A 67,676-nucleotide genomic window follows, 5' to 3' on the forward strand; every position below is an offset into this window, starting at 1 on the left:
GTGTCCCCTGAGCACTTTTAATTTTCAATTTCAAGACCAATGCTCTGTGCCACGCTTATCCTATTGCAGTAGCTGACTGGCTCCATCTCTGTTGGTGCTGCTCCTGACTCTGAAGCTGCTCTTGCTTCTCTCTGATGTTCCACCTCGAAATGGTTGCTGTGGTGGAACCCACTGTTCCTCCTCACTGTTCTTACACACTGCCTTTATCTCTGGCCCTGATCTTGTTCTTTCCAGCTGCTGCCAGCAGTGCTTCTCAGCTCGATGTTTATCCTTGTTCCCAGGTCTTGGCCTGTCAAGCTGTGCTCCCTTCATTTTGCCCTCCATCTGGTCTCACACACTTCTGCCTCTCCCTGACTAGCAGAAGCTCTTAATTCTCAGACCAGGTTGGTAGATTCTATTTGGTCAGGATGTTGCCATGGGGATGCAGAAGAGTTTGACTGTCTCAGTGACTCCTTTCAGTCTGTCAGTGTCTCCCTCTTAACATTTAGAATGACATTCCCACAATCCCCATCCCAAGAGTTAACGATTCCTCTTTGACCTACTGACCTGGGTGCAACTGTTTGTCCACCATTCAGGGATCATCGACTGATCCCTGTTGCTGCTGGAATGACTCAGCTGTCAGCCAATCAGATAGATGGAGGTATACAAGCAGTATGTCCCCATTGTAAAGTTCAGTGCAGTAATTCCAGATGAAGACTTTTGGATTAAAATAAATCATCTGTGTATCATCATGTATGATGGTCAGAGTTTCTTTCTGAGTTATTTCTTTCTGAGCATTACTTAGCAGTAAGGGATATATTTAGAGTCATAGAGATGTACAGCATGGAAACAGACCCTTCGGTCCAACTCAATCTAGGCCCACCTGCCAGCACCCGGCCCATATCCCTCCAAACCCTTCCTATTCAAATACCCATCCAAATGCCTTTTAAATGTTGCAATTGTACCAGCCTCCACCATTTCCTCTGGCAGCTCATTCCATACACATACCACCCTCTGCGTGAAAAAGTTGCCCCTTAGGTCTCTTTTATATCTTTCCCCTCTCACCCTAAACCTATGCTGTCTAGTTCTGGACTCCCCCACCCAGGGAAAAGACTTTGTCTATTTATCTTATCCATGCCCCTCATAATTTTGTAAATCTCTATAAAGTCACCCCTCAGCGTCCAATGCTCCAGGGAAAACAGCCCCAGCCTGTTCAGCCTCTCCCAATCGCTCAAATCCTCCAACCCTGGCAATACCCTTATAAATCTTTTCTGAACCTTTTCAAGTTTCACAACATCTTTCCAAGAGGAAGGAGACCAGAATTGCATGCAATATTCCAATAGTGGCCTAATTAATGTCCTATACAGCCGCAACATGACCTCCCAATTCCTGTACTCAATACTCTGACCAATAAAGGAAAGCATACCAAACGCCTTCCTCACTATCCTATCTACATGTGACTCCACTTTCAAGGAGCTATGAACCTGCACTCCAAGGTCCATTTGTTCAGCAACACTCCCTAGGACCTTACCATAAAGTGTATAAGTTCTGCTAAAATTTGCTTTCCCAAAATGCAGCACCTCACATTTATCTGAATTAAACTCATCTACCACTTCTCGGCCCATTGGTCCATCTGATCAAGTTCCTGTTGTAATCTGAGGTAACCTTCTTTGCTGTCCACTACACCTCCAATTTTGGTGTCATCTGCAAACTTACTAACTGTACCTCTTATGCTCACATCCAAATCATTTATGTAAATGAAAAAAGTAGAGAACCCAACACTGATCCTTGTGGCACTCCACTGGTCACAGGCCTCCAGTCTGAAAAACAACCCTCCACCATCACCCTCTGTCTTCCACCTTTGAGCGAATTCTGTATTTAAGTGGCTAGTTCTCCCTGTATTCCATGAGATCTAACCTTGCTAATCAATCTCCCATGGGGAACCTTGTCGAATGCCTTACTGAAATCCACATAGATCACATCTACTGCTGTGCCCTCATCAATTCTCTTTGTTACTTCTTCAAAAAACTCAATTAAGTTTGTGAGACATGATTTCCCTTTGTATGGACCTAGGTTTTCATCCACGATCAGGGATGCTGAACACCTTAATATGTTCTCCTACCCTGTGTTTATAACACCTAATATTTCATAGTCATCCTTCTTAACTACAACGTCCACGTGTTACATATTTTTAATAAAAGGTATTTATTGAAATTTTGACATCTTCAGTCTCTGCATTTTTAAAAAGTCTCCAGTTGTTTCTGCTGTTTCTGTAACTACTTTTTGCTTTTAATATATTTATAAAACATCTGTGGGTTTTCCTTGATTTTCTTTCCCAATATTTTCATTCTTTGCTTTCTTGATTTCCTTTTATTTTGGTTAACCCCACACTATATATAATCCTCTAGGATTTTTGTGCCATTGTGCTTTTGGCACCTTGCTTAAGCTTTCTCATTTTGTTTTAATCTACATCCAACGTATACATTTTGGTATCTCATCCTTTTTTTTGTCTGGGAATGTATATGTCCCGAGTTCTTCTCCATTCAAGCTCCACTTTGAATGTCTCCCATTGCTTTGACATTGATGTAGCTTCAAGTATAGTCCTTCCTACTATATCACAATAGTTGCACTCTTGTGCAACCTAGCACTTTTGAAAATCATGCAATAACAATAACAGGGCTTGTGGAAAAAATAGTGTTGAAGAGACCATCAAAAACAAATATAGTGGTTAGCCTATCACAAAGGCATCAAAGCACATTCATGATGAAGGTCTTATGCATGAAACGTTGATTCTCCTGCTCCTGGAATGCTGCCTGACCAGCTGTGTTTTCCAACACCACACTCTTCGACGCTAACATAAAGAATCATGCAGTTTAAATAAATGTTTAATTCATATTTAATAATATTTGGGTAACATGGTTGATCTTTCTGACATACCATTATTCATCACAGCTACGATTGTTTCTTTAAACCCATTGCATCTGAAATGACCAAAATTAATGACCAAGAGCAGTGAGCCTCCACTGCTGTTCTTCTTAAACCATGTTCCTGCAACCGCAATAGTGCTTTATCCCTACCTGGCTTTCTTTGTTTCTACATTTTCTGGTAATTATATGGTTGTAATTACTCATACAGGCATTTTTGTATTCTGTGTTTATTCCACTTAATTAATTTAAAATACTGATGGAAGAAGTTGAAATGAGTGTACAAAGACCTCACAGACAGCAAATTGTCTGAAGTTGTTCACTTTGGCAGCAAAAATGTTAAAAAGCAGAGTATTATATAGATAGAGAAGAAAAGCAGAATTCTGAAGTACAGAAGGATCTACTTGTTCTAAAGTGCAAGTCACAGGAAGTCCTTATGCAGGTACAGCAAGTCATTAAGAAGGATGATGACATTCTATCCTTTATTACAAGAGGAATTGAACATAAAAGTGAGCAAATTATGCTTCAGTTATGCAGGGCATTGGTGAAACCGTATCTCAAATGCTGTGTGCAGTTTTGGCCTTCTTATTTACTGAACAATGTAAATGCATTGAGGATGGTTTTGAGGTAGTTTACTAGATTGATACCTGAAATGAGGGGACTGTCTCATGAGGTAAGATTGGACAGATTGGGTTTGCTTCAAGTGGAGTTAGGAAGAATGAAGTGTGATTTGATTGAAGTATATAAGATCCTGAATGGTCGTGGCAAGGTGAACCTGGAAAAGATGTGTCCTCTAGTGGATCAGAATTAGGCATCACCCTCGAGTACAAAACTGGTGGCTCTAATCTGTTCATTTTTATGTAGAAATCAGGGGACTTTTTTTGAGAGTTAAACGACTTTGCAATTCCCTGCCTCAGAAAGCAGTGGAAGTAGAGTCATTGAATATTTTTAACTGTGTTAGAAGAGGGAATCAAAGATAATATGAATGTGAAATACATGCAAATCAGCCATGATCTTATTGAATTGTAGTGCGGGTTTGAAGGATCACATGGCTTCCTTCTGCTCCTAATTAGTTTGTTCATGAAACTTATCAGCAACAATGATGGATTGTGAGCTTATAATTCTCCTTTATATAACATGCTCTCAAAATGAGGCTTTAATTGGTTTGGCCAGCATTTATTACATGAGGCCTCAGATAAGAGCCAGATACATTGCTGTGGTTCTGCAGCCACATGTAGGCCAGACCATGATGACCATTTTTTTTTAAACCATCAACAGTAATTAAATTGCTGCTATTAAACTCACTTTTAAAACAATTTTCCTGTCTGGGAGCAGCGGGAGACAGAGCGGACATGACTTTGGAGATAAGGAGGTTGCCAGGAAGGTAAAGACTTAGTATAAATTTGGGCAGCAGCTAAACCCGAGATACTGCACATGTAGTATCTTCCTCCTGTCCACCCTCCTCTAACCAGAAGGAAAAGGACTCTGTAGGGTAAGGCTTTTTTAAAATTTATTTTCTTTCATATATTTAAGTGCATTGTGTGGTTTTAGTTAGTTGATGTAAAACTAAAGCTTACAATGGCAGGGAGCTCAGACCCGTGGCATGTGCAACGTGCCCGATGTGGGAGCTCAGGGAAGTAGCTGACGTTCCTGACTCTTACACTTGCAAGAAGTGTGTCCAGCTGCAGCTGTTGTTTGACCGCATGATGGCTCTGGAGCTGCAGATGGACTCACTGTGGAACATCCGTGATGCTGAGGAGGTTGTAGATAGCACATTTAGTGAATTGGTCACATCACAGATTATAATTGCTGAGAGACAGTGAATAGGTGACCAAAAGACAGAGAAAGAGTAGGAAGACAGTGCAGATGTCCCCTGGGGTCATCTTCCTCCAAAACTGGTACACTATTTTGGATACTGTTGGGGGAGATGGCTCACTGGGGAAGGGTAGCAGTTGCCAGAATATGGCACCGTGGCGGGCACTGCTGTTCAGAAAGATGGGAAAAGGACATGTTGGGTCATAGTCATAGGGGATTCTATTGTAAGGGAAGTTGTCAGGTGGTTCTGTGACTGAAACAAGACTTCCGGATGGTATGTTGCCTCCCAGGTGCTCGGGTCAGGGATGTCACTGATCGGCTGCAGAGCATTCTGAAAGGGGAGGGTGAACAGCCAGTTGTCGTGGTGCACATAGGCACCAATGATATAAGTAAAAAAATGAGATGAGGTCCTGAAAGCAGAATTCAAGGAGCTAGGAGAGAAGTTAAAGAGGAGGACGTCAAAGGTAGTGATCTCAGGATTGCTACCAGTACCATGTGCTAGCCAGGGTAGAAATGAAAGAATAGACAGGAAGATCACATGGCTTGAGGGATGGTGGAGGAGGGAGGGGTTCAGATTTGTGGGACATTGGGTCTGGTTCGGGGGAAGGTGGGACTATTACAAATAGAATGGTCTACACCTGAACCAGACTGGAACTAATATCCTTAGGGGAGTTTTTGTTACTGCTGTTGGGGAGATTTTGAAATAATGTGGCAGGGGGCTGGGAACCAGAAGAGAAGACTACCAAACAGTGAGTTGGAAACCGGAGATTGAAAGGATCACAAAGTTAGCATTACTAAGGGGGAGAGTAGGCAGAGAGCAGATGAGCGCAAAAGAACTGGTGGTCTGAAGTGCATATACTTTAATGCAAGGAGTATAGTGGGTAAAGCAGATGAACTTAGGGCTTGGATTGGTGCCTGGGAGTATGACATTTTTGTGATCAGAGACTTGGTTGAAGGAAGAGCATAATTGGCAACTAAGTGTTCCAGGATATAGGCGTTTCAGATAGGACAGGAAGGGAAGTAAAAGCAGGGGAGGAGTTGCTTTGCTGGTCAGGGATGGTATCACGGCTGTGCTAAAGGAGGACACTATGGAGGGCTTGAGCAGTGAGGTGTTATGGGTGGAGCTGAGAAATAAGAAGGGTGCGGTTACACTGGTGGAGCTGTGTTACTGGCCTCCCAACAGTGAGCATGAGGTAGAAAAAACAAATAAATAAACAGATTATGGAAAGATGTAGAGGCAACAGGGTGGTGGTGATGGGAGATTTTAATTTTCCCAACATTGACTGGGATACATTTAGTGTCAGAGAGCTGGATGGGGCAGAATTTGTAAGGAGCATCCAGGAAAGTTTTCTACAGCAGTATGTCAATAGTCCGACAAGGGAAAGGGCCATATTGGACCTGGTGTTGGTGAATGAGCCAGGCCCGGTGGTAGAAGTTGCAGTGGGGGATTTCTTTGGGAATAGTGACCACAATTCTGTAAGTTTTAGAATGCTTGTAGACAAAGATGAGAGTGGTCCGAAGGGAAAAGTACTAAACTGGGCCAAGGCCAATTATATCAAAATTAGGCAGGAGCTTGGAAATGTGGATTGTACACAACTATTTGAAGGGAATGTGGGAGGCTTTCAATGATAGGTTGAAGATAGTGCAGGATAGGCATGTCCCTTTGAAAACAAGGGATAGAAAAGGCAAGATTTGTGAACTGTAGATGACAGGAAAAATTGTGCGACTTGCCAAGAGGAAAAGGGAAGTGTACATAAGGTCCAGGCAGCTAAGAACAGAATGGGCTTTGGAGGAATATTGGGAGAGTAGGACCATTCTTTAAGGAGGAATCAAGCGGGATAAAAGGGGTCATGAAATAGCTTTGGCGAGCAGAATTAGGGAGAATCCCAAGGCCCTTACATAAGAAGCAAGAGGGTAACCAGAGAAAGGGTTTGTCCACTAAAGGATCAGGAAGGAAGGTTATGTGTTGAATCTGAGAAAATGGGTGAGATTCTGAGGAACTGGAGGTGATGAATGCTGAGATTAGAGTTAGAAGTTTGTATACTCTGGATCACGTTGACATAAGGAGGGTAGGCTAAAAGATATTAAGGTGGACAAATTCCCAGGACTGGAAGAGATCTATCCCAGGTTGCTGAGAGAGGTGAGAGAGAAAATAGCTGAGGCCCTGACAGATAATCTTTGTAGCATCCCTAAACACAGGTGAGGTGCCAAAGGACAGGAAGGCTGCTTGTGTTGTCCCCCTGTACAAGAAGGGTAGTAGGGATATTTTGGGTAACTACAGACCAGTGAGCCTGACGTCAGTGGTGGGAAAGTTGCTGGAGAATATACTGAGGGATAAAATCTATTTATATTTGGAAAGGCATGAGCTTATCAGTGATGGGCAACATGGTTTTGTGTGGGGTAGATCATGCCTTACCAATTTAATAGAGTTCTTTGAGGAAGTGACCGAGTTGATAGATGAAGGAGGGGCTATAGATGTCATATACATGCACTTTAGTAAGGTGCTTTATGAGGTTCCCCATGGTAATCTAATAGAGAAAGTGAAGTCACATGGTGTACAGGGTGTTTTAGCTAGGTGGATAAAGAACTGGTTGAGCAAATGGAGACCGAGAGTAGTAGTTGATGGGAGTTTCTTGAAATGGAGTAAAGTGACCAATGGTATTCCATAGGGATCAGTGCTGGGGCCATTCTTGTTTGTTGTAGACATGAATGATCTGGAAGAGGGCACTGTTGGTCTGATCAGTATGTTTGCAGATGGCAAGAAGATTGGTGGAGTAGCAGAAAGCATAGGGGACTGTCAAAGAATACAAGAGAATATAGATAGACTGGAGAGTTGGGCGGAGAAGTGGCAGATGGAGTTTAATCCAGGCAAATGTAAGATGATGCATTTTGGCATGTCTAATTCTAGAGCAAACCATATTGTAAACGCAAGAGCCTTGGGAAAAGTTGGTGAGCAGAGAGATCTGGGAGTTCAAGTGCATTGTACCCTGAAGGTGGCTGCACGGGGGATAGAGTGGTGAAGAAGGCATATGGAATTCTTGCCTTCATTGGACAGGGTATTGAGTATAAGAGCTGGCAGGTCACGCTAAAATTGTTAAAGAGTTTGGTTCGGCCACATTTAGAATACCATGTATAGTTCTGGTCACCACATTACTAAAAGGATATGGACGTGTTGGAAAGGGTGCAGAGAAGGTTTAAAAAGATGTTGCCTGGTATGGAAGGTGCTAGCTATGAAGAGAGGTTGATTAGGTTAGGATTGTTTTCATTAGAAAAAAGGAGATTGAGGGAGGACCTGATTGAGATCTACAAAATCATGAAGGGTATAGACAGGGTGGATAGAGACAAGCTTTTTCCCAGGGTGAAGGATTCAATAACAAGAGATCACGCGTTCAAGGTGAGAGGTGAGAAGTTTAAGAAGGATACACGCTGCAAATACATTACTCAGAGGGTGATAGGTGCCTGAAATGCATTGTCAGCAGAGGTAGTAGAGGCAGGCACAGTAGATTCATTTAAGGTGCACCTGGACAGATGCATAAGTAGGTGGGGAGCAGAGGGATGCAGATGCTTAGGAATTGAGCAATAGGTTGAGACAAATGAATTTGGATTGGCTCAGGCTTGGAGGGCTGAAGGGCCTGTTCGTGGGCTGTTAAAAAAAGAAAAAAAAACTCAATTTTTAAATGTATAGAATTCAAATTTCACCATCTGCCACTGTGGGATTCTCCCTAAAATGTTAGCCCAGAGTTCTGGATTACTAATCCAGAGACATTATCCCTAAAACCCACCATCTTCCCTTTTATTTTACATCTCTAGGTTAGTAGTTTAGTAATTTAACTATTGTGCTCAGAGTCTCGCGAACCTTTAATTGTTAAAGAAGTTGTGAAAGTTACTTACCTAAAATTTGTGAAATCAAACCGACATATAATTGGAAATGAAAACAGAAATAGTTGGAGAAACTCAGCAGGTCTGTCAGCATGTATGGAGAGGAAGCAAAGTTAATGTTTCAGGTCTTCTTCAGAAGTCATGCTACCAGATCTGCTGAGTTTCTCTAACAGTTTCCATTTTTGTTTCAGATTGTCGGCATCTGCAGTCCTTTATTTTATTCTACATATTGTCAGGCCTACTGTTCACTGCTCTGGATCTGCCTCATAGTGATTTTAGAAGCAAGAAAATAAGTTTGAATTGTGCATATATTTCATAGTTATGTGAGCATGGTAACATGACCAAGAAATCACAAAACAAGGTTCAAACTCATGGAATGTTCCTAAGCTGATCAGCAAATTTGAAAGAAATAATCATTTAAAAAATAATTTGATAACATTTGAATTATTCATTAACTATGCACAACAATGCATGCAACACATGGTATTCCCATCAGTTCTGGCTATGAGTTGCCAAACCTTAGTGACATTGTGAGTGGGTGGTTGAGGATGGAAGAGCCAGCACAACATCAGTGTTGAAACATTTATCTTCTTATCTTGAGGGCAAGGACACCTTTTAACTACAGTTAGGCTGATATCAAATCTGTTTAAATATGGTGAACAAATATAAGACACATTGCACAAGCAAATTCAAACATTAACTGAAAAGTTGGCTTCGCCCAACTTCCAAAATATTTGCCTGAGTTACTGACATAATGCAATTTACTGCCCTGATCTTTTTTTATTGTTGATTTCTGTTTAGAGACGGTGTGCTCTATATCCCTCTAGCCAGTATGAAGCTGCTATACGTTGCAATCTTCACCATTCAACTGTTATGTGTAGATGCAGAATCAGAACCTGTAATTGAGCCTGAGATAGGTGTACTCTCTCCACCGTACCCCATTGATTGTAATAATCCAGAGGTTCTCGTTGCTGCAGATTTCACGCTCCGTAAATTCAATGCTGAGCAGAGAAGTGGCCATCAATATGCTCTTGACCAAGTCCAAGAAGCTGAGGCACAGGTGAGTGGATCCCTTACTCTGCTGTAAAATGCATGCATATTGATCATCTTCTTGCTCTATTAAACTTTAATGCATGTTCGGCAGCTTTTTAAAAATATTTGAGCCTTCGGTTTCTCCACGTTATGTAGATTGATGTGCTATCAGGTTTTAGCCATTATTTAACTGATCACTGGGAGAAGGTTTACCATCTATGTCTTCCCATTCCCTTCTGTTCAACACATTCCTTAGACAGTAGCTGAGATTCTTGTGGGAAAAATATAGGCAAATTTATATTTTACAGCGGCATGGCTCAGTATGTAAGAACTCCAATATGTCACATCAGTACACAAGACCTCAATGTTTCACCAACATGGTACCCAATGCAGTAAATGGTTATGTTGGATAGGCTTGCCATATCGCTGATTCATCATTGACTGATCTATGACTACTTGGAATGAATACAAATTCTTAACATTATCATTATTCAATTTTATGTTTTATCACATTGAAAGGAAAAAAGAAACAAATTAAGAGTGCTATGTGATTGTGAGGTCAACACGCACTGTCTTAGAGTGCAAATATTACAACTCATATTTGACTTGCAAGAATCTAGCTGAACATAAAATCATGGTTCAATCTGCTTGAGGTAATAGAATATAGTTGCAAGTCAGTCTGAGTCCTAGGTTTTCTGCTCAAATTACATTAGCTCAAAAGCTGAGCCTGACTGGACATTGGTGCACATTTCTTCAAAGGCTGCTTTTTCTGTCCCCTCCAGAAAGAAGAAATGTCTGTTAAGGAAGGGTAATTCAATGAATGCAATCCAAGAAAATTTCTGACATTTCTATCATGACAGGAATGCCAGGGAGGCTCAACAATGAAACGCACAAACTTGTGGAACCTGCCTGAAGTGCAAATTGCCTCAGAAATCCTGGTTTAAAAACTCACTTTTTGCTGCCAGCTCCAATTAATCTGAGCATCAGAGACCAGCAAAATGTAACTCTGTTGAAAGCAGCCATTGATTGTGAAATGAAGAGTCTGGTGCTGGTATTTTGGGAGGGTGATGTGGGAGAAGAATAATGTAGGTATATTAGAGAGGGAATTTGTAATTTTATTGGCTTGTGATTATTTAGAGTGAGGAATAAATTGTCACCGGTAGGAAGATCTACAGCAGTTTCAGTGCACGAGCAAAAGAAATACTCAGTGGCTGAACAGCCTTTTAATATTTTTAATGTATTCTCTTGTTATTTTCCCCAGAATATGAACATTCTCACAGTTCTGAGAACATCAAAGACTTTTTTTTTCAAGTTGTCAAGGATCTAGAAGGAAACTTGCAACCTATGGAGGTTTCACCTCTCATGTACACATTGTTTTGGTGTGCTTGTTGTCAACAGACTGATACACAAGCTTCATACAAATGACATCTTTCCTCTCACTCTATCATGCTTTTGTTTGTTGTTTCCTTCCCAAGTGTCCTAAATCTTATTAACCTTCTGCTGTTAATTTTAGATAGGTTTTGCCTGGCTCAGCTTGTCCAAATCATAGTTTTCTCCCTTTTATCCACCTGTAAGCCCACACTTTCTTTGAATTTCTTTGCTCCAGTTCACCCCAAATTTTGCACCCCAGGTCTTTGTATATCCCACATATCTCCTCATCCTTTTTCAATGGATGACCTCTTGCTGTGAGATTTTATATCCTCTAGTCCTTGACTCTCCCATGAGGGAAAGCCATCTATTTGTATCTATGCTGTCAAGCCCCCAAAGAATGATATATATTTCAGAAGGGTCTTTTTTCATTCTTTCGTGTTGTAAAGCCTGACCCTCATAAAATGGCCCTGTGTTCCAGGACTTGCAGTTTAAACACTAGTGCAAACATCTTGCACTTCCTTCTCACTGAATCCATTTGTGCCTCACTTGTTCCCATAGCAACCACTCACAAGGCTTGTTGTCAAACAGGATGAGGACAAGTTGCATTTTATACCCCTCTTTACCAGTTCAAATTAAACAGTTCTAAAAAGTAACATATTTATAAACATTGTCACAACGGATTACTTTATGCAAGAGACTGAGTTCTAAAGAAGAGTCATTATCACTCAAAATATTAACTCTTCTTTTTCCACAGATGCTGCCAGATCTACTGAGTTTCTCTAGCATTTTATGACTTTGTTTCAGATTTCCAGCATTCACAGTAAATTGCTTTTATTTTATTACACTGTATAAGACTTTCTATTAATTTAATAATTTTTTTGCAGAGCTCAGTCATTAAGAAGTTGGAATAATACCAGCCATTGTATCACTTAGTATGTTTAAGAAAATTCCTGGCAGTGTTGTTGTGGAGTCCTTATGAACTAATGTAATGATACAAGCAAAGGTTCTCTGAATTTTATTTCAATATTTTAGTCACAGAATCAAAAAGGTTTGTCTGATAAAAATCTATTTTAATAGGGATTGCGTGGAAGACGATATTTTATCAAATTTACAATTCAAGAAACCGATTGCTCTGTTGGCAATGAGAAAATCTGGAAAGACTGCAGCTATAAAGCCCAAGGACAAGCTGTAAGTTTTTTGATTATCTATTCTGAGCACCCATTCACTAAACATTTGCAACAACTTTACCTGATTAATAAACACCTTGTTGAGCACGCTGTTTGGAGACTTCTTTAGGCAGGGAATTTCTTCAGCGATTTTTTTTCAACTCCACTATTGGAATGTCCCTGGAAGTGTAACAGGAACCTCAGTTGGACATAAAAACAGAATTTCTGTTGCATTTCAGTAGTGGATAGCAAGGGGTGTGGATATTTAAGGGGGGGGGGGTGGTAGGAGGGGGTGAAGTTCCTGGTGTGACAGAAGGTGTTTGCAAGAGTAAAGCACAGATTCATTAGGATGCTGCTTGCTGTGAAGAAATAAAAACAAGAGAGAAGACTTGTGAGTGGAACAGTTTATAATACTAGAAGAGATGCTGCAGTGATGGGGAGATACTTCTGTTGGCTGTATTACCTTATCTCCTTTTCCTACATTGCAACAGTTAGTACATTTTGGGTCATCCTAAGTGTGTGAAAGACAAGATATGAGTGTAATTTTCATTTATACCTAGACTGCTTGGTGTCACACCTTGTGCTTCAACAAGCAGTGAAAGGGTGGATGCTTAGTGCTTGCTATGGACTGCAGGTCTGACAAATGGCAGCCTTGTCCCTATCCTGTCCAGTCATTTTACTATTGCCATGTACTGGGCTCTGGAACTCTCTAAGAGAAAGTGAGGACTGCAGATGCTGGAGATCAGAGTTGAAAAATGTGGTGCTGGAAAAGCACAGCCGGTCAGGAAGCATCTGAGGAGCAGAGAGTTGACATTTTGAGCATGAGCTCTTCATCAGGAATATGATGAAGAGCTTATTATCAAAACGTTGACTCTCCTGCTCCTTGGATGCTACCTGACTAGCTGTGCTTTTCCAGCAACATACTTTTCAACTCTCAAACTCTCTATTTGCTGATTGTAAGCTGGCCAACTATTTTAAGAAAAATATTTTCTTAAAAATAGGAGCTGCAAGATCTCAAAAAAACTTGACACCTGTGAGCATCTATACATTTCCATCTTAATGCATTCATTCTTAATGTTGTCTGTAACGTTCAATATCCCAAACAAACTTGGTGCATGGATGGATTCTTGTATGTAAATTGCAGATATTTTTCTTAATTCTGATGTTTGGTTTTAGGCTATAGGTCACTGTGTGTCAAATGTGTACATCCATAAAACCGACAGAATAGTTGATGTGGCTGAATACAATTGCTCCATCGAATCAGGTATGAGACACTAAAATGCTACTCAATAGGTTGTGGGTAAGATAAGTTATGCCTTACTTTCAGGGATGCAATCAATGGCTAGTGCACACTCTCGGAGGATTTGTGGAGAACACTAGGACCTCTTTTGAATAATTTGGGTATGTTTGCAGGATCTGTCAAGCCTCCAGATGCACATTACTCATGTCTGTCAAATCATTTTCAGGCTGTCTGACTTGAAAGCATCCATCCTGCTAAGTCAAGCATTCCTGTAGGACCTATGAAGCAATCTGGTACAAAACAGCATGAGAAATAGAAACAGGATTAAGCCATTTAGTCCCTCAAGCTTGCTCTAACATGCAAAAAATCATAGCCTGAAATGGTCTTGGCCTGAACTTTCCTTATCCATACAAATCCTTAACTCCAGTCTTGTTTAAAAATCTGTCCATCACTATTTTGAATATATTTAATGGCTCATCCTCCCAGGTCTTGTGTTGAGAATTGTAAAGATTCACAATTCTCAGAAGGAGGAAGTTTCTCCTTAAACCTACTTAAAGATTTAACTCCTTATTCAGAAACTGTGCCCATTAGAGTCATAGTTATTGAGCCATACAGACCACAGAGGCCCTGTAGCCTGTAAATCTACATTAACAAAACCAATCACCTATCTATGATAATCCCACTTTAAAGACATTTGAAGTACACATCCACTTCCTGTGAGGTTTCTCAACTCCAAACATTCATGAGTTGTTGCAGTGTACCTTGTAGGTGGTACACACTGCCGCTATTATGTTCATGGAGGGACTGAAAGTTTAATTTTGTGTATGGGGTGTTAAGCAAGTGGGCTGCTTCATTTTGGAAGATGCTGAATGTTTTGAGCTTTGCTGGTTTTGCAGTCATTCAGACAATTAGAGTATTCTATCATATCCTGAATTGATTTGTTGACAGGGTTTGGGAAGTTAGGTGAGTTATTTGCCCAGAATTCTTAACTGCTAATCTGCTGTTGTAGCCACAATATTTCTATGACTGATCTATTTGAAGTTCTGGTCAACTGTAGTCCCTAGGATGTTCACAGTGGGGGATTCACTAGTAGTAAAATCATTGAATGCCAAGGGTGATGATTGCATTCACTCTTGTGAGAAATAGTCATTGGCTGACACTTGTGTGGCTCAAGTGTATGCTGACACTTGCTAGCACAAGGCTGAATGTTGTGCAGGTGTTGTTGCAAATGGTATAAACTGTTTCAGTATCTGAGGAGTTGTGAACCATACTAAACATTGTGAAATCAATTGCTGAACATCCCTAGTTCTGACCTTACAATGGGGAGAAGATTTAGCCAACATGAGATAAGTTTCAGCAGATGGAGCAACTGAAGATGGTTGAATCCAGACACTACTATGATGAACTCCTATAGTGTCATCCTGGATCTGATTTGATTGATCTCCAACTGGTGAGGGTGTCAACCCTTGACATCTAGATTACATTTGACCACGAGTTTCATCAAGCAGCACTGGCAAAAATTGAATCAGTGGAAATTGGTGTGGGGTGAGGTGGGGGTGGAGTGCGGTGTCTATGCTAGTTGGAGTCATATCGGGTACCAAGAAAGATGATTGTGTTTGTTGGAGGTCAGTCATCTCAGCTGCAGGATATCTCTCCAGGAGTTCCTCAGAATGGTGTCCAAGGGCCCAATCATCTTCAGCTGCTTCATCAATAACCTCTCCATCATACGGTCAAATGTGGAGATTTTCACTGATGATTGCGCAATGTTCAGATACTGGAGCAAACCATTCTCCAAATGTAACATGATCTGGACATTAGCCAGGCTTGGGCTGAAAAGTGGCAAGTAACATCCACATCACACAAACACCGGGCAATCTATCCATCATCCCTTGTCATTCAATGGTGTCACCATAATTGTATATCTCCGCTATCAACATCCTGGGGAAGCATTTTGCCATTGAGCATAGACTAAACTGGACTGGTTATAGAAACACAGCGGCTACAATATTCAAGAAATTTGACATCATCCGGAAAAAAATAACACAATTGATTGGCACCATATCCACAAGCATTCACTCCTTCCACCACCGATGCTCTATAGCAGCAGTATGTATTACTGTCAAGATGCACAGCAGAAATCCATCAATGATCCTTATACAGCATCTACCAAACCCACAAACACTTCCACCTAGAAGGTCAAGGACAGCACATTCATGGGAACACCACCACCTGCAAGTTCCCCTCAAGCGATTCGCCATCCTAAATCACTATTTCTTTACTGTCACTCGGTCAAAATCTTGGAACTTCCCCTAACAGTATTGTAAGTCAATCTACAGCATGTGGACTGCTGTGATTAAAGAAGGCAGATCATTACCATCTTCTTAAGGGCAAGTAGGATTGGGAATAAATGCTGGCCAGCCAATGACAAACACATCCTATGAGTGAATGAAATGAACAATCTTCTTCCTTTGTTCTCTATATGATAATCAAAGATTATAAAATACAATACACAAACATACAGGTTACAATGAGGGGAATCCCAATGTAAAATGAAGAAAGGAGCATATACATCAGCCATTAGCATGTCAGTGACAAATAGATTATGAAATGTGGCAGTTGTTAAACTGGATGATTCTAGGAAAGCACAGACTTTGTCTTCATGATTGTTTAGAGATTCTCGGTTTTACAGTTAGCTAAAAGGAATTTGTCCTGTTTCCATCAACAATGGATTTGCTGATGACTTGTTTTCAGCAATCAGAGACTTTTTCCTTTTACATTCACAAGCTGGGAAAGGGCTAAGGGAGGTTCTCAGCTGTGACCCATCACAGCACACTTTAGCATGGTGGAATTGAACAATGAGCTAGCACATACACACAGACCATGGTTTGCTGTTGGTTTATAACCCTATTTGTTGAGTATTCCAGGAAGGGTAAAACCTAAACACATCTTCAACCTAGGATGGTATTTCTTTCAATTCATTAAGTTTGTTGAATGGGACACAAGCCATAGGAGATCACAGTTCAATTTTTGAATGACTTTTCACTATTTGGAACAGTGCGAGTGAAGTACCCTTGACATTCTTCAGGTGTAAATTTCCGTGGTTCCTTCCCAGGACTCAGTTTAACTTCAACAGGGGTTTTGGAAAAACACTCAATTTATGTTCTCTACAACCTTGTGCTCTATATGTTTTCTATGTAAAAGAACCATATGTTGCACTTAAAAGTTTAATGTATCCTTAATTAATTTGGGGTTATGATCTATTATGAAGACAGTGTCAAAACAATCAGATTAACTTGTTTTGAACCATGCACAAGAATGGTCAGATTCCTATATAGTGCAGACTTCTGTAGTCCCACTCCATTTAAGTAGTATTCTGTTTTCTATTTTTCCCACTAATGTGTATAATCTCATATTTTCACACATTAAACTCCATCTTGTTTATCCAGTGAATTAACTTCTTAATATTCCTTTGAAGGCACTCTTGAGTAATAGAAACTGTTGAAAACTGGATCTCTTTCGATGAAGTTGTGAAGAGTGAAATGAGCACATAAATGTCTAAGCCAGCAGGGGGACTTCTACAAACTAAGCCAAGCTAGTTGTCCGAATTATACAACGCAAATTATGGAACATGTATCAACTTGTTATCTACACGTGTTATATGAAATACAAAGGGAGTGGCTGGGAGCAATTTCTCTTTCTTGAAACCTTTCTAAGGGAAAGGGAAGAGAAAGAGTAAATAGCTTTCTTGGGGAAACTGGCAATGGGGTAATGGACTATGTAATCTTCTTTGATTTTATGGCACTGATTAATAGTTGTTCCATGATAAATAATTTCACCTGTGTGTTTGTAAACTAATAGTCTCTAGCATTGTTTCCTAGATCATCACACACCGATTGTACCAAAACGTGAACTCTGCCTTGGATGTCCAGTAGATTTGCCAACTAACCATCACCAATTAAATGAAACAATTGCACTTGCTATTGCAAAGTTTAACACCGAGAGCAATCATACAAACTACTTTCAGCGTGACCAAGTTTTCAAGTTCACTCGTCAGGTTAGACCTTTCTTTGCAAATGTGCCAACACGAAGTGTAGCTATCTTCCATGTTTCTGCGTAACCTGGTTCTGATCATCTTCTAGATCTTACTGCTGGCTTATATCCCTCTTTGTTGAGTATTCCAGGAAGAGTAAAACACAAACACATCTTCCACCCAGGATAGCAATTCTTTCAACTCATTAAGTTTGTTGCATGGAGCACAATCCATAAGAGATAATATTCATTTTTTTGAACGGTGGGTCAGTGGTTAGCACTGCTGCTTCACAGCGCCAGTGACCTTGGTTCAATTCCAGCCTCAGGCGACTGTCTGTGTGGAATTTGCACATTCTCCCTGTGGCTGCATGGGTTTCCTCCAGATGCTCTGATTTCCTCCCACAGTCCAAAGATGTGTAGGTTAGGTAAATTGGACGTGCTAAATTGCCCATAGTGTTCAGCGTTGTGTAGGTCAGGTGCATTCGTCATGGGAGATGTAGAGTAGTAGAGGAATGGGTCTGGGTGGGATATTCTTCGGAGGGTCAGCGTAGACTTGCTGGGCTAAATGGTCTGTTTCCATACTGTAGGAATTCTATGATTATATTCCCCACCTGAAAAGACAGGACCCCATTTGAGTCTTTACTTTAAGACAGATATCCAACTGAGAAGTGTTAAGGCTAGAAAAAATGATGGAGTAAACACCAATAAATAACTTCCATCAAGGTTTTCCTTCAATGAGTATTTGCAACCTCCCTTTCATGATCTTCAGCCACATCATTTCACACTTAGTGTGAAAGCTCTGAAAGTCTTCTCAGTCGTCCAAAGTCAATCAAATGGGAATTAAGATTTGTTCTCCAATGTTCGGTCCTGATAAGTTATTTGCTTGTGAAGTGAAATTTCCATTGTGCCATCAAAACAGATCTTCTTTCTCTTTATTTTATCTTAAAAGCTGAATGATGTCATAAGCTTGAAGCTAATTCACTTGTCCTGAATAAAAAATAATGTTAAATTTAGAGAATATTGAATTTCTCAAGGGTTTTATTTCAATCATGTTGTCATGAAGCCACCAAGTTCTTAAAATACAATATGAAATTTAAAGATTCAATCTGATCACCCTTATCCTTTTTTCTCAACTTATTTTCTTGGTTTCTATTATATATATGCTCCTTTTTTTGTTTTTAACTTTTCATTTTCCTATCAAATTGAACCATTATCTCAACCCTAAGATTCGTTGCTAACACATCACCTGATTGGTGATGTGAGTAACATTTATATTTTGGATTATGTTGGCCAAACTTTGGTCAACAAAATCCTGAAGATAGGATTCTTATCATCATCCAGTGACGTACTACCACCTGATTCCACCCAATGGTTGAACAGTCTGTTCATTATTCAGATGTTGTCTTGAAAAGTGAGAAGCAAATTACATTTTTTGAGCATATGTTTCAATAGCTGTTGATGTGTCTCAATTTGCTTGTTGTCTGTAATCCCTTTTCCTTGCTGTATTATCAAACAAAGCTAAACCTAAACACTGAGGCAAAATGAAGACCATTCTGATGATTACATCCAATAATGTTTTTTTCACAGAAAGTTTGCATTAATAAAACTATCTTTTTAATCAGGTGGTAGCTGGAATGAAGTATGTATTGAAGTTCTCAATCCAGGAAACTGAATGCAGTAAGGAGGATTCCGATGATCTTCCTTCTGATTGTGATGCAAAGGCTGATGGCATAAAAGTGAGTAAGTTTAAAAATCGACCTTACTTCTCTTCTGCTTATGAATACATCATGGGCCATTCGCATGCAAAACATCAGAATTGTCTTCGGTTTGTTGTTTTAAAGTGGCTGTAGTTAACACTCTACAGTCATGGTAATCCTTCAATAAGGGGGAAAGACAAAAGAGCAGCCTCTACAGCCTGCCCGACCTCACTGGCCAAATGGCTGTAACCACAATACTGGTTCCAACTTTAAACAGGCCTTTTCCCTGGTTATTTTGAATACACACGGGGTAGTTCTTCATTAATCCTTGAATATTGTTTGCCACCCTGTGGGCCATTGATGTCTGGTGTGCTGATCCTGCCTTTAAATTAAGTGCATATCAGTTCCTGAGCTGCAGTGTGTAAATTTGAGAAGGAGTGAAGTTGTTTCTTCATTACCATGGTCTTCCGACAATTCCACCACCTTGTTTTCCCCCATTGGCAGGTCAGACTGCAGCACTTGGATGGTGGTAAAGCAAGAAGCACATACTTACACCATCTAATGCTTGTAAATCAGGAATGATTGTAATACATCTTAAATGAATCCAGCGACTGGGCCTCCACTGCCCTCTGGGGCAGAGCATTCCACACAGCCACCACTCTCTGGGTGAAGAAGTTTCTCCTCATCTCTGTCCTAAATAGTCTACCCCGTATTTTTAAGCTGTGTCCTCTGGTTCGGCACTCACCCATCAGCGAAAACATGTTTCCTGCCTGCAGAGTGTCCAAACCTTTAATAATCTTATATGTCTCAATCAGATCCCCTCTCAGTCTTCTAAACCCAAGGGTATACAAGCCCAGTCGCTCCAGTTTTTCAGTGTAAGGTAGTCCTGCCATTCCAGGAATTGACCTCGTGAACCTATGCTACACTCCCTCAACAGCCAGAATGTCTTTCCTCAAATTTGGAGACCAGAACTGCACACAATACTCCAGGTGTAGTCTCACCAGGACCCTGTACAGCTGCAGAAGAACCTCTTTGCTTCTATGCTCAATCCCTCTTGTTATGAAGGCCAGCATGCAATTAGTCGCCTTCACTACCTGCTGTACCTGCATGCTTACCTTCATTGACTGGTGTACAAGAACACCCAGATCTCTCTGTACTGCCCCTTTACCTAAATTGATTCCATTTAGGTAGTAATCTGCCTTCCTGTTCTTGTCACCAAAGTGGATAACCATACATTTATCCACATTAAACTGCATCTGCCATGCATCTGACCACTCACCTAACCTGTCCAGATTACCCTATAATCTCCTAACATTCTCCTCACATTTCACCCTGCCACCTAGCTTCCCACCACTGAGATCAGACTAACTGTTCTATAATTTTCTATTTTCTATCTCCCACCTTTCTTAAAAAGTGGTACAACATTAGCCACCCTCCAATCCGCAGGAACTGATCCCGAATCTATCGAACTCTGGAAAATAATCACCAACGCATCCACGATTTCTCGAGCTACCTCCTTCAGTACCCTGGGATGTAGACCATCAGGCCCCGGGGACTTATCAACATTCAGATCTGATAGTCTCTCCAACACCAATTCCTGGCAAATAGAAATTCCCTTCAGTTCAGGTCCTTCAGCCACTGTTACCTCAGGGAGATTGCTTGTGTCTTCCCCAGTGAACACAGATCTGAAGTACCAATTCAATTCTTCTGCCATGTCTTTGTTCCCTGTAATATATTCCCCTGTTTCTGTCTCAAGGGCCCAATTTTAGTCTTAGCCATTTTTTTGCCTTTCACATACCTAAAAAAGCTTTTACTATCCTCCTTTATATTTTTGGCCAGTTTACCTTTGTACCTCATTTTTTCTCTGCATATTTCCTTCTTAGTAATCCTCTGTTGTTTAAAAGCTCCCCAGTCCTCCGTTTTCCCTCTTATCTTTGCTATGTTATACTTTTTCTCTTTTAACTTTATATGTTTCTTAACTTCCCTCATCAGCCACCGTCACCTATGCCTCCTCCTCAGATCATTTTTCCTTTTTGGAATGAACTGATACTGCATCTTCTGCATTATACACAGAAATATCTGCCATTGTTCCTCCTCTGTCATCCCTTATCCCATATCGATTAAAAATAAGATTATTCCCCAGAATTGGGTCCTTCCCAATATTTTAAAGTTGGTCCACTTCCATGCTGATATGGATGGAGACAGCAAAGTCTGGTCCTGAGAGTCTCTGCTGTACAGAAGGAGCTTGATTCACCACTCAGTTAATGCTGGATCTTTAGAATAATTCAGTAACGTTCATTCTCCCACTCTATTCCTGTATTCCAGCAAGTTTATTTCCCATTAGTGCCCATCCAAATTTCTTTTAGTTATCTTTACACTCAGCACCTTTTGTAGGCAGAGTTCCAGGCAATCCTATGAATTTGGCCCTCATCCAATTATGGCAGCGTCTGAGGTGCAGGAGAGTTGAAGTTTTGAGCGTAAGTTCTTCATTAGGAATGACCGGGGTAGCCCAATGGGAGGGTGGTAGGACTGGGGATGAGGTAGCTGGGAATATGATAGGTGGATGGAGGTGGTGGTGGGGGGGAGGGGGGTGGTTGGTGGTGATAGGTCAGAGAGAATAGGTGGGAAGGAAGATGGTCAGGTAGGACAGTTCAAGAGGCCATCCCAAGTTGGAAGGTTGGATCTGGGATATGGTGGGGTGGGGGTGTGGAAATAAAGAAACTGGTGAAATCTACAGTGATCTGTATGACTGGAGGGTTCCAAGGCAGAAGATGAGGCGTTCTTCCTCCAGATGTCGGATGACTAGAGTTTGGCGGTGGAGGATGCCCAGGACTTGCATGTCCTTGGCGGAGTGGGAGGGGGAGTTGAAGTGATTGGTCACAGGGAGGTGGGGTTATTTGGTGTGTGTGTCCCAGAGATGTTCTCTGAAACGTTCTGCAAGTTGGCATCCTATCTCTTCAATGTAGAGGAGACCACACCGAGAGCAATAGATGATGTGTGTGGAAGTCTGCAAGTTGGCATCCTTCCACTCTGCCAAGGACATGCAGGTCCTGGTCCTCCTCCACCACTACCCCCTCCCATGCTGCCAAGGACATGCAAGTCCTGGGCATTCTCCATCACCAAACTCTAGTCACCTGACACCTGGAGGAAGAATGCCTCAAAATCCACCTTGGGACCCTCCAACTACATGGGATCAATGTAGATTTCACTAGTTTCTTCATTTCCCTTCTCCCCCAACCCCATCCCATATCCAACCTCCAACCCGGCACTGCCCTCTTGAACTATCCTATTCGTCCATCTTTTTTCCCATCTATTTGCTCCACCCTCCTTCCCGACCTACCACAATCATCCCCCACCTCCCTCCACCTATCACATTCCCAGCTACATTCCCCCCAACCGCACCCCTCCCATTTATCGCTTGGCTCCTTTGAGCCAGCCCCTCATTCCTGATGAAGAGCTTATGCTCGAAACGTCAACTTTCCTGCTCCTCGGATGCTGCCTGACTGGCTGTGCTTTTCCAGCTCCACACTTTTCAACACTGATCTGCAGCATCTGCAGTCCTTACTTTCTCCTCCTCCAATTGAGTTTCTGTTTTACTCCAAATTGCTCTAGAACTATTTTCTTTAGCTTATGTTATTATGATCACTATTCCTTCAATGTTCCCCAGCTGAAGTTTTATCCACTTGGCCTCATTCTTACAAACAAGTCCAACAATACCTCCTTCCTACTTGATGTATCTCTTGCCAACACACTCGAGCAGGAACAGAGGTCCTTGATGTCATCACTGTGCACTCACACTGGGCTGGAAGTGAACCAGACATGGTGCCCTTATTGCAGATCCATGAGCCCATTATTGCTGCTTCTCCTTTGCTGATCCCCTTGCCATTTCACTGACCTCATTCTTCTCTGGTCCCCTGAGTGAACTGGGAGAGCCAGGCAATAAGAGAACGGGACAGCATAATAGGCAGTTCAGGCAGCATCCAAGGTGCAGCGAAATCAGCCCTTCCTGATGAAGGGCTTTTGCCTGAAACATTGATTTTGCAGCACTTTGGATGCTGCCTGAACTGCTGTGCTCTTCCAGCACCACTAATCCAGAATCTGGTTTCCAGCATCTGCAGTCATTGTTTTTACCAGCATAATAGACAGTAGGAGTGATGCAGTGAGGAGTCTTTCTGAGTGTTTTTGTATCAGAAATGTACTGCATCAAGAAAATCTCCTGAATACGCCAAAACTCTTGTAGTTCCCTGTTCTTTATATTGTTCCTTTTCCAGGCTGCATTAGGATAATTAAATTTTAATATTATTACCACTTTGTAGCTTTTGCACATTTCTGTATTTTTCTTGTAGACTTTCTGCTCTGTTGTTGAATAAATGCACTTAATTGTTTTTCATGATTCTCGCCATATAAATGTTGTCCTTGACCACTCCAGGACATCTTTCTCCACAACACTTTGATATTATTCTTAATCAATACTATCATTTCTCCTCCATTCTTTCCTTCCCAACATTTTCTGAACTGGAATAATTTAGCATCCAGTCCTGTCTCTTTACAAACTAGATCTCCATTATTGTCGCAGCATCCTATTCTGAGGTGGCTCACTGTGTCTGCAACTCCCTTACTTTAATTAGCAAACTCTGTGAATTTTTCCTGATTTATTTTAATGGTTACGCAGTGAGGTGTATGCTGCTGAGGGAACTGGGTTACTTATTTCTTTCCAGGAATGCCTGTTGAATCACAAGTTGGTGAGACCACCCAAAGGTCTTGCCCTGGAATCGAGACTCAGCAGCTGAATCTCCACCTAGAGAGAGCTGCCCATAGCTTTAGTACTCACTGATGGGCTGGTAAACTGTGGCTGCTGCACAAAGAACATTGCCTGAAGACCCAGCATCACTGATGCTCCTTCACTGAACAGTGCAATTTCAGGTGTCCACTGAGAGAAAATTCGACATAACAGCTGAAATTGAAAAATACAATTGCCAGAGGCTGGGAGACCAAATTTCAACAACACCAAAAAAGGGCTTTCTTTGCTCCAAAATGTCCACTGTTTTCTTCAACCAAGGATTCACCATGGTTGAAAGGGCCTGTGTCTGACTCTTCTCTAACAGTTCAGCCCTCACTCCATCTCTTCCCTTCCACAACAGTACTCACTCACCATCCCAGCAGTCTCTCCATGCACAGTACCATTAGCTGCCATTTCTGCCACCTTATGCACCATGCCACCATCAGACACACATAACGCTCCCCTCTCATCAACCTTCCATGGGGAACGGTCCCTCTGGGACACTTTTGTCCACTCCTACCCCTACTCCTAACACTATCTTCACCCCCAACATCTGCCCGCACCCCCACGGCATCCTCCCATGCACTTGCTGAAGGTAAAATACCTACCTATTTACTTCCTCTTTCCTCATTATCGAAAGCCCCAAACACACTTTCCAGACATAGCAGTGATTTAGCTGCACTTCACTCAATCTAGTCGACTGTATTCACTGCTCTCAATGTGGTCTCCTCTACATTGGGGAAACTGGATGACATATATGTTCTGTCTACAAAAATGACCCTGAACTTCCTGTTCCTTGCCACTTTAACATATCACCATGTTCGTGACCAACATATCTGTCTCTGGCTTGCTGCAGTGCTCCAGGGAAGCTCAGCACAATCGGGAAGAACACCACTGCACTTTCTACTTGGGGACCCTGAAGCCTTCATAACTCAATACCCATTTAATCATTTTCAGCCCTGGACACTTCTTTACTTGTCTTCTCCCAAAACCCATATACCACACCTTGTCATCACATGGACTGCCACTGCAAACAACCTATTTCAGTCATTAATAGCCCCCATTAGCAGCTATTCATTCTCCTGGAGTGACCTTTACCTAATTCTTTCTCTGCCCAACAGCTGTTCTGTCGATCTGGGCTCCATTTCCACCTATCATTTACTCCCCGATCCCCACTCCACCCCCTCCCCAAACCTCGACAATTTATCCACACACCTCTTAAAACTTGTGAGATTTCCCACCTCTATTACTCTCCCAGGCAATACATTCTAGATTCCCATCACCCTCTGGTTGAAGATTCTTTTTTCTCAAATGCCCTCATCCTTCATAGATTGGTATAAAATGCCTCAGTCTTCTAAAATATATGAACATTTCTTCTGCTCATCAAATGGATAAGCAAGTTTCAAATGAATGTATAAAGTGCTTGCATTTGTAATCATTGATGGTATAATTTCACCCTTTCTTTTTTAGTAGATCTTCATCAAGTGGGTTAAGTTTTGTCGCAATACGTGCATAGAGGAGCCATTTTAACAGTTAATTAAACCTTTACAAATCAATAAGTTAATTAAAACAGTGCTGATAAAAATTGTTCCCAACAGTGTCATTACCTGATGAAATTATATTCTTGCCTCTTGTACATTTAGATTTTTAAAGTAAATTTTTTTTTGTCTTCTAGCTATACTGTAGTTCGCAAGTGTATATCAAGAGTTGGTTGAATTCTATAAATGTATTCGTGGATTGTAATGCTAGAGAGTTGGAGGTAATTCTAAAATTCATTTTATTTTGGTGTTAACTTTTATATGAATTGCATTGGTTGCAATAGTTGAACCATTTAGTATTTATGTCTGCTTTAAGGAGGTGATTAATGTAAGTTAATTGAAGTTGTCAGCATATCAGAAATAAATTGTTCCAGTTCTAGTTTGTCCAAATGTAAATTAAATTGTCATCATCTGGACTTTTGAATCCAGATTTTAACCCTTCCATTATGTTGTTCTTGTATTTGAAACTTCATTTAAAAATTTTACCTTCCTCTCTCTGCGTGTCCACTTTATTGGACCCACCTGAATGGTTTGTAATTGTGTATGTTCAGCTTCCTAAAATGCCATAGCCAAAACCATGGCTAAATGTTTTTATAACACAGGGCAATGTCACTAAGTAGTCAATCCATTTGAAAGTTAGTTCTTGTTAATCTTGAAGTTTCGCTTTGTATGATTGAAGTTCAAAGTAATAGTTGATTTTGAGATAGGAATTCAATTTATTACATATATCCATCAAAGATATTCTTCCAGCATGACAAGAAATTGCATTATTGAATGAGTACTGTCCCAGTATAATTTCAATTATATATTAATTTACTTAATTTTCCTATTTTTAAACTCTAATCGATGCTAAGATTACTGCCATGTGGTCCTGCTTTTCAGTCCCTTCTGTGGTTCTTTAAATTCTATTCTCAATACCTCATTCTTCTTTCTACCGATGTTGTTGGAGCCCTTGTGGACCATGACCTTTAGCTCTTCACTCTCCCTCAATGGAATGTCTTGTAGCTGCTCTGTGACATCCTTGACCCTGACGCTATGGCGATAGATGGCATCTCAGAGTCACAGAAATGCCTGACTGTTGAATCCCATATTGCCCTTGATCTTTTCTACACTCCAATCAGTACAGCTGAGACACTTAGGTGATGCCACAAACTTGACTCTCAATACATTCCTCTGGTGAATGATAGCCCTCACCCTTATCTAAAATGAAAAACTGGTTAGTGAGTAGGATAGATATGATACTCCTGCACTACCTCTTTCCAGACTGCCTATTGGTCACCCCTCTCTGGTCTTAATCTGTTGTGTGGCCATTAGACATAGTACCCACATGGCTTTCAGCTCTGTGTTTTCATCTTAATTACGTCTGCCATGATTTGAGCTCCAAGCCTGGAGCTCAAATATTTGCAGCTGGAGATTCTTCTTGGCAATGTGATTGTCTAGACTATAAGAAGCATCCACAATGTCCCAAATGGTGCAAGATAGAGATTCCAATGCACCTGAGCTTTTCTGACAACCTGTTTTCAGGATATTTAAATTAAACTGGAGCTGTGACAGTTAAAAATAATATTACTCAACCATTGGCTGTAATGAGCATGCCAAGAGAAGTGCCACACAGTTCTAAGATTGTGATATCCCCTTGGTCAAGCTACTACACATAACTACTTGTATATCAAGCAGTGGAAGAAATATGAGCTGGACAGTCATGCAATCCCACAACCAATGGATCAAATCCAAGCTCTGCAGTCCTGTGAAATCCATCTATGAATGGTTGTGGATAAGTAAGCAATTATCCCCATCCTCAATGATTGTGGAACACAGGACATCAATGTAAATGAGCTGAAAATGCGTTGCTGGAAATGTGCAGCAGGTCAGACAGCATCCAAGGAACAGGAGAATCGATTTTACAGGCATAGCTCTTCTTCAGCCCTTCTTTAGGCTTATGCCCGAAACATCGATTCTCCTGTTCCTTGGATGCTGCCTGACCTGCTGCGCATTTCTAGCAACACATTTTCAGCTCTGGTCTCCAGCACCTGCAGTCCTCACTTTGTCATCACTCTAAATGACAAGAGTGAAACCTTGTCATCACCTAGAAGCATTGAGTAGATGATCTATCTTGACCTCCTTCTGAGGTTCCCACAATCACCAATTCTAGACTTCAATCAATTTGATTCACTCTCTTGCCATTATTTCAGTATGGGACAGACTTCAAATGGATCCAGCAACTCCAGATTGTGGATCCAGGAGGTGTTGTAGGCTGTCAAAACAGCAGAATTGTACTCCCAGAATATTCAATATGCAACGATTACCATCAAGACAGGCTCAACGGAACATGCAGGAGGGCATGTCCGAACCAGCACCAGGCATACCGATAAATGAGGTGACAACCTGGTGAAGCTAGAACAGGATTACTTGCATGCTAAACAGCATAAGCAGCAAGTCATAGGCAGAGCTAAGTGAGCCCACAACCAACATGTCCGACCTAAGCTCTGCAGCCCTGTCACATCCAGTCGTGAATGGTGGTGGACAATTAATCAACTCACTGGAGGAGGATGCTCCACAAATATCCCATCCTTAATGATGGAAGAGCCCAAAACAACAGTGCAAAAATAAAGCTGAAGCAATCTTCAGCCAGAAGTGCCAAGTGGATGATGTATTTCTGCCTCCGCCTGTTGTCTTTAGCATTACCTGTACCAATCTGCAGCCAATTTGTTTCACTCCAAGTGAAATCAAAAACAGATGGGGATATTGGAAAGTGCAAAGGCCATGGGCCTTGACAATATTCCAGCAATATTACTGAAGACTTGTGCTCCAGAACTTGCTGCTCCCTAGTCAAGCTCTTCCAGCACAGTTACAAAACTGGTATCTAGCCAACTGAATGGAAAATTGCCCATTCTATACATTAAATGCAGGATAAATCTAACCCAGCCAATTGCCACCCCATCAGTCTATTCATGATCATGATGGAAGGTGTCATTAGCAGTGCTATCAATCAGCACCTGCTCAGCAATAACCTGCTCAGTGAAGTAGAGTTTGAGTTCCACCAGGCCACTCAACTCCTGATCTTATGGTTCAAACATTGACAATTGAGCTGACTTCCAAAGGAGACGTGAGAGTGGCAGCCCTGGGCATCAAGGCTGCATTTGTCCATGTGTGGCATGAAGGAGCCTGGCAAAGCTGGAATCAATGGGTATTGGGGGCAAATTCTCCACTGGCTAGAGTCAAACCTGTTTCATTGGAAGATGATTATGGTTGATAGTCCATCTCTCACTCCAAGGTATCTCTGGAGGAGTTCTTCAGGGTAATGTCCTAGGCTCAAAAATCTCCAGCTGCTTCATCAATAACCTTCCTCTATTATTAGGTAAGACGTAGGGTTGCTCACTGATGATTGTATTATGTTCAGCACCATTTGCAACTCTTCAGATACTGAAGCAGACTATGTTCATATGCAACAAGATCTGGTCAATATCGAAGTAATACTCATCACACAAATGCCAGGTAGTGACCATCTCCAATAGGAATCAATCTAATCATTGCCCCTCGACGTTCAATGGTGCTTACCTTCACTGAATCCACCACTATTAACATCCTTGGAGTTAGTATTGACCAGAAATTAAACTACACTCACCATATAAGCACAGTAGCTATAAAAGCAGAACAAAGGCTAGGAATACTGCAGTTAATGACATCCAAGTCCCATGAATGAATGAAATTTTTTAATTAGCATGAAGGAATTCTGGCAAAATTGAAGTCAATGGTTATCAGGAGGAAAACTATTCATTGATTGGTGTCATGTCTAAGAAAAAGTTTAAGGTTATGGATAGCCATCATCTTGGTCTTATGTCATTATTGCAAGACTTCCCCAGGAACAATTTTCAGCAGTTTTATCAGTGTATAGAGTAAAAAAAATAGATAATCAATAGTTTTCTTTCCAGCATATGTTATTGGGAATCTTCGTAGTTGGTTGCACAATATGCGTATCACTTGCAATTCCTCAGATACTGCCAATATAGAGAAAGAGCTGGATATCATCATTAAGAAGCCCCCCGCTGACCCACCCTCCCCCGCCGGCATTTTCCCCTGCCACCGCAAGAATTGCAAAAACTGCACCCACGCCTTCCCCCTCTTATCTCTGTCAGAGATTTACATCTCATCTACTGGGTCTGTTGCTCCTGATGTAGACTCCTCTACATTGGAGATACAGGACGCCAATTTGTGGAACGCTTCAGAGAACATTTCCAGGACACATACACAAAACAACTCCACCGCCCTCGGGCTGAACACTTTAAACTCCTCCTCCCACTCTGCCATGGACATGCAAGTACTGGGCCTCAACCACCACCAAACCTTACCACCCGACATCTGGAGGAAGAACAGCTCATCTTCTGTCTTAGGACCCTCCAACCACACAGGATCAATGTGGATTTCATCAATTTCCTCATTCCCACTCCCCCCATCTTATTTTAGATCCAACTTTTCAACTTGACACCACCCTCTTGACCTGTCCTACCTGTCTACGTTCCTTCCCAGCTATCCGCTCCACCCTCGTCTCTGACCATCATCTCTTCACCCCCCCCCCCCCACCTCATCTACCTATCGCATTCTCAGTACTTTCCCTTCAGCTCCACCCTGTACTAAGGACTCCATTACTGGGGGTCACAAGTGAGAGGGAAAAAGTTTAGGGTGATACATATTGCAAGTTCTTTACACAGAGGGTGGTGGGTGACTGGAATGTGTTTCCAATGGAGGTAGTAGGGGTGGCAACAAAAGCGTCATTTGAGAAGTATCTAAACAGGTATATGAATGGGGAGAGAGCAAAGGGATACAGATCCTTAGAAAATAGATGGCAGGTTTAGATAGAGGATATGGGTTGGCTGAAGGGCTGAAGGACCTGTTCCTGTGCTGTAATGTTCTTTGTTCTTTGTTTCTTTGTTTTTTATGTTTCAGGTCCGGTGACCTTTCCTCAGAATTGGGCAAGTTCTGAGGAAGGAATTGCTGGACCCGAAACATTAACTCTGATTTCTCTCTAAAGGTGCTGCCAGACCTGCTGAGCTTTTCCAGCAATTAATTTTTTTTTGTCTGAGAAGACATGATGATGTATAATCAATAAATGACAATGTATGAATTGACCATGGAGTGCAATCATTTGCAATTTTTGATGGATTTCAGGGGTACTTAATAACTTTAAATCTCTCACTCCATAGATGACATTTGCGGCTCCTCGATATGTAGGTTGGGGGCCATTTCGCATTCGGCAGCCCCTTCAATCACATTCTGATGGAAATGACACCCATCCAGAAAAACTCACCTCTGCTGAACAAGCTCTTGCAGACAGCCTGGGATCCCCTAAATGCCCAGGAAAACCCTGGAGAGTCTTGCGACAGAATATACCTGCACCTTCCTCAGCTGAAGAACCCCATGACAACAACAACACTGTACAAACAACATTTGGTGACCTTGATTTACTGGACTTTTAGTCAGTAAAAGTCTCCTACTGCTTCTGGATTTGCATTGATCCAAAAATAATGAAATAAATATTGTAATAAAGTTTATTGTTGTAAATTAAAGTCATTTGTTCCTGTCAATTCTACTCTTCTTACAGAACACATTTTTATCTATGGAGTCTATGAAAAGACATAAAGTTGAGGTCTATAATGGCTCTTGCAGGTTGTCATAGCTTTGACAGCTTTGTAGGTTTAAATAATTTCACACAAAATTATTAAAGGATAAACGTAAGAAATGTTCATTATTCATCAAGTAAAATAAAGAGATTTGTTGACAATGAGAATTTGTAGCGATGTTTCATGTGTTCTCAACTGTCAAAACACATGAAGGATGAAAGGGCTAATCACACTTCAAACCCTCTGGTTTGTCACATCACAGACTTCAATCCTTTTTTAGCATGCTGCTGTACATTTTCTCAATTAAAATGTAGGTAATTGATTTAAACAGAAGCTACAAGTAGCAAAGACAACATTTTCTTGAAAGAAGGAAAGAGTTATTATAGAACTTCTTAACCCCAAGAGAGAATAAAGATGTGATGTCAAGGATATGGCATTTGTGCAATCGTGTGGGTTCTCACATTCACACACACATACATACACAAAGTAAAGGTTAGGGGAGTTTGTCCCGTACAAATAAAAGTACAAGATAGAGTCCTTACAATGTTGTTGAGGTGTAAAGGTGTAAATCAAAATAGAGAATGATGGTTTTCACATGCCATCCGAGGAGCTTGCTGACTGGTTTCATTTTCCTTTGCAAATTTTAATTTTTAGTTCAGCTGTCTCCTGACTTGTTTGTGTTGGTTTCATTAAACTTGTCGACCTGTATGGACAGGTAATAGCTATGAGCATTTTCAGTTATTATTTTTGTTTCCTATTTAAAAAACACTTCAGTCTTTAGAAGTCTCAAATTAAGTTGGATGATGGAACCTAAATATGAACAATCCATTATTTATGCCATCTTGATACAGTTAATATAGGCAGTCAGATATCAGTCTAGATTTTCATATCAAGTTAAGTTTAGATTTGCTACTTAGATTCTGGCAGAAAAATCACAAATGTTTTGCATTTTGTCATCTCATTTAAATAATTATTCACAGTTGGCAGGGATACAGAGGATTAAATCTTGTCAACTACAAGGAGATAACTTCAGAGGTGGGAAGAAATTATTTTGGAAAATCTTTTGTTGGCACAGATCCCTGATGTGTTCCCACTTTGGCTAAGATATGCATCAGCTCTGAATGCTGCACTTTATCAGCAACAGATGTGCCCTCCACTGTGGTTGATATCCAAAAGGTGACTTGGAGGAGGTCTCTCAAAAGCAGGCCTTAGGACCAGCACAGTTTCCTGTACTGCTACCCCCTTCCCCATTCCACAGGAGAGCTACCTGTTCCACAATAATGGGCTAAATGTTTGCAAGTACAGTTTAAACTCAATCTTTCCTTGTTGCCCTAGAGGATGACTCCATCTAGCAGCTTCTCTCTTGAGTCCCTATCAGTGGAGAGAATTCCCACCTCTCTTGATGTGGCTGCCCACCAACCAGGACCTTTGGTTGTCCCATTGGCCTTTCCATCTGTATAACCCACCCACCATCCTTAATTGAATGGTGTTCCTGGAGGCAAACTCTCAACTGACACCTTGTGGTAAGATTGCATGGATGAGCATCTGTTAAAAATTATCACCTTTTGGAATGGCTCTGATTGCTGATGAAAAACTGAAGGCAATACTTTTCTAGCTGTAAAATCTGTGAAATTAAAGTCAGTTGTAGAATTTTTGATCATTCTACACTGAGATGGTCCATGGGTTTGGTGCCTATCATTTCTGACTCCTGGTACTCTTTACAAGTCATGTCTAACTAGACAATGTAATTTATGATTATGGCTATCATGATGTACTTCATTCCAGCCAGTCATTCTAACACAGGCATAAAGGCAGGTAGTGCAGGAGTCTTCTGTGGCTATCCCCATTTCAAACAAGTAAGCTACCTTGGAAAATGTAAGGGGTGATGAATTCTCAGGGGAATATAGCATAAACAGCTAAGTTTCTAGTATTGAGACTGGCTCTAATGCAATGAGAGGTACGTCGGGTTCCAAGAGATTGATTGTTTCAGGGGACTCTCTAGTCCAAGGCACAGAAAGACATTTCTGTGGCCAGCAATGAAAAATCGGAATGGTGTGTTGCTTCCCTGGTACCAAGATCAAGGATGTCTCAGAGAGGGTGCAGAATGTTCTTAAGGGGGAGGGTGACCAGCAGGAGGTCATTGTACACATTGGAACTGACGTCAAAGGAAGGGAAAAGGATGAGATTCTGAAAGGAGCATACAGAGAGTTAGGCAGGAATTTAAAAAGGAAGTCCTCGAGAGTAGTAATATCTGGATTACTGCTAGTTCTATGAGCTAGTGAAGGTAGGAATAGAAGGATAGAGCAGATGAATACATGGTTGAGGAACTGATGTATAGGAGAAAGATTCACATTTTTGGATCATTGGAATCTCTTCTGGGGTAGAAGTGACCTGTAGAAGAAGGATGGATTGTACCTAAATTGGAACGGACTAATATACCCATACATGAAGGACAGGTTGCACCTGAACTGGAGGGGCACAAATGTTCTAGGTGGGAGACTTGTTAATGTGGTTCAGGAGGGGTTGAACTAGTTTTGCAAGGGGGTGGGAACCAGAGCTACATAACTGAAAGGGGGTTAGTTGTAGATGGGGCAGTGACAGGATGTAGTGAATCTATTGGGAAGGTGTTTCACATGATGAAACAAAGGGATCAGTTAAAGTGTGTCTGCTTTAATGCAAGGAGTGTCAGAAATGAAAGTGATGAACTTAGAGCATGGATCAGTACTTGGGACTATGAAGTTGTGGCCATAACAGAGACGTGGGTTTCACAGGGGCAGGAATGGTTGCTAGATGTTCCAGGATTTAGAACGTTTAAAAAGAACAGGGACGGTGGAAAAAGAGGAAGGGGGGGGGGGGGGGGTGTAGCATTACTCATCAAAGAGTCCATCACAGCTATGGAAATGAAGGTTGCCAAGGGAAGTTTATCTACTGAGTCAGTCTGGGTGCAAGTTAGGAACAGCAAGAGAGCAGCCACCTCATTGGGATTTTTTTTTACAGATCCCTAATAGCAGTAGGAAGATTGAAGAACACGTGGGCTGGCAGATTTTGGAAAAATACAGATGTAGTAGGGTTGTTGTTATGGGTGACTTCAACTTTCCCAATATTGACTGGAACCTCCTTAGTGCAGCTGGTTTGAATGGAGCCATTTTTGTCAGGTGTGTTCAGGAGGGTTTCCTTACTTAGTATGTAGACAGACCGACGAGGGGAGAAGCCATTTTGGATTTGGTGCTTGGCAATGAGCCAGGACAGGTGTCAGATCTCATGATGGAAGCACACTTTGGTGACGGTAACCACAACTGCCTCACATTTACCATAGCCTTGGAGAGGGAAAGAAGCAGTTACCAAGGGAAGATATTTAATTGGGGAAAAGGAAATTATGACGCTATCAGACAGGAGTTGGGAAGTACAGAATTGGAGCAATTGTTCCACAGAAAGGGCACAACAGACATGTGGAGAATGTTTAAGGAGCAGTTGTTGCGAGTGATGCACAAATTTGTTCCTGTGAGATAAGCAAGAAGGGGTAAGGTTAAGGAGCCCTGGATGATGGGAACAGAGGAACTTCTTGTCAAAAGGAAGAAGGCAGGTTACGTAAGGTGGAAGAAGCAAGGATCTAGTACAGCTTTGGAGGATTACAGGCTTACTAGAAAGGAGCTCAGAAATGGACTGAGGAGAGCCAGGAGCCATGAAAAAGGCTCGGCAGGAAAGATTAGGGAGAACCCAAAGGCATTTTACTCATATGTGAGGAAAACAAAAATGATCATGGAAAAGGTAGGTCAGAGATAGCATAGGGAACTTGTGCATGGAGTCTGAGCAGATAGGGAAACCCCTAAATGAGTTTTTCGCTTCAGTTTTCATAAGGAAAGGGACCTTGTTGTGAATGAGAACTTTGAGGAGCTGGGAAACAGGTTTGAACAGATCAAGATTGAAAAAGTTGGTATGCTGGAAATTTTGGCAGACATTAGGATTGATAGGTCCCCAGGGCCAGACCAGATTTATCCTAAGTTGCTCTGGGAAATGAGAAAGGAGGTTGCTAAGCCACTGGCGAAGATCTTTGCTTCCTCACTCTCCATGGGAGTCGTACCGGATGATTAGAGGGAGGTGAATGTTGTTTCACTTTTCAAGAAGGAGAATAGGGAAATCCCTGGCAATTCCAGACCAGTCAGTCTTATATCTGTGGTCAGCAAGGTTTTGGAAGGAATTCTCATGGATAGGATTTATGACTATTTGGAAAAGCATAACATGATTAAAGGCAGTCAGCATTGCTTTGTGAGGGGCAGGTCATGCCTCACAAATCTTATTGAGTTCTTTGAGGAGGTGACGAGACAGGCCAACAAAGATCGAACAGTGGATGTGGTGGATATGGATTTCAGCAAGACATTTGATAAGGTTCCCCATGGTAGGCTCATTCATAAAGTCAGGAGGTATGGGATACAGGGAGATTTGGCTGTCTGGATTCAGAATTGAGTTGGCTGACAGAAAGCAGAGAGTGGTTGTTGATGCATTATGCCTGGAGGTCAATGGTGAGTGGTGTTCTTGGGCCTCTGCTCTTTGTAGTTTTTATAAATGACTTGGGTGAAGAGGTTGGGGGGTGGGTTAGTATATTTGCCGATGTCACAAAGGTTGGAGGTGCCATTGATAGTATTGAGGGCTGTTGCAGACTGCAGTGCAACGTAGACAGGATGCAGAGCTGGGCTGAGAAAATGCAGATGGAGTTCAACCTGGATAAATGCGAAGTGATGCATTTTGGAAGGTCGAACTTGAAATGTGAGTATAGGATTAAAGACAGGATTCTTGGCACTGTGGAGGAACAAAGGGATCTTGGTGTTCAAGTGCATAGATCCCTCAAAGTTGCCACCCAAGTGGATAGGGTTGTTAAAAAAGCATATGGTGTTTTGACTTTCATTAACAGGGGGATCGAGTTTAACAGCCGCGAGGTTTTGCTGCAGTTCTACAAAACCCTGCTAAGACCACACTTGGAATATTGTATCCAGTTCTGGTCGCCCTATTATAGGAAAGATATGGAAGCTTTGGAGAGGGTGCAAAGAAGGATTACCAGGATGCTGCCTGGACTGGAGGGCTTGTCATACGAAGAGAGGTTGACTAAGGTTGGACTTTTCTCTCTGGCGAGAAAGAGGAAGAGAGGTGACCTGATTGGGGTATACAAGGTAGTGAGAGGCATGGATAGTGGCAATAGCCAGAGACTTTTCCCCAGGGCAAGATTGACTGGCCCGAGGAGTCATAGTTTTAAGATATTAGGAGGAAGGTATAGAGGAGACAACAGAGATAGGTTCTTCATGCAGAGAGTTGTGAATGCATGGTATACATTGCCAGCAGTGGTGGTGGAAGAAGAGTCATTAGGGACATTTAAAACCCTTAGGTCTCTTTTTTATCTTTCTCCTCTCACCCTAAACCTATGCCCTCACCCAGCCCAGGGAAAAGACTTTGTCTTTTTATCCTATCCACGCCCCTTATAATTTTGTAAACCTATATAAGGTCACCCTTCAGCCTCTGATGCTCCAGGGAAAACAGTCCCAGCCTGTTCAGCCTCTCCTTATAGCTCAAATTCTCCAACCCTGGCAATATCCTTGTAAGTCTTTTCTGAACCCTTTCAAGTTTCACAACATCTTTCCGATAGGAAGGAGACCAGAATTGCACGCAATATTCCAACAGTTGCCTGACCAATGACCTGTACAGCCGCAACATGACCTCCCAACTCATGTACTCAATACTCTGACCAATAAAGGAAAGCATACCAAATGCCTTCTTCATTATCCTATCTACCTGCGACTCCACTTTCAAGGAGCTATGAACCCGCACTCCAAGGTCTCTTTGTCCAACAAGACTCCCGAGGACCTTACCATTAAGTGTATAAAAGTGATGGAAGCTAGTACAATTGCCGCATTTAAAAGACATCTGGATGGGTATATGAATAGGAAGGGTTTTGAGGAATACCCCTGTTTCTGAGCTGTACACCTCTATGACACTATGACACAGAAAAAACTCAGCAGGTCTGGTAACATCTGTCGACAGACCTGCTGAGTTTCTCCAGCACTCTCTGTGTTTGTTCCAGACTTCCACCATCCACAGTAATTTGCTTTTATTTGATTGATTTTAGCACCCTGGCTTTCAATGGTGGATATGGCCTGAGCTGTGAATCTGTCCTGTCAGGAAGCTAGTAGGTCAATAAGAGATATGTTCATGACATCATCACTTTATCATGACATATGACCTGATGATATAAAGATTGAATACTTCACCTCAACTCAGACCACCTAAAGCATGCTCTATGTTGTAACGGGATAGCTTAACATTAACTCAGACATAAGTGTGCCTGTGATTCTCGTAATTGAAGATAGTTACTGTAATGAATCCCCCATCTAAATCCTTCCATTAGATGCTTAAAATAATCTGTTTCCCAGACAAAGGTTGCTGTCAGTAGCCTTCATCTGACACTGGCAGGTAGTTTTAGAATGACTGATTTTTGTACGGGCTAGCTGTCTCTTCTCACTAGAAGTAGCGAGGCAGGTGGGAATTACATGATATCTATTTAAAATGTTCTATATAATGCAGGGCAGGAAGTTGAAGTGGGAGTGTTCAACCAATTGGCTTTTCATATTAGTTTCCTGTGTAAAGCTGAATTAATTGCACACAGGGCTCTCGTTCATATATATTACCCTAATAACAACCAGATATGCTGTGCAATTACATTTCACTTGAGTCAACATGGACTTTGGCACATCTCAGGAACAGCAGAGTGCAACTCAAATACAATTCTACATCGGAAAAATCAGGTGGCTGTGTGATGCATTTCTTCCCACCCAGCTTCCATATTCCATTTATAGTTTAGTGCTCATACACATCTGTTGAGTTGGAAGATCCAAAGTAATAGATGGGAAGTCTTCTTTCAGATTCCTCCTCTGGCTTCTCAATCTGTGTTGAATGAAGGTGTACACCCCTTTCAGCAGGAAGATGCCAGCAATCAAGGCGTAGAGACTCCCATAAATCAGAAACTGGAGAATAAATGAGGCAGAGATTGGTTTTTCCAATGAAACATTTTTGAGACCATTGAGAGAAAGAGAAAATATTGCGACAATTAATTTCAATCAGTTATTATAGAATTAATGATACTTAGAGTTATACTTTTAACTTCGGTTCTGTTAACAGCGTTAATATCAAGAGAGTTTGGATACATTTGTTTGAGTTCAATTAGAACTCTGAACCAATAAAAAAGATCAACCATTAATCATGAAATCTTTTCAGTGAAAGCAGTTGTAACAATAAAACTTTCACTATTTACTTTTTACTAAAACCTCTTCAGCTTTTCAAATTCTGGCGTTCATACTGTGATCATTAACATTGCAATCGATCGATCTGTCTCCCTATTTTAATCATTTTCTCCTCTCACAATTGAATCACCTTGTAAATAAAGATTTCATTCTAGAATCTAGTTGCCTGGAATTATTTAGTGGAAGTGGATTAATAAATTCCTTATATGGTGTCAAAACGTGGAGTAGATATGCTATTGGATCTGCAGGTAAGCCTGGTAATGGCATTCTGCAGAAATTGGGGGTAAAGAGGTTGGATTTGAGATAAAAATACAGAGAACTACCTGGAAGAAAGGTGCCTGTACAGGTGAGACTCCCTCAGTCTGTGGAAAGGCTGCTATGTTCAACTGAATTGGCCCAATCGTTGGTGGTCCTCCTGCCTTGCTGAAATATTAATGGTGGAGGGGGCAGGGAGTGAGTACAATGCTGCTCAGTCGCACTGAATTTTTTGTTGTCTCCCTCCTGGCAGCTCAATTCCTGAGATGGCCACAGTATTGTCCCCTAAGCTGCTGAAATATATTGAAGCCAGCATAATTCTCAAATAGACTATCTACAGCAGCTTCACAGAATAATAGGTCCCTGGTGCTGTGAGGCAGCAATGCTAACCACTGAGCCACTGTGCCACCCACTTTTTCTGCATGTTTGGACAGCGGGAGGAAACTGGAGCACCTGACGGAAACGCACACAGACACGCTGAGAACATACAAACTCCGCACAGTCACTCATCGCTGGAATCGAGCCTGGGTCTCTGGTGCTGTGAGGCAACAGTGCTAACCACTGGGCCACCATTCAATAAATACTGGTGAAATTTCAGCAACTCAGGGGTGCGTGAATTGCCTCAAATCAGTCTGATTCGGCAATGGAGACTGCAGTTTCACTCTTATCACTTCATCTAGGAATATCTGCTCAGACCAGGAGTACTGATGATATGTTAATGCCATCCTTGCCTGAAGACCTTTCCTCAATTCACTTGTGGGATGTGGGATGTGGGTGTCCCTGGCTGGCCAAAAAGGCATGACATACTAAATCCATGCCCTCTCCTTCACTCTGATGGCCTTACATAAGCAGGCAGCTGTTGCATCCTCAATAAGGTTAGCTTGGATAACATGGTTTAAGGTCACACTATATCTGGATCAGCCTGACTTAGCAGATGTTCCAGTGGACTCCTGCAAATACTTATTATAGATTTTAGGAAGGTATCAGTTGGTTAGGACATAGAACATAGAATATTACAGCGCAGTACAGGCCCTTTGGCCCTTGATGTTGCGCCAACCTGTGAAACCAACCTGAAGCTCATCAAAATGACACTATTCCATTCTCATCTATATGTTTATCCAATGTCCATTTAAATGCCCTTAAAGTTGGTGAGTCTACGATTGTTGCAGGCAGGGTGTTCCACGCTCTTACTACTCTCTGAGTAAAGAACCTACTTCTGACATCTGTCCTATAACTATCACCCTCAATTTAAAGCTATATCCCCTCGTGCTAGCCATCTCCATCTGAGGAAAAAGTCTCTCACTGTCCACACTATCTCATCCTCTGAGCATTTTACATGCCTCTATTAAATCACCTCTCAAATTTCTTCTCTGAAACAAAAACAACCTCAAGTCCCTCAGCCTTTCACCAAAAGACCTTCCTCCATACCAGGCAACACTCTGGTAGATCTCCTTTGCACCCATTCCAATGCTTTCACATCCTTCCTCTAATGTGGTGACCAGAACTGTACACAATTCCCCAAATGTAGCCCCACCAGGATTTTGTACAGCTGCAACATGATCTCATGGCTCTGAAACTCAATCCCTGTATCAATAAAAGCTAACACACTGCATGCCTTCTTAACAACCCTATCAACCTGGGTGGCAACTTTCAGGGATCTATGTAAATGGACACTGAGATCTCTCTGTTCATCCACACTACCAAGAATCTTACCATTAACCCAGTACTCTGTATTCCTGTAACCTCTTCCAAAGTGAATCACCTCACAATTTTCTTCATTGAACTCCTTTTGCTACCTCTCAGCCCAGCTCTGCAGCTTATCTCTATCTCTCTGCAACCTGCGACATCCTTCAGCACTATTGAAAACTCCACTGACTTTAGTGTCATCTGCAAATTTACAGATTCTACACCTTCATCTAGGTCATTTATAAAAATGACAAACAGCAATGGCCCCAAAACAGATCCTTACGGTACACCACCAGTAATGAAATCCAGGATGAACATTTCCCATCAAGCACCACCCTCTGTCTTCTTCTGACCCAAACCGCTAAATCACCCTCAATTCCATTCCTCCTTATTTTCTGTACCATGGGGAACCTTATCAAATGCTTTTCTGAAATCCATTTACACCACATCATTTGCCATCATCCACCTGTTTGGTCACTTTCTCAAAGAACTCAATAAAGTTTGTGAGGCATGACCTACTCTTTACAAACTGTATTGACTATCCCTAATCAACTTTTTCCTTTCTTGATGATTATAAATCCTATCTCTTATAATCCTTTCCAACACTTTACCCACAACCAAGGTTAGGCTCACTGGTCTATAATTGCCAGGGTTGTCTCTACTTCCCTTCTTGAACAAGGGGACAACATTTGCTATCCTCCAGTCTTCTGGAAATATTCTTGTACACAATGATAACATAAAGATCAAAGCCAAAGGTTCTGCAATCTCCTCCCTAGCTTCCCAGAGAATCCTAGATTAAATCCCATCCAGCCCAGGGGACTTATCTATTTTCACAATTTCCAGAACTGCTAACACCTTCTTCTTATGAACCTCAATTCCGTTTAGTCTAACAGCCTGTACCTCAATATTCTCCTCAACCACATTGTCTTTTTCCAATGTGAATACTGATGAAAAATATTCATTTATATCCTCTCCTATCTCCTTGGACTCCACACACAGCTTCCCACTAATGTCCTTGACTGGCTGTAATCTTATGTAGTCATTCTTTTATTCCTGACATACCAGTAGAAAGCTTTAGGGTTTTCCTTGACCTGCCATAGTCTTCTCATGCCCCCTCCTGGCTTTTCTTAGCTCTCTTTTTAGGTCTTTTCTGGCTAACTTGTCACTCTTAAACACTCTAACTGACCCTTCATGTCTCATTATTACATACACCTCCTTCCTCTTAACAAGGGATTCAGCTTCTTTAGTACACCACAGTTCCCTCGCTTGACCACTTTTTCCCTGCCTGACAGGGAAGTAGCTGTTCCTTGAACAAGCTCCACATTTCAATTGTGCCCATCCCCTGCAGTTTCCTTCCCCATCCTAGGTATCCTAACTCTTGCCTAATTGCATCATAATTGCCTTTCCTCCAGCTATAACTCTTGCCCTGCAGTATATAACTATCCCTTTCCATCGCTAAAGTAAACCTAACTGAATTGTGGTCACTGTCACCAAAGTGCTGGACTCTGACACCATGACTAACAATGCCACATCTCCCCCTCTTTTACCACCTTCCCTGTTCTTACTGAAACATCTAAATCCTGGAACCTGAAACAACCATTCTTTGTCCCTGCTCTATCCATGTCTCCAGAACGGCCACAGCAACAAAGTCCCAGGTACCAAGTCATGCTGCAAGTTCACCCACATTACTGTGGACGTTCCCGGTATTGAAGTAGACATACTTCAAACTACCTTCCTACCTGCCAGTACACTCTGATTTATGAACTCACTACTCTCAACCTTCTGTACACTGGAGCTTCAATTCAGGTTCCCATCTCCTAATTATGATTAGTCAGGTAGAAATGAAAGTGGCAAATTGAGTTTAAACCAGGAAAGTAGAAATTGATCGCTTTGGTGAAGGCAAGAGAGTACTTAACATATGATAGGACATTGAGAAATGTGTTATTAAAGTTCTATCGTAGGGGATGTATCAGGGTATAAGGGATGATGGCCAATGTACACTCATTTTTTTTTTTGTCATCTTGTTCTTTTAAACCTGTCACAGAGTTCCTGATCACCTCTGTATTTGACAGCCCCAACAGCTGCTTCTGGACTTCCTCAAAGTCCAGCTAACCAGACTCTCATTACAACTCATCTGGCTGGAACCAAAACTAGAGCATCCATGGTACAATTACACGGGAAATATTTGTGGAGTCGGAATTTTCAGGACTTTGCACTAATGAGCCAAGAGCAAACTTTCAATCAGAGAATGCAATACAGCACTAAGCTTAGAGGGAAATAAGTACAGGACTGAAATTAAAATGAGGATTAGGAAAACCAGGTGAGGGTATGAAATAATATTGGCAATTAAAATCAAGCTAAAAACTAATTTTGAAAAACATGAAAACAACAAAACAACTCAGGAAAGAGTTGGGCTTATTTGAAACTCAGAATGTATATTGAAGGTGGAAGAAGTTGCCTGGATCTTAACAAATACCTTCAGCCTGAATTTTCATGCTGATGTGCTCTCCATCTGGCAAATATTCAGATATTTGATGGTATAAGCTTCGAGGAAGGCATGAAATATGAAGGAGTATAGCACCTTCATGAAGTAGATAAATTGTCAACCCCAGATGTTGCTCAGTGAGGTAATGGAGAAAGTACCACTTTGCAATCCTTTTCAACTGCATCTTTGGTGTTGGAGGACAATTGTTTATAAAGGAAGAAAGATTTGGATTTAATAATTACAGGCCAGCCAGCCTAACCTTGGCCCTGGACAAATTATCATAAAATAAATTCCTGGAGGCAGTATGAAATTGTCATGTGGAAAGGTAGACAGCAAATTGGTAATGCTCAACAGGATGTTTTTGTGATAGGAAGGTTCTTTTTAAATGGGGTTCACCCGGTATTAGAATCTATACTTTTCTGGTACAAATTTCAATGATTTTGACTTCAATGTAGGACTTAACTTCTGAAGGAGATAGCTGAAGAGATAGTGATGATCTTTCAAGCATCACTAGAATCAGAGAAGGTCCCAGAGCACTGGAAAATTGCTAATGTGACACCCCTGTTTAAAAAGGGATTAATGCAAAAATGGACGGTTACAGACCAATTAGCCTCATCTTGGTCATGAGTCAGATCTTGGAATGTGTTGTTAAGGATGAGATTCCTGAATACTTGGAAGTGCATGGTAAAATAGGGCAAATACAGCATGGCTTCATTAAGGGGAGGTCATGCCTGACAAATCTGCTAGAATTCTTTGAGGAAGTAATGAGCAGGTTAGGCCAAGGAGAGCCAATGAGATGTTACCTAGGTAAAAACAATGACTGCAGATGCTGGAAACCAGAGGAATGGATGTTATCTACCTGGACTTCAAGACGGCCTTTGACAAGGTGCTGCACAGGAGGCTACTGAGTAAGATGAGGGCCCATGGTGTCAGAGGCAAGGTGCAAGCCTGGATGGAAGTTTGACCATCTGGCAGAAAGCAAAGAGTGGGGATAAAAGTATCTTTCTTAGGATGGCAGCCTGTGACAAGTGGTGTTCCGCAAGGCTCAGTTTTGGGACCACAACTCTTCACTTTATGCATTAACAATCTTGGTGAAGGAACTGAGATTATTCTGACTAAGTTTGTAGACAATACAAAAATAAGTGGGCGACATGTAGCGTCGAGGAGGCAGGGAGGCTGCAAAAGGATTTTGATAGATTAGGAGAGTGGGCAAAGAAGTGACAGCTGGAGTACAATGTGGAAAAGTGTGAGGTCATGCACTTGATAGGAAGAATAGAGGTCTGAAGTACAAAGAGACTTGGAAATTCTAGTCCAGGATTCTCTCAAGGTAAACTTGGGGTTGAGTCAGTAGTTAGGAAAACAAATACAATGATGGTGTTTATTTTGAGAGGACTTGAATATAAAAGCAGGGATATACCTCTGAAGGTCTATAAGGCCCTAGTCAGACCACATTTAGGGTATTGTGCACAGTTTTGGGCCCTATATCTCAGGAAGTTTGCACTGGTCTTAGAGCGTGTTCAGAGGAGGTTCATTACAACGGTCCCAGGAATGAAAAGCTTAACATATGAGGAATGTTTGCGGAATCTGGGTTTATACCAGATGGAGTTTAGAAGGATGAGAGGGGGCTTCTAATGGAAACATACAGAACACTGAATGGCCCGGACAGACTGGATATTGGGAAGATGTTCCCATTGGTTGAAGAGACTAGAACCTGAGGGCACAGCCTTAGAGTAAATGGAAGATCTTTTAGAATGGAAGTAAGGAGAAACTTCTTCAACCAGAGAATGGTGAATCTATGGAATTCATTGCCAAAGAAGGCTGTGGTGACTAGGTCGTTGTGTATATTTAAAACTGAGATAGATAGGTTCTTAAGTATCAAGGGGATCAAGGGTTACAGGAAGAATGGGGTTGAGAAACTGATCAGCTATGATTGAATGGTGCAGCAGACCCTATGTTTTATGGTCTTATGATTCCATGGTGGCAGAGTAAAGGAGCTGAACCTGGGGCTCATTGGCTTTCCTCTTTTTTGTTTCTTTTTTCGACTTATTCTCTTTTTCTTCCTTTTTCTTTATTCTTTGCTTTTTTAACTTTAAAGCCTAGAGAGCAGTGAGGGAAGGAGTAGGTGTCCAGTAGCAGGGGCAGTGGCAACAACACAATACAAGCTGGACACAGTCCCAGCCCAGCCCAGGGTTTCCCATTGAGGGAGGAGTAGGTCCCTGGCTGGCTCCCATGGACTGGAAGGCCAGGTTGGGCCAAAGCTCCTGGTCTGCAGCCCTGCCCAAGCGCCTGAAGGAGCAGAAGCATTGACAAAAGGGAAGGACAGTGGATCAGTGGCTGCGTCTAGCGGAGCATCTGATTGGGAACAGGAGGATCCGCCCGGTTCAGTGATGAGATAGCTTCCAGTGGCCTGGAGTAGCAGCCTCGATCAGACATGGCGGAGACTTCTGGCCCAGTATTCCAGCGATCGTGGCCATCTTGTCCCAGCCTTTCCCAGCATGACTTCCTCATCCCAGAATGGCAATCTCATCCCGGAATGGCGATTTTGTCCCAGAATGCTGATCTTATCCCGGAAAAACAATATTAACCTGGAATGGCAATCTCATCCAAGAATGGTAATCTTGTCCCGGAATGGTGATCTTGTCCAGAAATGGAATTTTCATCCAGAATAGTGATTTCTTCTTGGAACGTGATCTCATCCAGGAAGACGTTCTTGTCCTGGAATTGCGTTCTTGTCCAGGAATGGCAATCTTATCCTGGAATGGTGTTCTCATCCCAGAATGGTAATCTTGTTCCAGAATAGCGATTTTATCCTGGAATAGCGATCTCATCCAGGAACGGCGTTCTTGTTCTGGAATGGCAATTTCATCCTGGAATGGTGATCTCATCCCGGAATGCTGATTTTGTCCTGGAATGGTGATCTCATCCCGGAATGCTGATTTTGTCCTGGAATGGTGATCTCATCCAGGAATGACCTTCTTGTCCCAGAATGGCATTTTTGTCCAGGAATGGCAATTTCATTGTGGATTGGCCTTCTTGTCCAGGAATGGCGTTCCTGTCTCAGAATGGTGATCTCATCCTGGCAGCATCTTCAGTGTATTCCATTGTTCCTTAATTGATGTTTCCTGAGCCCAGGAGCTGTTAACTGAACTGTAGTGAATTTTGTTTTTATTATGTTTTACTTCTTATACTTTTATTATGCTTTAATTCTGTCATTAATACAGGTGCCATGGTATGGCCACTTATCAAACTTTTCACTGCATTTTTCATGTAACAATGCACACGATAATAAATTTCTATTCTCTTCTAAATATTGGTCAAGTGTGTCATTGTGAAGAAGATGGCTATGGACTGCAGGAAGGTATCAATAGACTCATCAGGTGGAAATAAAAATGGCAAATTTCGAGAATTTGGAGCAATCTCTTTTGTACAGAAGAACAGGCCAAAGTGGAACGTAACAATTGACAGAAGAGTGAAGTGCACAGACAAACAGAAGAACAGTGGAATGAATGTCCACAGGTCCCTTTACAAGTACCATATGTCAATTCAGAAATGTGTCACAAACTGATGGGATTTATATTTCAGAAAATCTGACTGTTGTCAGCCCATACGCAGCAAAACAAGCAAGTCAATGTCGAGTGAGCTGGTAGCAGTAATGATGCATTCTTTCTGCAGCAGATCACTGCACCTTCTTCATTCGAATATGTATTATAAACAGGAGTGTTAATCTTGAGTAACAAAATCAATGATATGACTCTTCACTCTGATGTACAAGCAACTCAGATACAGGGAACAGCCTTTTAAAGTTTGCTGATGCCACAAACTTTACAAAGAACCAATTGAGTATTGCTGGAAAAATGTCACCTCTTGTTGATGTTTTTATCTTGCATTCATCAGGAGAATTAGCAAGAATATTGCAATATTGAAAATTTTCAAAATAATGTGTCTTTTTTCAGCAATACTCACATTCTGTACAATGACAGGACTGAAAAGTGATGAAGGCAGTTACAGGCTTAGGATGACACTGACAGTATGCTGAAATAGGAGGGAGCATTTCAGATGATGTTCAAGGTGGGAAAGTAAAAAGACCTGTGAATCTGGAGGATTAAAATGGAAATTCAACAAACTATAAACAGCATGACTTTGAAAAGTAGATGAGTGGAGCTGACCTTACTGTCCACATATACAATTTTTAAAATTTTACAGGATAAATTAAGGAAGTGGCCTTAAAAATGGTTGATTTAAGTTTATAAACCGGGGAAAGAATAAAGCGATCTTGCTAGAACTTTATAACTGACTGGTCTTGCGTCAGCTAGTGTACTGTGGGCAACTTTGGACACCACACTGTAGGGGACATGTCAAGGCTTGAGAAAGAACATAACAAAAGGTAGCCAGTATTTTATGAGGGAATATTTCAGTATTCTTTCACAAGATGAAGTGTCACTAGCCCTTGCAATAAGTGCTGACATTCAGCTTGCTCTCCTAATTATTTACTGTGCCTGCAAGTGAACCTATTTTTAATTATTTGTTCATGGGCTATTGGCATCACTGGTAAGGTGAGCAATTATCGGTGATCTCTAACTGTCCTTGAGAAGGTGTTGCTAAACTGTCTTCTTGAACTGTTGCTGTCATTGTGGTGTAAGTCACAGGGATGTTAGGAAGGCATGGAGAAAGAATAGCTTCAGGCTGGAAAAGTCAGGGCTGTTCTGAAAACAGAGAAGGTGGCACTATGGAGGTTTACACGGAAATGAAATGTTTTGTTACTCAGATTGGATGAGGGTCAATAACTAGATTCAAAGTTATTAGAAAATTATTAGTTATTAGTGCCAGTTGATAAGATATCTTTAAATCATACAGCTTTTGGGATCTGAACAATTTCACCTGAAAATGTGGTGATATCTGATTCTATTAATAACCTATCAAACAGGACTCACAGTTTATGAGAAGATGAAGAAATATTAGAATTTTGGATAAAATGTTGTGTACTTCAGTACTGTAGCTCTTCCAAAGAGCAAGTACATGATGGGCTGATTGGACACCATCTGTGCTGTGGGTTTCAGTAATTTAATGACTAATGTTATCGTGTTAGAACAATTCAGCACATGTCGTTGATAAAGAATTTAATCAGATTGTCAGAACTTTATTGAGGCAAACGTAAAGACAGATCAATAAGTAGATTACCTGGGTAACAATGTCCAGTCCCAGACCGCTTGAATCAACTACAACAATAGTCAAGATGGTCTGAAGTATTAGTGCCATGCAGTTGTTTACTCCAAACAGCAGGGCATAACGTTCCATACAAAGGTTTGATGCAATATGGAATCTGGGAATCAATAAAACAGAATTGTCTCTCGTGTTGAGTTGAAATTTGTCAACAATTTCTGTGAAAAAATGGCAATTTGATCAAAATTTGGTCTTTGCTCGTAACTAAATTTGAGTAACAAGCACAAGGATAGTGACACCACACAAGGTAAAGCAGCCTGTTTGATTGGCACCACATTTACAAAAAGTTATTCACTGCACCCTCAATGCAGATTAGCAGTAGTGGGTACCGTCTTCAAGATGCAATGCAGATATTCACCCAATGTTCCTTTGACTGCACCTTTCAAACCCACAGATACTCCTGTCTCGAAGGACAAGGACAACAGATATGCAGGAATGCCACCATCTGCAATTCTCCTTCAAGTCAACCACAATCCTGACTTAGAAATATACTTGATGTGGAGGTGCTGTTGTTGGACAGGTGGACTGAGGAAGGAGCAGAGGCTCTGAAAGCTTCCGTTTTCACATAAACCTGTTGGACTATAACCCATTGTTTTGTGATTTTTGACTTAGAAATATATTAATATTCCTTTAGTGTTGATCTGTCAAAATCCTGGAACACTGTCCCTCTCTTACGGGATGGTGGGTAATGTTCCTTCTAAGGTGTTGCGGCACATGGTGATTGCCATCCCGATGTCTTTCAGCATTGACTCCTGGTTTTGGAGGACCACACAAATGAAATCAAAATTAGCAGGAATGCTGATTGTGTGTCCCCCTACAGCAAATGGACTGCAATGGGAAACTCAAGGGAACTTTAGAATGGGCAATAAATGCTGGTCCAGCCAATGATATCCACATCCTGTGAATAATTACAAAACAAACCCCTAATTGTGATGTTATTAAGATTGCCACAAGTAGAATCAGTTACAAAAAGGTCAATCATCACTATAGTAATGACTTTATGCCAGTTCTGTCTACAATCCAGAATTAATTGTGAGGTGGTATCTTAGAAATCAATCAATATTAGTATCAGTTGCAGATATCAAGTTAAAAGAAGCTGCACAATACAAGTTAGCTCTTCGTGCCTTTTAAAACAATTTTAGGAGAACATTTTTAGGGGGGGGGGCGAGTTAAAGTATGTGACAACATGCTAAAAAAAGGTGAAGAAAATTATCAAAGTTTGGATGGTGTCTGATTATCTTGTGCAATTGAGCCTCAGAGTGTGAGATTCTTACGACAGATTGTGAACATATGATCAATAAGGAAGTAATCTCCCACAAAGGACTAAGCAATTATTACTGAATTTCATCCTCTGCTCATTTTAACATAACGATGGATTATCATTTTTTTTAAAAGGAACAGTTTTATCTTTAAAATTTCTACAACTGATCCTAACATATTACAACTAAACATATCCAAGGGCTCCCTCCCTAACAACTGTTATGTTGTGAATAATGTTTGGGAAGGTCTGGTAGCTGGTGGTCTGTCTTTTGTCTAAGCTGGGAGCAATGCCTGACATTGAGGGAAGGAATGAGAAATAACAGTAAAATAGTGTGGGAGTTGGACATACAGTCAGAAACCTTAGCTGTACTCACGTGGTTATGGTAATAAGTAGCATGTATGAGGCTTTGAATATCATATAACCAACATAGCAAACCCAGATGTTATTTGTAGTGTCCATGACGAATAGAGCAGCACTGCTAACTCCTGAGAAGATTCCCAGAAACAGTTCTCCCCAGACAGCCCAGTCCAACGTAATATAACCCACACCAAAGGAGGTAATGGCACCTAGAAATGGTGAAAGTAACAAATCAAATCTTCAGCCACCATTGCAGTGCAGTTACTGAGGAATTAGGATAACATCTATGGGTTAACATATTGTTACAACTAGTGGGCAGATGAGCAATTGCATTCAGTATTCATCAAGTAATATTGTTCACAAATAATTATTAAGCTTTTGATTTGAGAATTGCTTTGAATTTCTGACCAGGGCTATGTAGGAAGCTTATTATATTATTCTTCACAACTCTATCATTATTTCATATCTAAGGTGCTGAAAGGTAAAGTTGTAAATTGAAAAGAACTGAATTTGGATTTGGAATAAAATTGAAGTTAATTCTTACGTATGAAAACAGCATTGTTTCCTTAATTTCAATTCCATTTATTTACCAACATTAAACAGTTCAAACCCATGAAATGGTAAACTGGTCAAATCAAAATTGTGCAACATATGTACTACGGAGAATCAAAACCCAGCATATTGTAGCCAACCTTGATAAACTAGTGTGAAAGCAACTAAAAACAAACATGCATTTTATGCTCTTTTTCCAAAATCTAAACGTTCAAGTTTCTAAATTGGAGTAAACTAAGTTTGTGACCATCCTTAGGGCTGTATTTTTCTTATAGTGGTCATCTTTTATTTTAATTATTTGTTACTGGGGTATGGGAGGCTAGGCCAGTCCTTATTGCGCATCCAGAATAGCCCTTTAATTGAGTGGGCTACCAGGCCATTTCAAAGTGCAATTCAGAGCCAACCACATTGCTGTGGGTTTTGCGTCACATTTAGGACAGATCAAGTAGGATGTCAGACCTTCTTCCTTAATGGGCAGTAGTGAACCAAATGGGCTTTTATGACAATGGTTACCATTAGGCTAGCTTTTTTTAAATTCCAATTCAAATCTCAGCATCTATCATGCTCCAATTCAAATCCTTGTCATCAGAACAGTAGCCTGGTATTCTTGATCATTAGGTTCAGTGTTATAACGACTATGCCATCACCTCCTCAATGATATTTCTAATCAATCCAATCAGCTGTGTTGTGCTACACATCAGGAATAGATGGGACTTAAAACTAGGCCTCTCGATCAAGAGGTAGCATCTTGAGAGTCATCCAGTGGTTGATGTGCGGATATTTTCTAATCAACCTGTTCAGCACTGTTATGACACACCACTTCACCTCTAGAGCAGGTGGGTTTTGAACTCAGGCCTCCTGGCTCAGAGGTAGGGATATTATCGGTACACCACAAGGGTTCCTCATCTCAGCACTGATATTTCAAATCAACCCGATACCAGCTTCAGTATAATTGAAATATATAAATAATGATGATGTAACTGATAATGTTATTCTTGCATCAGCAAAATAGATCAAAAGCAGAGATCAGATTGGAGAGCGAAGAAGCTTGTAAAAGGGAGAGGTCTTAGACATTACACTAGAGAGCTGAATCCAGTAACCTATAATGCATAATGTAAAGAAAGAGTATGAAAGTAATGAAGAACATGAGAAATACGTATTCTAGGATAAGGACGAAGTAGGAATACCAGAGACCAAGAGGATCAGTACCTCAGTAAAAGGCAGATCATTCTAAGCATGTGTACGCCGTTACCCATGGCTCAGAGATACTAAGAAGTATCTAACAATGCCTGCAAAAGTGTTGACATAAAACATGGAATAAACCAATAGCTGACAGGTGTCATTCCAGGGCCTCACACCATGTGGTATGCTATAGGGAAAATTCATATCTTATAATTTTGTGAGATCAGGAATTTCTTTCCCTTTCTCCACAGAGTACAGCAAATCAAACAGTGTTGAAGACTGGTGCACCACTGATGAGAGTAGAACTGATGGCTTTGTTATCAACATGCAGTGCACAGAACATTAAATGAAAGGCTGAATCTTGCTTTTTTTTGTATAAGTCCACTTTGAATTGGACTTTTCGGAGGGTTTTTTTCACTTCAAGGCATAGTGGGGTTCAATTGCAGTATCTTTACAAAAACCTCAATAACCACCTACCACCCTTGTTGTTGCATCCATCACATCCGACCCTGGTCCCATTTTACCATGTGCCATTCCCAGAACGCCATACCACTTAGCAGATATGTGCTGAAAGACTGGTACCACGTGAGGCTGCACCATCTGCAGAAGGTAACTCCATACCTTGATAAGCACTGGCATTCCATAGCTACCCTGCTCATCAAAAGCATTTCTGGAAGATGTTGGAGTTGGAGAAGATGGCAGCACAATTCTGCAATACAGATCTACAGTTTATGATTAAGGGGATATATTGATGAGGCGCACTGTCATTACACAAAGATGCACACTCCCTTGACTGAAGATTGCTGACCAGCCAGCCTGGTTGCATAACTGTGCTAAGTGGCACAGAAAGGCAAGACATGGCATGGATATATTGTGAGCAAGCAGGTAGGCACTAAGTGAGCAAGTACTGAGAAAGCAAGTAAACAACCTTGAGATGTAACTTGGCTCAATCCTTCAGCTGGTTCCTGTCCTCCTGCAGCTAATTGCAGTCCTCCAATGCTAGCTGCCAGTGGACCCAACAATACAAGTCTCTGTTTTCAGAGTGCACTGCCAGTGTATCAAAGAGGTGCCAAGATGTTTGCAAGGGGTTGAAGCTACCAGACGGACAATAGGTAATTAAGGCTAGTACCTGTGGATTGTGATTTGAGCTGCAGTTTGGACAAATGCAATATGGAGATTGTTCAAAGCAAGCAAAAAGTTGAATATACTAGGTTCCCACCCTGGTTTCCACATTGAGTCCTCTTAATGTCTTCCTTGTTTAGTGTGGTTAGTAAGTTAGGAAGCTGAATATTAATGAGTCAAGTTGGGCTGTCAAAATGTTATTTAACAACCAATAATCTCCTAAATTAGCAAATCACCACTGTCTAGCAAGAGACTCACCACTTCGCTTGTGAAAAGTATAAAAGATGGTCTGAGATGCTATAGATACCAATATGTACTTTGCTGGACCTCTTATCTAATTCTACCACTCATGTCACAATAGTCCATTGACTCAGACCCTGATAAGATTCTGCCTTTGATATTTACAAATTTGCAGCTTCCTTTTGGGGCACAGCAGTTCAGTGGTTAGCACTGCTGCCTCCCAGCACTGGAGACCCAGGTTCAATTCCAGCCTTAGGCGACTTTCTGTGTGGAGTTTGCACATTCTCCCTTTGTCTGTGTGGTTTCCTCCAACTGTCCACAGTTGTGCTGGTCAGGTGAACTGGCTATGCTAAATTGCCCACAGAGTTATGTGCATTAGTCAGAGGGGAAATGGGTCTGGGTGGTTTACTCTTCGGAGGGTCAGTGTGGACTGGTTGGGTCGAAGGGCCTGTTTCCACACCATAGGGAATCTAATCTAATAAATTTAAATTATTAAGTCAGCTCAGCAAGAGACAGAATTAACTTCTTACTATCTAATAACTCCTGATAATCAGTAAAGTTCTCATTCATTTCTCCTGTTACATGGAATCTTGCTGAAGGTGTGCCTCTTAGGTGGTACTAATATATATACATTACAGTAATGTTTTACAAATGCAGATAGGATGCATTTATAAGCAATCCTAAATGACTTTGAGATAATAAAAAATGTCATTGTAAATGTCAAATGTATTTTTTTTTATTAAATAGACCAGAGATCAGAATTTTACAATGTGATTTTTTTTATGATGTTAAAGGACTACCTTTGATTTGTGATGCTATATTATTGGTAGATAGGTTACTTAGCAATTATGTACATGTAGGAATGCTTATTTTCCAGTATTGGTAAGTTGTTTACTTGGATGTATTCATGTCATCTGATCATTTTAGTGTGATGGAACTCTTATTGGATTTATTGGGTAGAATGTTTCCTGTGTGAACATAGAACATGCAGCAGTACAGTACAGGAACTGGCCCTTCAGTTCACAATGTCTGTGGAGACCATGATACAATTCTAAACTAATCCCATGTGCCTGATCATGTTCCTTATCACCCTAATCATTCCCTGTTCATATGTCTGTCTAAATGCCTCTTAAACTTTGCTATTGTATCTGCTTATAGCATCTCCCCTGGCAGCTCGTTCCAGGCATGCCCACTACGTCTGTGTAAAAGCTTTTCCTTGCACATCCCCTTTAAAATTTCCTCTTCTCATCTTAAACCTACGTTCCCTAGTCTTTGACATTATCCACCCTATCTAAGATCTTGTAATTTTATATACTTCAATCAGATTGCTCTTCAGTCTCTGACACGCTACAAAACCAATACTAGTTTGTCCAAACTCTCCTTATAGCTAATGCAGTCCAATCCAGGCAACGTCCTGGTAAACCTCTTCTACATCCTTTCCAAAGCCTCCACATCCTTTCTGGAGTGCAGTGGCCAGAACTGCACACAGTATTCCAAATGTGGTTTGATCAAAGCCCTAGACAATTGCAACATGACTTGCCAACTTTAATACTCAATGAATGCAGATGAAGGCAAAAGTCTTCTTTACCACCTGATCTACTTGTGTTGCCACTTTCAGAGAGCTATGGACTTTGACACCAAGATCCGTTGGTGTATTAGATCTCTCTGGTCTGAAGGATCCAGAAATTTTCAGTACACTTTCCTCTTATATCTGACTGATGTGATATCAGGGTAGGATGCAAGATGGAAAGGGGTATATTGTGCCAGGTAGCTAGGGTGCCAACTGAGAAGGAGAATACTATAGATAAGGATGTCAGATGAATTTGGCTAGGGTGCCTGGTTTGTCAGGTGGGTGATGTGCCGGATATCATGTAAGAAAGATTTCTGCTCAGTAGGTTGCCAACTGGGGAGGACATAGTACACAAGGGATAAAGAGACAGCTGAGCAGGAGACAAAGTGGCAGATGAGTAGGCTGTTGTGGTGTAGGGTGCCAAGGTGTAAGATGAAAATGTGCTGCTGGAAAAGCACAGCAGGACAGGCAGCATCCAAGGAGCAGGAGAATCGACTATTTGGGCATGAACCCTTCTTCAGGAATGCCGAGGTGTAAGGTAAGTAGGGTCCTAGCTAGATAATGTACCAGCTGGGGATAGAGTAGGGTGCTTGGGGTGGGTTGGCAGATGAAGGATACAGTCCTAGGTAAGTAAGTTGCCAAATGATTCAGGGGTACAATGCCAAGTAAGTAGAGTGCCAAGCAGGTAGGGTACAGGTATGCCAGAGGGTATTTTGAATAAAGTTCTGGGGGATGTGTAGATGGAGTTGTGTGAAGTAATTATTGAGTCAGTTTAATAATTACTCAGGAGTTAGACAATATATTTAATGTGTGGCAAACAGTGTTGTAGTGCTTATTATTTCACTTAATTTCATTGGAGTCCTCTGCAAACACTGATTTCAATTGAAAATTCAATTTTCCAGGCAATTCTTTTGGACTGGGGATTCTGTAGTGTCTCCATGTGCAACACGTAACTAAACTAGCATAACAACAGTTTGGCCAGAAAATCCGTACCATTGAGTTTTGTGCAGCAATGTTTTACATGTGTCATTTACAGTAATGTAACCTAAAATCAAAGCTGTACCTGTGAGAGTTGTCAGTGCCTCTACACCACCATTATACACAGAGACGTTCTTGGATGGTGCAATATGATCCCAGAGCACTTGAACATAATTGAAAATCTGATAATAGCCACAAGTAGCAATGGCCCACCAGAAAGACCAATAAAGCAGATTTCTTGATGAGTAACAATTCTTAAAGTCAGACCAAAGCTGAAGTATCATTTTCAGAAAAGTGTTTTTCTCCTTTATATTCAGCCAGTGGGTTAACCATTTTTGTTCAGAGAAGAAACTTTTCTCAGAGGATCCTTGCATATTTTTCTTGAAGTTTATACGGCCATTAGATATGTTTGATTTTGTTGAGTCATTTGAGGATTTATCCGAGTTTTGGAAGAATATGCTTTGCCTGGGCATGGGTAGTAAAAATGATGTTACCAGGGCTACAGTCACTGATCCCAATGAAATGGCATTTAGATCGAAATAGGAGACAATATCCAGAGAAACCAAAAGTTGTGCCATTGTTGATCCCACTGTATAAGCAGTCAAAGTAATACTTCGGCAGTAACTGGTCACTTTCTGGTAATGCTCAGCATTAACAACACTATAAATATATGAGTAGTAAGCCACTTCTGTAGCTGATACAAGGCCATTGTTGAATTGAAGATAGTGCATAGCCATCATTCCGTCTGCAAAGAGTAGCAATATATAGTTAATCATCAAAGCAACACCTTGTATAATGATGACAGGCTTGTATCTTAGGTAGTCAGTGAACAAGAAGACTGGGATCAGTAGTGCCAAGAATGAATACGTCCAAATGGGGAACAATCGGTTCGTAACCTGACCAAAACAGAAAGTACTTTAAGTTTACTTGGATTTTGACCAGAACAGCCACAATCAATAAATTGTATTTTTAAATAGGTTATTGAATATATTTGGAAATGATTCAATTGATATTACTGAGGAAGTGCGGGATAGAATATGTATTCCATGAATTGACAAGTAAATCAGTTGCTTGTTCTCAGCAATGTGGTTTGGCACATAATGTGGGACAGAAAGAATTTTGCATTGTCAGAGATGCAGCCTTCAAATGAAATGTTAAACTGAGAACTGAGCTGGAGAAGTTAAGCAGGAGATTATTCTTGATGATCTGATGAATAAGAGTTTCTCAATCAAAATTGCAAAAGTAGTTATTTGCCATTATCATATTTTTGTCTTCTTGCCATGTGTTAGTTGGTTTCTGCACTTCATATAATGATTACATTTTAACAGGAATTTATTAACTGTAAAGTTTTTTTTCAGCAGATCTGGTGGCTTTCTTTCTATGGCATTTCTTTGTTATACATGAATTATGGTAAGTACAAGTGGGATATAGCTAAATGCTATGCCTGCTTACCGTGATTCCTGTTCTGATCACATGTTGGCCAAAAGGCAAATTACAATCATCAGAGATAAAATTTTAAATGGAAACTAAAGTCCTCCACAGATTGGATACTAGTCTCTGTGACCTTTTGTTTGTGGCATGTGACCTCCTTATGACTTTAAAAATCACACAACACCAGATTATAGTCCAACAGGTTTAATTGGAAGCACACAAGCTTTCGGAGTGTCGCTCCTTCATCAGGAGTGACGTTCCGAAAGCTAGTGTGCTTCCAATTAAACCTGTTTGACTATAACCTGGTGTTGTGTGATTTTTAACTTTGTACACCCCAGTCCAACACCGGCATCTCCAAATCCTTATGACTTGATTGACATGAAAAATAATATCCAAAATAATGAACAGAGATGACATAAGGTTTCACTATTTTTAAGCACATTTTGTTTATAGGATGCCCATTTGTTAAATAGACTTTTCATGAATGCATAAGTTATAAAACAGGAGTTTGAAATAAAAGTGATTTTGCTAAGTAGAAGTCACAACAACAGCTGAGTGTGCAGAATGTCTGAAAGTACACAGTGGTAGCATTCTCACCTCTGAAAGTTGTGGGTTTTAGCCCAACTCTAGAAACATGAGCATTTAATCCAGGTTGACACATTATGCTGAAGTGTGCTGCACTTCATAAGTTGTTAAACCCATTACACTCTCTCAAACACTAGTTATATCCCTCAATCACCTCCTAAAGCAGATTACGTGACCATTCATTTCATTACTCATTGCCTGCAAACTGATTACTGTGTTTCCTACATTACAGTTCTAACTTTTAGAAATATAGTGTAGTGTTTTGGGACAATCTAAGGTTGTGAAAGGTGCAATAGAAATGCAAATTATTTCTTGCTATCATCAGAGAAATGGTCATTCTAAGCCAATTGAAACTTTTAGAGACAAAAGAAAAACATTCCATATTTGAATTCATCCAAATGCATGTGCCCACATCAGCTAAAGTAATTCTGAATCATATTTGTATGAAACATAAGATAGTGAAATGTATAAATTCAATCATATTTTGTTTTTGTACTAGAATTTTCTGAATGCGTACCTGATCAATGGTGAAATTTTTGTATGGTCCAACTAAATATGGTGTCAGAAAGGGCTCTGCAGGCTTCATTGTTGCAAAAAATCCATATGTGCATAAGACCAGTGTAGGATATACCCATTTCTTTTCTCTCACTGTTTTCCAACAATCCATCGCTGTAAGGTTTGGAAAATCACAATTCTACGAAATGTCACTGATTGTCAACTCCTTTTCATCAGACTGCTGCAGTTCATTTGCAGACTATTGAAGTAGCTAAGCTGCCTCTTTTGAAGTGAGCTGACAGAATGGAAATGGAATTGATTAAATTGTCTGGATTGCAATGCCTCGCTGAATTGAATGATTGGCTGCCTTACCCAATGATTTAATTACAAAATGTATTTCATCTTGGTTGGACTGAAACTTTGGTCTCTTTGCCTATCACTTTATATGAATTTATGACTTTGAAGTTATTTGGAAGATTACAAAACACCATAAATTTATACCACCCTTTGCTTTAATTCACCTCTTAATAACTGAGTCATTAAGAACTCTTTGAATCTGAGATTGATGATAAAACTGAAATGTAGAATATGATCAAAATGTGAAAAGAAACCAAAACTATAAGCTGATCAAGAGTGAAAGCAATATCACCATTTATTGAAGAAATAGGTTTATGAATAAATGCAGAAAAGTAAGATGAATTCCAAACAATGAAATGTCCTAATTCCCTCCAAACTTCACTTATGAAAATAGATTGGTGATCAGAATTTTTTGAAGAGGCTGAAACTCCATTTTGTAGAAGAGAGAAGATTGAGGTTTGAATTTTCCCATCCCATGAATGATATGGCAAGTCACTTGGGAGAAAATAGTGAGTTCAGAAAAATGAGATTCTTAATGTTCAGAAAAAAGTCTGATTCTTCAACAGTGGTTTGAACATCAAAATGGAATCTTGCTAGTCAGGATCAAGAGGTTGCTTACATCTCATTAGTACCTAATTTCACCGCATTGGTGTGCACTTTCTATTTTCCCACATGACAAGTAGAAACTAGGTGTCATCAGTTCCCATCTTGAAAATTATGTTAGGTATCTAATGATCTCCAGCTCATCACTTGCTCCTCCAACCCTCCATCTTAGACAGCAGACCATGTACAGTCCAAAATTGCGCAATGACTGTCTGCATCCTTTGTCCGTGGACATTAGCGTCAGACACCAAACAGCCTCACCATATCATCATAGCATGTCTCTGACTCTGTTAAAATAAGTTTTCTATTTCAATCCTATAATTTGGAGCTTAACGGGCACTTTTCATTATAATGCGTGGCAAAGATATTTTACATGCAGGAACAAGAACCCACTTTAGGTTTCATGCTTGTTCTCTTAATGTTCACTCACATTACACTTGGATACTCAAAGCATCTCTGCCTTGCCTTTTTGCATGATACCATCTCTTCCGGAACTTAAAGGTTCACAGTGCTTCTGTCTTGTCTTGCTGATTAGCACAAACACAAAGCCAAGTGCCTTTTCATGATTGTCAGCAGTGATTAGTCAAGGGGGTGACACATTGCTGTGTGGCACTATGCTACATCTATGGCACACCAGCACCACTTACGTGGCAAACACTCTAGCAATGCTTTGATCAAATGATCACATCTTATAGTCTATGAGGAATAGCCCTTGGTCAAGTAAAAGGCTAATGTTGTCAGTCATGGATTCCATGTCAAGGGCAGTGTCCAATCTCAGTTTAGAGGCTTGAACGCAGACAGTCAACTTTTTGTCAGAATGTCTGTACCACTGCGGTCTGGAGAGTATACTATGGTGAGTCTTGCAGGCTCAGTGCAAAAACTCCAGGGTTTGCAATAACCAGTTGAGGACCTGGACAGAAAGCTGTCAAGGGTCTGATCACTCATCACCTGGGACTGTCCTGACAAGTCAGAGTCAGTCCTGAAAGTCATCTTAATGATGATCACAAGGTTGGGGGAGGGGGGATGGAGGTGGGGTTATCAAGCGCACCTACTGAGGTAGGGAAATTGCATAAGTCATTTGTGGGAATTGGAGGCGGAAGGTTGAGATGTTGAGGGGACAATAATTGTGAAGGGGGAAACTCAACATAATGCTTTAGAGGAAATGCATAACAAGCATTGATACTATGCAGCACACTTTTTGGAGTGAGATAATTAAGGAACAGATGATCGGCTTGATGATGCCTAGATTGGTCATAGGGGTCTTGCAGTACAGTCCACATAGAGAGGTCTTGATGGTGCTCTGCTAAATTGAAACCCCAGACATCAAAAGGATATAATGGCTGCATTGGAAGAGCAAAAGCAGAGTTCCGAGGAAGAGGATGAGAATGTTGAGCAGGAGGAATAATGGAACAGTGAGACATCAGGGCTTCACTGACAACTGTATCAAATACCTGGGTATAGTCATCTTTAATTGAGTGCAAGTATGTTGTTGTTTGAAAGACATATGGTCATTACTTTTTCTCAGAAGCAGTTGGATTTTCTTTGGTTAGTTTTTTTTCTTTGCTTTTGCCATTGTCAGGAAAAAGTTTTCCACTCTTTTAAGGCTTTCCAGCATCTATGCCCCAAATTGAACAATGGCAAGATATGTTATGTTGGCTGTTAGGAAAAGAACTCTATTCCCTTAAACATGATCTAAAATTTGTTTGGTGCTAAGGGTAATCTTGCAGCTTGATTCCTGTAGCTGCTGTTGCAATGACTGTTGATCAGACAGGTGATGATGTAAAATAGTGACATAAATTGATACTTAGCTGATTTTTGGTTATTCCAATGAGGCAACAGGATAGTGGTTTTCAAGATCATGAAACAGTATGATAGGGTTGCCATAGAAAAGGTGTCTCTACTTGCATACGAAATGAGAACTAGGATCCATAAATATGAGATGGTCAACAAATCCAATACAGGAGAAACATCTTTACCCGAGAATAGTTAGAATGTAGAACGATCCACCATTGAGAGAAGTCGAGGTAAATAGCATAGATGCATTTAAGTGGGAGTTAGATAATACATGAGAGAAAAAAAATTGGAAGGCTATGTTAGATGAAGAAAGTAACAGGAGGCATAATGAAGCCACCAATGTGTTGGAATGAATGACCTATTTCTGTGTTCGAATTAGATTCTGTGTAGAGCTAGTCAGCTAAGATGGTTAACAGTGTGGTGTTGACAGCACAAGTTCGATTTCCGTAACAACTGCTGTAATTCTTGGAGCCTGTCCCTTCTTATCACAAAATGACATTATGGCACCATCGAACCATGCTTAGAAGTCCTTAGATACCAAGGATACAATGTGAAGAGGTTAAAAAAACCTAATTTCTGATGAATTAAAGCAATTTTGATTGAATGATACTACTAATAAGACAATTACATGAAGGTGAAAATCTTTTTTCATTGTGATATCCAGTTGTTATCCTGCAGCTGATGCTGTAAAAATGAATAACGTGTTAGTTTGTACATCCAACATTTTCTGGATAGGCTTTCAGATTATTTTCGATTCAATTATTTAATTGCAGCACAGATTTGATCATTCTTCAATTTGAATATTGCAAAATGTTATAGTTAAAGCCATTGTGGCTGCATTTCAATGGATTTTCACATGCAAATTTCATTAAGAGAGCAGGCAGAAATTCCTTTAGCAGTATTATCATAATTATTTTTCCCTAATGAATGTTTATATGCATTGAAAGAAAAAAATAAATATTTATGGAAGTTTGGATCGCAAATAACATTCTATTAAATAAAATCAATCTGGTAGTCTTAATCAGGCAGGTTGCAAGGATGACTGATGTGGCAAATGGAAGTATCACAATAGTAAAGTAAAATAAATGAAGCTGTGACTGAGGCAGATTAAATAACTTTTAGTTAACACATCAATACTGTAAATGAAGTTGGTATACTAAATGATAATATTAGGTTGATGCCAAGAAGTAGAAAGACCTCTGTCCTATGCAATTCTACTTTCACCACATCCCTCTTCACAAACACTTGTCCCATCTGTCAACTATCACCAAGTTCTCATAAAGGTACTTTCTCTTTTTCAATTACCTGCTTGAATCAAAGTTGCACAGCCATTTGTATGATTCCTAATTTAATGACAGTTCAACGGTCAAAAATGAAGTTGGGTAAGCTTTCACATACTACTTTGAACTAGGTTGATGTAGCAATTTGATGCCATAACTGCAGAGTTGAAAAGATCAGTTCCACCTTCTCTTGCTGAGACATCAAGTTTACATTCAAGCATTTGAGCCACCATAAAGGAGAGAGAGATTGTTCTTTGACAGCAAGGATTTGAATTATGAGAAAAGATAGGAGAGAACTAGGCTTCTGAATTTGACATCAATGATGTGATTTCATAGAAATAAAAAAGCAGTAAATGAAAAAGATAAATCTTGAATATATTACAGCAAACCTTGTTTAAACTGGTACCTCATGAACAGGCACTCTCGTTAAACCGACAAAAATTATACACCTCAAATACCATGAAGTTCACTGTATTATTCGTCCAATTATCATAGTTGTTTAATTTATTTACCTCAATGTAAATATATTTGTTGTTCAATCAAATAGCCATGCAAAATATCTGCTTTTGATTCAATTTTGAGTCAATTTCTCCTCAAATACCGTGATCTACCGTGATGTCTGAGTAGTCAGTTGAGAATGAAGTGAGAAGGCTGATAAGTTTTATTTATGGCAATGTTGCATATTACTTAAATGATTTATGCTGTAAATAAACTACAACAATGATATGTATATCCCCTCCATTATATTTCTATTATTTAGAGTGCATTTTTACATTGATTATGTGGATCTCTTGATTATCCGAAATATTTAATCAATTGGCACACTCCTGGTTCCATAGGTGCCAGATAATAAGAAGTTAACTGAATTTTCAATTGTGGATAATGGACAAAAAAAAAAGTTCAAACCAGTAAAATGTAAGCTCAGGATTTATATCCCCAATTCCATTTCTCATAAAAGGAATTATCAACATTTAGAATGAACTTCCATCAATGTATTTAAAGCAGAAATGCCTGAATGCATTTATGAAAAAAAATTGGGAGTCCCACAGTGATCAGTGTTGGGGCCACAACTAACTTACAATATATTAACAACTTATATGAGGAAAATTAATGCACTGTAGACAAGTTTGTGGAATTTAACAAAAAAAGCTGTGAAGGCAAATGGTGAGGGTGACACAACGAGTCAGCAGATAAGTTATAAGTCATAGACAAGTTAAAGGAGTGAACAAAAGCTGAGTAGATAAAATATAATGTGGGAAAATGTGAGGCTATGCAGCTTGGCAGGAAGAATAGAGGAACTGAATATTATTTAAATAGAGGAATGCTACAGAACAGATGGATTAAGTAGTCATTGTCCATAAATCACATTCAATTGTAGCCAGGAAGCTATATGAATGTTGGCATTTACTTCAAAGGGAATGGAGCATAAAACTAGGTAAGTTTCACTTGAACTATACAAGACACTAGTCGGCCCATCCTTAGAAATCTATGAGCACTTTTGGGCACCTAATTGAAGGAGAGAAATATATAGTCAATTGACATATTCCAGAGAAGATTCACCAGGCTAATTCTGGGTATGGAGGGACTATCTTATAAGGCGAAGTTGATTAGGTTGGGCCTGTAGTCATTGGAGTTTAGAAGAATGATAGATGAACTTTTTGAAAATATAAGATTCTTGGGGGATTTGACAGAGAAGATGCTTAAAGTTGTTTAATCTCAGTCCAGCCTGGAGGATATAATCTGAGAGAAAGAGGTCACCCAAACATTGCAGCGATGTGGAGAGCTTTCTTCCCTCCGAGGGTAGTGAGTCTGTGAAAATATTATGGCTGAGGAATGTTAAGGCTGGGCCATTAAGTATTTATTCTAGGCTGAGATAGACAGATTTTTAATCAGTAAGGGAATGTGGGGATAAAGCAAGGAAGGATTGAGATTATCAGATCAGCTATGATGTCATTGTATGGTGGAGCAAACTTCATGGGCTGAATGACCTATTTCTGCTCCGACATCTTATAGATTCATTGGAGCTAAAATGGGAGAATTTAGAATGTAGTAATTTGCAGTTTCATTCCAATAGAACTCATTCTTAGTTCTAGTCAGATTTATTACCTCCTTGAAGGCTACCCCCTACTTTCAATATTCCTCCAATGTCTGTGCTTCACCCAGTGTTTGTCAATATGGCAACTCTCTGATCTTGCTCTGATCATTTTCCTTCCATTCAAGTCATTGTTAGCTTTCCTATTTCAGTAAACTAACTTCTATTATTCAAACCACAGCTTTGCCTATGACCTTTTCCCTTCAAATCAACATGAATGCATCATTGCCTCATAATTATTGCACAAAGGACCCTCAATATCTCCTGCCTATAAGAATCTGAGCTAATTTCCAAGCAGCCCAAACCAGGTGGACAAATTGTAAATAGCAGTCTGTATAACTGAGACTATATTTTGCTGTTGTTTTTTCAGTCTCTATCAATATTCTATTCCCACAATACTCAATCATTGCAGTCAAATATATTGCTTCTCCTCCATGGTCCAACTTGTGATCATCATCCTCTTATGGTCAATCCTATTTAATTCAATGAAGCTGCTTCAACTCATTAAATGGTTTCTCATTAAATGGACATTGTTTTTTGATCTGGACACATGGTCATCTCTTGTGTCTGTTATGTTTTTATTCCTTTTGTGCCCCCTGCCAAATTCTACATAATGTGTTGTGATGGGATTTTTTGCAAACTTGGTGCCAGCTTCTACATGTTATCCCAAGCAAGAGGTGACAGGTTTATTGCCAGCTTGAGCATGCCAGCAAGAAGAACTCCATGATAAAACATGGGATGTCCCAGACCATTGCACAGCTAATGAAATACATTTGAATTTATAAGGAAAAGTTAGACTTTTGCAGTGTGGGATACATTTGTAACATAAAATTTGAAGACATAAACAAAACTAAGACCACAAAACAAAGATTTTTTTATTCTTAATTATTTAGAATTGAGCATTATCCCTATTACATCTCCTCAACTGGAATTGGCTGCTGGGTGAGAGATAGCTAAGGCTAACTATTCACTATCAGCATATTTCTCAGTTGTTACATTTAACCCTATCCCTCCTTGTAAAAGTATACTTGCAAGCATACAATATCTCATGACCAGGGGAATCCCTAATGCAATATTATGTTGATGATTTCCCTCTTAAGGGACAGCTGAATTACCAGCCATAAAATTACTTTCAAAATTACTTAGCCTGTATAACTTATTTAAGACCTACCCTGAGGGTCAATGACAAGAGATCATGTTAGAATAACAGAAATATCTTGACTTCACATGACATTACCCAGCTAAAACTTCATATGGAAATGTTGCATAGTTTTTTTTTATATAATAAGAGCTGAAGAAGTTTTTGACTCATAGAAGTATCTGAGTGTCAATATTAAAACTTGTTAATAGGATATTATTCCAAGCAAAAGGTGAAACGTTCATTGCCAGTATAAGCATGTCAACAGGAAGAGCTACTTGATATAATAATGGATCTAATTGTACCATGAAGTAGATAAGAAGTGATCAAAATATAGAAGTTTATAAAATCATGAGGGCTAGGAATAGGGTGAATAGCTAAGGTCTTTTCCCCATGGTACGGAAGTCCAAAACAGTAGGGTAAAGGTTTAATGTGAGAGGAAAGATTGAAAAGGGGACTGAGGAGCAACCTTTCCATGCAAAGAGTAACATGTGTATGGAATTAATTTAGAATACATGATCAGTATATGTTATGTGTATTTGTAGAATTGTGTAATACAATCTTGCTTTTTGAGGCATAAGAATTTGAGAGGTACTAAAAATCTTTCAAATTAAGAATTTGCTTAACAGCAGCTCTGATTAGTTTAGTTCCAGAGTGTTAAAATACTCTAAATACCAAGGAGAAGAAACATCCAGAGCCTGTAGATAGAAAGCATCCATCTCACTCTCTCTCTCTCTCCCTGTTTCCATTTGGGGAAAAGTAAGAAAAACAAAGAAAGCTTTGAAGAAAGGATTGTAAAATAAGAAAAGGCCTAGGTTCCTCTGATCAATCACTGAAGTAAAGAATAATAATAACCTTGTAAACAACAGTGTGTCACTATTGCTAAAAGTGAAAGAAGGTCAAAAGTCACATGACACCAGATTATAGTCAAACAGATTTATTTGAAATCACAAGTTTCAGGAGCGCTGCCCCTTCATCAGGTGAAGTGAACAGAGCATCTATGCCTGATGAAGGGGCAGCGCCTTCTGTGCCTGATGACGGAGCAGTGTTTCGAAAGCTTGTGATTTCAAAAAACCTGGACTATAACCTGGTGTTGTGTGACTTTTGACCTTGTTCACCCCACAGCCGTGGTGAGGCAGCCGTGGTTTAGTAAGGAATTGGAATCCCTTGTGAAAGGGAAGAAGGCGGCATATGTAAAGATGAGGCGTGAAGGTTCAGTTGGGGCGATAGAGAGTTATAAGGTAGCCAGGAAGGATCTAAAGAGAGAGCTAAGAGAAGCGAGAAGGGGGCATGAAAAGTCTTTAGCTGGTAGGATTAGGGAAAACCCAAAGGCTTTCTATAGGTATGTCAGGAATAAAAGGATGACTAGGGTAGGTATCGGTCCAGTCAAGGATAGTAGTGGGAAGTTGTGTGTGGAGGCGGAGGAGATTGGAGAGACACTAAATCAATACTTTTCATCAGTATTCACTCAGGAACAGGACACTGTTGCTGATGTGAATATGGAGTCACAAATGATTAGAATGGATGGCCTGGAAATATGCAGGGAAGAGGTTCTGGGAATATTGGAGAGGATGAAAATAGATACGTCTCCTGGGCCTGATGGCATTTACCCTAGGATCCTATGGGAAGCTAGGGAGGAGATAGCTGAGCCATTGGCCTGGATTTTTATGTCGTCATTGTCAACGGGAATAGTACCAGAGGACTGGAGGATAGCGAATGTGGTCCCCTTGTTCAAGAAAGGGAGTAGGGATAGCCCTAGTAACTATAGGCCAGTGAGTCTGACTTCAGTGGTGGGCAAAGTCTTAGAGAGAATGGTAAGGGATAAGATTTATGAACATCTGGATAGGAATAACGTGATCAAGGATAGCCAGCATGGTTTTGTGAAGGGCAGGTCTTGCCTCACAAACCTTATTGAGTTCTTTGAGAAGGTGACTAAGGAAGTGGACAAGGGTAAAGCAGTAGATGTTGTGTATATGGATTTTAGTAAGGCGTTCGATAAGGTTCCCCATGGTAGGCTAATGCTAAAACTACGGAGGTATGGCATTGAGGATACATTAGAGGTTTGGATTAGGAATTGGCTGGCTGGAAGGAGACAGAGGGTAGTAGTTGATGGACTATGTTCATCTTGGAGTGCAGTTACTAGCGGTGTACCACAAGGATCTGTTTTGGGACCATTGCTTTTTGTTATCTTTATAAATGATCTAGAGGAAGGGCTTGAAAGCTGGGTAAGCAAGTTTGCGGATGACACAAAAGTCGGTGGAGTTGTGGATAGTGAGGAAGGAAGTGGTAGGTTACAGCGGGATATAGATAAGTTGCAGAGCTGGGCAGAAATGTGGCAAATGGAATTCAATGTAGCTAACTAAAGGAGTTGCCATGGGCACCTGCATGGGCCCCAGCTATGCCTGCCTCTTCGTAGGATATGTGGAACAGTCCATCTTCCGCAACTACACTGACACCACCCCCCATCTTTTCCTCCGCTACATCGATGACTGTATCGGCGCTGCCTCGTGCTCCCACGAGGAGGTTGAACAGTTCATCAACTTTACTAACACCTTCCATCCCGACCTGAAATTCACCTGGACTGTCTCAGACTCCTCCCTCCCCTTCCTAGACCTTTCCATTTCTATCTCGGGCGACCG

At 40.7% G+C, this 67,676-nt stretch overlaps 1 protein-coding gene across 1 annotated transcript; it reads right to left on the minus strand.

Moving 5' to 3' along the window:
• Nucleotides 1–37,904: 37,904 nt before the first annotated feature.
• slc19a3b (solute carrier family 19 member 3b) lies at nucleotides 37,905–57,945 on the minus strand. The gene is made up of 5 exons (XM_060834429.1): nucleotides 57,796–57,945; nucleotides 55,348–56,158; nucleotides 49,635–49,827; nucleotides 47,959–48,100; nucleotides 37,905–38,078 (listed from the first exon to the last, which is right to left on the minus strand). Exons 1-5 carry the CDS (start codon nucleotides 57,943–57,945, stop codon nucleotides 37,905–37,907), a joined length of 1,470 nt encoding a protein of 489 aa, XP_060690412.1.
• Nucleotides 57,946–67,676: the final 9,731 nt, after the last annotated feature.

Source organism: Hemiscyllium ocellatum, chromosome 13 (assembly GCF_020745735.1).
Source record: "Hemiscyllium ocellatum isolate sHemOce1 chromosome 13, sHemOce1.pat.X.cur, whole genome shotgun sequence".
Classification (NCBI taxonomy): Eukaryota; Metazoa; Chordata; class Chondrichthyes; order Orectolobiformes; family Hemiscylliidae; genus Hemiscyllium; species Hemiscyllium ocellatum.

What these genes read in the sequence shown, in the direction of transcription:
- slc19a3b (XM_060834429.1), bottom strand. Translation starts at nt 57,945, where the DNA reads ATGGATTGTTGGAAAACAGTGAGAGAAAAGAAATGGGTATATCCTACA. An exon ending in AAAATTTCACCATTGATCAG is followed by an intron (nt 56,159 to 57,795) that starts GTACGCATTCAG and finishes TGTTTTGGTCAG; the next exon opens with GTTACGAACCGATTGTTCCC. An exon ending in GGCACTGACAACTCTCACAG is followed by an intron (nt 49,828 to 55,347) that starts GTACAGCTTTGA and finishes CACCATTTCTAG; the next exon opens with GTGCCATTACCTCCTTTGGT.